This window comes from Brachyhypopomus gauderio, chromosome 3 (assembly GCF_052324685.1).
Source record: "Brachyhypopomus gauderio isolate BG-103 chromosome 3, BGAUD_0.2, whole genome shotgun sequence".
Lineage (NCBI taxonomy): Eukaryota > Metazoa > Chordata > Actinopteri > Gymnotiformes > Hypopomidae > Brachyhypopomus > Brachyhypopomus gauderio.
The window spans coordinates 26,915,872-26,979,785 of NC_135213.1; the positions used below are offsets into that span (position 1 = coordinate 26,915,872).

General features: G+C 44.7%; 1 protein-coding gene and 1 long non-coding RNA gene across 2 annotated transcripts; one reads left to right on the forward strand and one right to left on the reverse strand.

Annotated features, from left to right (window-relative positions):
• Positions 1-2,513: 2,513 nt before the first annotated feature.
• antxr2a (ANTXR cell adhesion molecule 2a) lies at positions 2,514-50,394 on the forward strand. Its single transcript, XM_077000818.1, has 17 exons — positions 2,514-2,980; positions 4,176-4,247; positions 6,261-6,332; positions 7,910-7,991; positions 8,533-8,637; positions 8,724-8,792; positions 9,536-9,616; positions 11,254-11,314; positions 11,495-11,590; positions 12,463-12,532; positions 17,447-17,525; positions 17,614-17,709; positions 22,992-23,036; positions 23,164-23,259; positions 24,391-24,558; positions 24,818-24,898; positions 47,676-50,394. The coding sequence occupies exons 1-17, from the start codon at positions 2,841-2,843 to the stop codon at positions 47,712-47,714; spliced, it is 1,452 nt and encodes a 483-aa protein (XP_076856933.1). The 5' UTR covers positions 2,514-2,840; the 3' UTR covers positions 47,715-50,394.
• Positions 35,031-36,377, reverse strand: LOC143510933 (uncharacterized). Its single transcript, XR_013130113.1, has 3 exons — positions 35,646-36,377; positions 35,321-35,445; positions 35,031-35,224 (listed from the first exon to the last, which is right to left on the reverse strand). It is a non-coding gene; the product is annotated as an uncharacterized LOC143510933 (long non-coding RNA).
• Positions 50,395-63,914: the final 13,520 nt, after the last annotated feature.

Consider the following 63,914-nt stretch of genomic DNA (forward strand, 5'->3'; position numbering starts at 1 on the left):
ATTCAGCGCGTCAGTGACGGATGTCCGTTGGCCGCCTGTCCGATGGCCGCCTGTCCGATGGCCGCCTGTCCGATGGCTGCCTGTCCGATGGCCGCCTGTCCGATGGCGTGCCCTGTCTGATGGCGTGCCCTGTCCGATGGCGTGCCCTGTCTGATGGCGTGCCCTGTCTGATGGCGTGCCCTGTCCGATGGCCGCCTGTCCGATGGCGTGCCCTGTCCGATGGCGTGCCCTGTCCGATGGCGTGCCCTGTGCCGTGTGTAACTGCTGTGTCAGCAGAATTTGGACAGGCCACTCAAACTAACACTGGTCTGATTTAACGCTGTTTGTAGTGTTACTCGCCACTTCTTCTTAATGGTTTTTTAGGTCGACATCGCTAACAAGACGGACTGTTTAATGACTCCTAGATAAAAAGAGCAGCAATAAATAAATAAACAAACAAATTGGTTTGAGCATGATAGAACACTGTTTCATGTTTACCTTTGTATGGTTCTAATTATGCTATATTTCCTGACATTGTGCTTTGCTAATGGCAGCTTCACAATTCTACATGACTTTTTTTTATTTTAAAGGTGTTTTAAAGACAGGTCCATGCCTTGGTTTGGACATTTGAGTTCAATTAAATATGAATGCAGCAATATTACAGGTATGAAACATGTTTCAGTGGAATCACAGAACTCACAAAAAACACACAAAAAAGAAAATGGAAACCACATAATTCACATGCAATGATTTGGAAGCCATGACACATGAGAAATAGAAACTATTTCTCAAATAATTGATCATAATCTCATCAGATCAGTGTGACCTATTAAGATCTATTAGTTGACTCAAAACCAAGCCTGCTGGGTTCAACAAGTCCTGTTTGGAGGTTTAAGTAAACTTGTCTCACACTTCTTGTGTCATTGTTTGCCATCTTAAAGGAGTGGATTTTTTTGCATGAAATTACTGCTACACCTTTGTATTTTGTCATGGAGTTTTACTTTTAATGAGTTTCAACACTTCAGTGAATCTCACAATTAGTTCAGTTGTTTTCCTTGTCACTTCTGATTATTCATACCACTGTAATGTCCATGACAAAATAACTGGAAAAGACTTTCTATATTTTGAAATTGATCAATATAATCAAGTGCACAAAACACATACATCGTTTACAATACCATACCAATTAGGATGCATCAGATGAATATATAATATCTGATAATAATGTTTTTAAACAATGTATGGTAATTATCAAGATTTAATTGGCTTTGATTTACATTCTTGCTAAAATGAATTATGATTTTCTGATGTTTTGTAAGCCTCATATGAGGCATCAAGGAGTGACTTATACGTTAGTTAATCTGATTAAATGACAAAGTTACACTTCCTTCAGAAGACCCAAATGATAATCAAGATTAATGAGCATTTGTGATTCATGATGCATTGATGATACAGCAGAGAAGCAGTTGGTTAGTGCCCTGACAAATAATGGTCAGGAAGTGTGTAGAGACACTGGTGGACTTCTAGTGGTACTAATATTACATGTTAGGAAATGTCCTGGGAAATGATAAAACAGGTGGACACAATGAGAACTGGCATATGTATTTAAGTGCTACATCTTAACAATACTAAAAACAGTTAGATATCAGTGTTTACATTTCCAAACACTGATTAGTGCAATATTAAAACATCATAATCTAAAAGGAAATCCACGATATTTATAAACAATTAAATTACTTTTCTAAAATTACATGACCTGAAGGCGTCCAATATTTAGAAATGCTTAGGAATGTAGCCTACGGATCTTGAACATGGCAGCAAGTAGTAACACACTCACTGCAAGAAAAACAATCAGTTGCATAAATGGCAATACGCAATCACGGAATTACACATTGAATATCCTGTCATGAGTAATGTTAACTGTAGAGGGTTCGTCATGACTAGTCTAGGATTGCTTTTTTTCTCTAAGAAAGTCAGCTTAGATTTACAGCACCGACACTCCCACATGGCAGCGGTAACTACGGATACGAGTTCTTTGTAAACCGTGCAGACGTCGGACATCCTTTCGTGTTATTGACGGTTTTGTTGTTGCTGATCCACAATTACAAAAGGCCTATCTTTAAAGACACCGACTTTGTTTTCTACCAACAAAGGAAGGCGAATATTATTCCAGTAATATTTTACACACTTTAGTGGGGCTTTTGCTCGTGTTTAATCTCACTAAATTCTGTGACTTTGAGAAGCCTCGAGGGACGTTTTACGCATCTGAGATTACACACATTCACATCACCATGATTCAAAGCTTGCACAATTTTATAGTCTAACGTTTAATTATATTTAATAATTTGGCACCAAAAGGGACTATAGTTAGGTTTTGACAAGGCAGGTTATATGATGTAAAATCTAAACCGTCATGGTTTCGCATGAATCTGGCCGTTTCTGCCAAACATCTGAGGCGTTTTTAAAGCGAGCAGCTGTTGGGTGTTGCACTCACAACCGGAGCTCGACCCCAAACTTCTGCGCATGCGCATTTCGAGGCGACCTTCCACGGCACAAAAAAAAAACACTTCGAGAATCTTTTCCTTACTTTTCTGTCGGCGGTCGGGAAATCATGAAAACAGATGTTGAAACAGGATAAAGCACGTTAACGTGACGCAAAACGGAAAGGTGAAGACATCGCTGTAGTGTCGTCGCTGTTTGTTTATGCAGGAAGAAGTTTAACTTTATTTCAAATACTCGGACATGTCGCGGCAGTGTTGTGCCGTCTTCTCCGTTAGCTGACTCTACCGCTTGAATTGGTTATTTTCCACACTTATTTATATGTGGTATTCCTACTGATACAACAACGCTCGTAACTCAGTATGTCAAAAAAAGGTTTCAACGTGAAGAATCATTTGACCGTGGCAGTTATGGCCATTTTAGTTCTCGGTGTCATCTCGTCTTTCAAGGCAGAAAATACGTCCTGCCGAGGAGCGTATGACCTCTACTTTGTGTTGGACAGGTTAGTAGTTCACCACATTCGCATACTGAACTACTTTTATTTGTTTATTTAACCTAGTAGTAACCAGTAAGCTATGCAAAACAGTATATCTAACTTGTAACATTAGAAGTAGTGTAGTAACAAAAGGTTACTCGTATGAATTCAGCTTAGAGCAGCTCTCCATCAGTAACTGGCCCCATCAAGTTCATTCATGCAGGCCTGTCAAACGACTTGTTTTTAATTTTGTAATCTTGAGCAAAAAATATGATTATATTCATTCCCACGAACGTTGTTCTGTAGGCCTCTGGATGAGGGGTAGCTTATTCTGATTACAGAAATATCAACCTGTCATGGTTTGGATTGATTACGGCAAACTGGGTTTGTAGTTGTGGTTTGTTTAGGTTCAAATTTATCTCTTCGTCTCTGAGAAGTGGCCACGCTCGAGATTGCTGGCCTAATTCATGACCACCACCCTGGCATTAGAAGATTACAAGATTAAAGCAGAGATTCTATCAGACAAACTTAAACTTCACTTTCCCTAGAGCATCACCCTGATTGTCTCTATGTTGCTGGTATTTCAAGTGCTCCGTGTACGTTCCTTATACAGAGTGTGCCTTCAAGTACTATTGCCCTCTGCTTTTGACTACACTCACTGACCTTGGACAGTACAAGAGAGGTAGAAGGAAATGCATAAAAGATGATTTTCTAACGATCTAACTCTTGTATTTTATGCTCTCAGCACATACAGTGGACTGTAATTATTAGTTCAATTACCTTGTAGCCATTAGATCAAGGGCACATTTTACACACTTTACTTAGGCCTACTTAAGATATTTTTGTGTCGAGGTTAATGTGTCAGGCCTGAGATGTCCACTGACAAGGTAATTTGATTTGAACCACCCATATAATGTATAGTGTAAATGTGTAGTGTTATTTATTTGTTTGTTTATGCTTAATAATGTACTTTTCAGAGACATGTACTGGTTTGTGGCATCCTCATATGATGAGATTCTGATATCGTCTTCCAATAGGAATTGCAGCAGTTGTCCGCATGAGAAACATGACTGAGTCAGCACACACATTGCACAATAGGCACATCACACACACTGATCTGTCATGTTCCTGAAGCAAACATGTAGTTTCACCAATCTGTATTATGGGCCTATTTTGCTTACAGGTTTTTTTTTTTGTTTTTGTAAAAAAAAATTTTTTACAGATCTGGAAGTGTATCGAAAGACTGGACTGAGATCTATGAGTTTGTGAAAAATCTTGTGGAACGATTTGTGAGGTAAAAAGACATTTTGCCTTTCCATAAGTTGCAAGTTTTCGCTTTAAATCATCGATGCCTATAGTTGGATAGGCATTACACAATGCACATAATTCAGCTCAGCTAACTTCACACATCCGGCTTGGAAAGTATTCGGGGGGGGGGGGGGTTGCAAGGAATAAACAAAAAAAAATGGCCTGATGAATGTTGAACTTATGTAACGTTGACTCAATGTATGTGCCAGTACAGACGGTAGCGACCCAGCCAGAAGAAAGCAGTCTGCTTGAGAAAATAGCAAAGGGAGCAGGTGGGAGTGGGTGGCAGGGAGGCTCAGTCTTCTGGGCTGTGAGAATGGCCATTTGCACTGAAACCTTCCAACGCCACACTTATCCCTCACACATAATGGGAGAAGAAGGAGCGAGTGTGCTTTAAGGCACGGCGCGCGGCAAGACCAGTGCTGTCTGCTGTTGACTTTGACGCTCTTCTGTTGCGCCATGTGGAATCTGCTGGCCCCTTTCCTGTGCATGCTCCCTCTTGCCATTTTGTGGGCCTTTGTTCAGTGGCGGATGGACCAGCTGTATCCAACGTTAATTAAATCATGGTTGGAGGAGACCCGGTGGAGATCTCCAGTCCGCCGTGGAGGGCTCAGCGACGCTGCATTGCAAACAGATGTGTTTTCCTAATTCTGAAACCAGTGACATTGCAGATCAATTTGATCTTTGCAGATCAAACATTTGGTTAATTTACAGTATGTTGGCCCGCTCTAAATTTTCATTCGTGCAAAGCATGATGGTACAGTGAAGCATTCGGTTTGAAGTATTGCTAAATCGATTTATTTGGAATTTTTTTTGTCACTACATTTTGGCTGGCTGAGCATATTTGGCTGCGTTTTGTCCTGACTGTCTCATGTGGGAGATGATTGCGGGTTGGACGTGTCGTAGAAGTGTGAAAAAGCAGCACCTCTCCTTATGCTCAGAGTCCTGACACCTGACGCGCTGGGAGGCCAGCAACCCAACCTGCTTCTCTGCCATGTCAGCTTTTGTGACAGAAGGTCGCACCAAAGACCAACTGCTTGATTGAGATATATTTCAGTCTAATTGATTATCTGTATGCAAGAAGCAAAAAAAAAAGATACAATACCAAAACACACAACTAATTTGCATTGGTGTTTTTGTGGATTATTTATATTAGCTTTGTCCCATCTAGGCCTTTAGACTTAAGATATCTAAAATACTGAACATAATAATGGAGCATTTGTTATATTGTTCTGGCATTTACCCGGGCGTGGATTGTAGCTGGCTACTTGTGTTTTGTTAATTTTATATTCATTGGGTGACGGGTGTCACCAGTGACAGGATGTAATGCTGTGTATAAGTTGAGTCATGTGCAGGTCGAACTCCTTCCTGTATGTATTTTAATTAATCATTTCCTCCTCACAACAGGGATTTCTTACAAACAAGTCACATGCTTTTATTAGGTTACCATACTGTGCTTCTTACTCATAGACTAACTCTGTTGTTTACAGGAGACACTCATAAAATCTCAAGCTGTCCTTAAGTGTCGCTTTATAGAACATCTGACAGCATGCCGTTTTTAGGCAGACTAATTAATAAATCCATTTATTAAATGCTACTTAATGTAAGGGAAGTATGTATATCTGTCTATATCAGTGTATATATCAGTTTTCAGATCTGAACCTTCTGATCTGAGGTTTTGTAATCAGTGGTCATACACATATGATGGGGTTGGCCAGTTTGTAATCATATCTGACTCAAAGATAATGGGTGTGTGGGGAATCCGTAGTGACCAGATTTAGAGGCGTGTGTTTCAATGATGTATATGTACTTGGCAGGCTTGACTCTTTAATTGAAGTGCAGTACATCAGTTTTCCCTAAGTGGAGGGAGTGGACCTGTGTGTGTGTGTGTGTGTGTGTGTGTGTGTGTGGGGGGGGGGGGGGTTCACCTTGGGGACCTGCTTTACACCATGTTTTGTCTCTGGTAATAAGTAATTGTTACATTTGTTTTCCATTTTAGCCCGAGCATGAAGGTCTCCTTCATTGTTTTTTCCACAAAAGCAGAGATCATTTTGCCATTAACTGGAGACAGGTACTGTTCCACTGGTCATGGTGTTTTAATGTATATGAAACAATATTTAATAATATTAAATAACTTGTATCTAAACTCTGTGTGTGTGTGTGTGTGTGTGTGTGTGTGTGTGTGTGTGTGTGTGTGTGTGTGTGTGTGTGTGTGTGTGTGTGTGTGAGAGAAATTGCCAGAATTGCAGTGAAATATACAAGGTTTCCAGAGAAACATAAAGGATAGAAGTCCTAATGTTCTCTGAATCATTTGGCTTGCACAGCTGATGAAGCACCTTTGTCTGAAATGTTCTGTTCTGGAATTATAAATATAAAAAAACACACACACTATACACTCACCGGCCACTTTATTAGGTACACCTTGCTAGTACCGGGTTGGACCCCATTTTGCTTTGAGAACTGCCTTAATCCTTTGTGGCATAGATTTAACAAGGTACTGGAAACATTTCTCAGAGAGTCTGGTCCATATTAACATGATCGCATCATGCAGTTGCTGCAGATATGTCAGCTACACATCCATGATGTGAATCTCCCATTCCACCACATCCCAAAGGTGCTCTATTGGATTGAGATCTGGTGACTGTGGAGGCCATTCTAACACAGTTAACTCATTGTCGTATTCAAGAAACCAGTCTGAGATGACATGGCACATTATCCTGCTGGAAGTAGCCATCAGAAGATGGGTACACTGTGGTCATAAAGGAATGGACATGGTCATCAACAATACTCAGGTCAGCTGTGGCATTGATACAATGCTCAATTGGCACTACTGGGCTCAAAGTGTGCCAAGAAAATATCTCCCACACCATTGCACCACCACCACCAGCCTGAACCATTGTTGCAGCAGAAATCAAGACTCATCAGACCAGGCAACGTTTTTCCAATCTTCTTTTGTCCAATTTTGGTGAGCCTGTGTGAATTGTAGCCTGAGTTTCCTGTTCTTAGCTGACAGGAGTGGCACCTGGTGTGGTCTTCTGCTGCTGTAGCCCATCTGCTACAATTCAGAGATGGGGTTCAGTGGGTTCAGAGATGCCCTTCTGCATGCCTCGGTTGTAACGACTGGATATTTGAGTTACTTTTGCCGTTCTATCGGCTCAAACCGGTCTGGCCATTCACCTCTGACCTCTGTCATCAACAAGGCATTTGCACCCACAGAACTGCCGCTCACTGGATATTTTCTCTTTTTCGGACCATTCTCTGTAAACCCTAGAGATGGTTGTGCGTGAAAATCCCAGTAGATCAGCAGTTTCTGAAATTCTCAGACCAGCCCGTCTGGCACCAACAACTATGCCACATTCAAAGTCACTTAAATCACCTTTCTTCCCCATTCTGATGCTCTATTTGAACAGCAGCAGATCGTCTTGGCTATGTCTACATGTCTAAATACATTGAGTTGCTGCCATGTGATTGGCTGATTCGACATTTGCACTAATGAACAGTTGGACGGGTGTATCTAATAAAGTGGCCTTTGAGTGTATATTGTATATCATATCACACACACAAACATATACATATTGCACATTTCTTTCCAGCTGTATTTAACAGTACTTTTCCTTTTCCTCAACAATCTTTGTGTATTACTTGCAGAGGCTTGATACAAGCTGGCCTGAAGTCATTGAGTGAAGTCAATCCTGCAGGTGAAACATATATGCATGACGGGATTGCTCTGGTAAATTATAATATTTTTCTTTCTATGATAATGCATGCATGCTTAGTATACTGTGCTTTTACCTGTACCGGATCTGTGTGGAATTGGAGTTGAAGCAGAATGGTGTAACTGATTGTTAAAAGGGGAAGAGGTTTAATCAGGAGGGTTAATTGAGTAATCAAGGAATCCACCTTGACTTTGACTGTAAAGGATGTGATTATAGTACCATCCCTTATTCATCATTCAGGAAAATGAACAACTCACCTGTGATTGATAGAACTTTTTGCTTAAGCCTGAGATTTACTTGATTCATTATCTTGCTGGACTTGAGTTTCAACTCTAACCTCTTAATGTTGAATCACATTTGTGTGGTTTCACTCCAAGTCCTGATGAGGGATAATCATCCCCACGTTTTTCACAAATGGTCTTTGCTGACCCACATTCAGCATCCTCATCCTCATCCTCACAGCGTCCTCATCCTCGGTATTTTGAGTGAAGGGCCTGTCTGCTGTGCCCACTGAATGTGTACACGTACTGTATCACTGTGCATCTCCATCTGCAGGCAAACCAGCAAATGAAGGCTCAACCCAAAAAGTCCTCCAGCATCATCGTTGCGTTGACTGATGGAAAGCTCGGGCCGTACGTGCTCGAGCTCACAACGAAAGAGGCAAGTGCTTGTTTTTCTTGCTGACACACGTGTGTCGATCTGAGTCTGGGTGATATCGGTTTAATTAGTGTTTTTTTTATTTGTAGGCGAACACATCGAGAGCATATGGGGCTCGAGTGTATTGTGTTGGCGTTAAGGACTTCGATAAGGATCAGGTGAGTGCACTAGTGCCTTTGGCATGGGTTATTATTCTGGAACAGAATGGACACTGTCATCACTTCTACATTTACATATACATGTACAAACTTGAGTCTTTCCTTAGAATATGATTACCATCAAAAATGTTGATAGTTTCTTAGAAAAGAATATAAAAATCTGCTGAAGTTATCGTATGTGGTAATAAGCCACATCTGGTAGAGAGAGAAGGGGTTGAGAAATGCTTGAATATCGGTAGAACTAGCAATGAAAATGTTCTATCATGAAAAAATAATAGATAGACATTAAAAACATATTTCCAAGTAAGTAAGCAGAAATGTTCCCACACTTGAGTCTTCCTGCTAAGATGGGTGACCCAACTCCAGAGCATCGTCAGTGATGTCACTTCCTTCTGCTTGTGCGGCCACTGTGCTTGCAGGAGCCCTTCTGAAAACCAGCAACAGTGACCACTAAATGGCATCTAATCATAACCGTATTGAGACTAAAGATTCACGAGCTACAGAAGCTCCCCGTGCGACTTTCAAACGATCGATTTGCTGTAATCCTTCAGTAAACTTTAACCAAAAATAAGTTAACCCTTTAATGAGCCGTGGGTTTTGAGGAATACTGGCTTCCTTAAGCAATTGCTGCTCTTCCTGTGTAAGTGATCAAAGATACAGGGGAGGAAATGGTGTGTGTGTGTGTGTGTGTGTGTGTGTGTGTGTGTGTGTGTGTGTGTGTGTGTGTGTGTGTGTGCCAACAGCTGGCTGAGGTAGCTGATAAAGAAGCACAAGTTTTCCCAGTCAAGGACGGTTTTCAGGCACTCAAAGGAATTGTTAATTCGGTAAGTCACTCTCTCATTTTATGTAGCTGTAATGGACATTTTGTAATTTTTGGTTAGCATTACGTAGGACAAGCAGAGTTGGACATGTCATTAGATTAATGGTGAAAAAAGGTGCAGATGTGTGCTCACTGTGGATGTGTGTTTCAACAAACAGGAGTCGGGCAGAAAATGCCACTTTTAGGCCAGCTGGCTTTGGTTTGGTCAGACCAGGAGTAGCAACATAACCCCAAGCAGAACACTTTGTGCCACATTAGCTACTGTGGATATCTTCCCTAGCGAAATGTAAACACAGGCATGAAGAGTGAGGCTAAATGCATGATGTTGGGCAAACTCTATAAGCACCTCATAATGAGCCGAGTCTCAGGGTGTTAGCACTGAGCTGTGCTCTTCACACCAACACCACACCACATTCTTCACAGAGGTCAATTTCACAATTATTTGTCCATCGGTACATATGAAGTGAACAAGGGAGAATTTTCTCATGACACAGTGAAATGTGTTTTGGACAAATGTGTTTTTGTCCAGAAAAGAGTGAAAATATAAATAAAAGCTTCTATCATCTCATTACTGACTAAGCCTGTTTGGCCAAATGGAGGTTCGGGCCTAACAAAACACAAGCATTCTCCAGGGATTAGTAATCCTGAAGGCTGGGATGGTTGGCCTCGTGTTGCTCCCTGCTCAGATTTTCAGGATTTGAGATCATCTGTGCAGCTTCGCAACAAGGGCCTATGATAGATTTGAAAGAGATTTTTGCAAGAACGGACTCACAAAAGAAAACCAATAGTTTCTTTGACTTTTCATAATATACCACTCAGCACTGAGAAGACCCTTTGTGTCCCAGTTCATTGAGCCCTTCATTGATTGGAGTCATCTGTCTCAATTAAAGCCCCCATCTTAATATTGAGTGAAGTCTCTTATAATGGACTTACATGCATTCAAACACAACATTGGCTGATAATCACTGTCAATACATATATAGGTGCTGTTGCATTTGAAACACTGAGTGAAAGCAGCTCAGTTCCTCTGTCCACGTCTGAACCCATACACCTGTCTGGCAGCGTCCCACACCATGATGAGAAGGTCCTAGATGATGCTGTCACATCACCAACTTCGGGAAACCCCACCCAGAACCTCACAATGTTTACCGCTCCCATCTAACGACGGCATTGTTTATCGTACGTCGTATTTAATCAATCGCTCTTCTTTGCCCACAGCACTTCAGCCCCAAGCCTCCATCTCCAGCCACGAACATTCCAAGCGCCATACATTTTCGTTAATATTGTCCTTTTTGCCGCTTGTGTATGGAGATTTGCATAGTTTGGCCTCCACTGATTTATATGGGTGATGGGAGAAGCGGCCGTAGACTCACGCGGGCCGTTTTATATGATAATGCCAGCCGGGAGTCTTTAATAGAGCGGAGGAGGACCAAGTGGCGGCGCATAATTTTCCCATAATGCCCGGCGCAGCCGTGTCGGCACGCCGCTGCCTCTGACAGCCATCTCACTGATTCAGATGCGATGCTAAATCCCTCTGGTGCGTGTTGTGGAGGAAGGAGCAGTGCTGGGGAGAATAACCGGGGCGCTTGTTCTCATTGACACTGATGGCGGGACGTCACTCTCGCTGTAATTCCTCCACAGATCCTCAAGCAGTCGTGCACGGAGATCCTCACGGTGCAGCCGTCCAGCGCCTGCGTGAACGGTGAGCACCACGAGGGGTCTTATTTCTGTGTGCTGCGCTTGCGTGCGTGTGTGTGTGTGTGTGCGAGCGTGCCCCTGTGTGTGTGTGTCTGTGTGTGTGAGCGTGCTTGAGGAGAGTGACCGTTGGGATGGTGCCCAGGCTTGCTTCTCATTATGTCCTTATCTGGTTCACAAACTGCAGAGACCTTCGACATTGTCCTGCAAGGCAACGGGTTCACACTGGGGACGGCCACAGAGAGTGTGCTCTGCAGCTTCATGGTGGACGGCAGAACCTACAGTGAGTACAGTGGGGCCCAGTCGACCCCCCCTGCTCCTAGCACACACGGTCACATAGCCACGGGGGCCTCTGAGGCAGGTCTTACTGAGCTGTGCAGTAAGCTAACTGCTAACCTAATTCTCTTCCCATCTTCAAAGTGACTCAGAGTTTTCTTTAAAGATTAAAGACTTTCAGAGTTATAGCCGCGTATTCTGCATACTTCCAAGACATGGCTACCTGCTTTTACACATAACCGCTACTGCAGAATGGTGACATTTTTATGACTGTATTCTGAGAAAGGAGAAGATCCTCACATGGAATGAATGTGTCACCATTGTATTTTTGTTTATAAATGTATCCAGACTTTTGATTGGATTTTGTAATTTTTTTTGTAATTCCCGCACCATGCTGGTAACACAGTTTAGTTTCAGACTTTCATCAGAGCACTGGGTCACATTCCTTAGTCTCACTTCCCCAACTGTGGTGCACATGTCGGCAGGCCTAAGAAGTCTCTGTGCTGAGTGGTGGAACTCTGTACATCTGCCACGGAGGTTTTCCTCCATCTAGTCCGGAGGTTTTCCTCCATCTAGTCCGGAGGTTTTCCTCCATCTAGTCCGGAGGTTTTCCTCCATCTAGTCCGGAGGTTTTCCTCCATCTAGTCCGGAGGTTTTTCTCCATCTAGTCCGGAGGTTTTCCTCCATCTAGTCCGGAGGTTTTCCTCCATCTAGTCCGGAGGTTTTCCTCCATCTAGTCCGGAGGTTTTCCTCCATCTAGTCCGGAGGTTTTCCTCCATCTAGTCCGGAGGTTTTCCTCCATCTAGTCCGGAGGTTTTCCTCCATCTAGTCCGGAGGCGAAGCACAGCGCTCACTGCCTCCTCTCTCTTTATTTTCCAGATGAGAAGCCAACCACAGTGAGAGACAACTACGTGCTGTGTCCCGCGCCGGTACTGCAATACGAAGGACAGTGAGTGTTCACAACAGGGCTGTTGAAGTGTGTGTGTGTGTGTGTGTGTGTGTGTGTGTGTGTGTGTGTGTGTGTGTGTGTGTGTGTGTGTGTGTGTGTGTGTGTGTGTGTGTGTGTGTGTGTGTGTGTGTGTGTGTGTGTGTTGGGGAGGATGTGAGCATTAGTTATTGAGTTGCTCTGTGTTTTGTTTGCTATGGGAGCTTCATTCCTCACAGCTGAGGTCAACCGCACCAGAACTCTGGAACAAACGATCCGTTTCCGCCCCTCACTCGGCCCTCACTAGCGCGGTGCTGTTTGAGGGACCCAGTTCATGTTCCAGTGATTATTCTTCGAAGCTGCTGAGAAATGTCCGACCTGTAAGAAGCAAACTTCTATTTCTGCTGTGCAGTTAAGCCCTTTGAGTAAACGATGAAGAGTGGAGAGTGAGTCGCCTCTCAGGACGTGCACGCTCTCAGGACGTGCACGCTCTCAGGACGTGCACGCTCTCAGGACGTGCACGCTCTCAGGACGTGCACACGGCAGTAGCCCAGGCTTGGCAAAGCTGCTCAGAGCCAGATGACTGGGAGCTGGTGTTGCTTTGCTTTACTTTAGTTAGTGTCTGTGATTTACCCCTTTAACCTCTGAGAGACAGAGAGGACAAAAATACCAATAATTGATCAAAAAGGACAAATTCCATATGCCCATCAACAAAATGACAAATAACTACCTGAGCGTTAGCCCTTAAGGTTTTCAACTTCCGCCTTGAAGGCACTACAGGAGTGTGCCACGTCAATGCAAACCTGCGGCTCCCGTGAACTTATGATGAGCCTGGTGCCTACAATGCAGCATGTTACAACCCCATAACCCCAGTATGCAAACGCTATTCAAAGGGTTTGTTTAATTAACCCTTGGCTAGCGATTGCGACCCATTAAATAGTTCAGCGAAGAGGGCGGCGGGTAAACACATCTGGCGCAGGGCTTTCGAAAGGATGTGAGACAGATGTAGCGATTCCTCTTCTTCCATGCCCATGTTTAGATAACTGGCCACGCGCACCACCTGCATGTGGTCTGAGCCCAGGAAGCGTGTTCCTCCCAGCCAATCGCGTCCCATCTGCTGCTCAGCGTGACCAGGCCCGCCGTGTTCGACGTGCGCCTCAGCCGTGGGAAGACAGCCCGACGGGGGGTGGCAGGATCGCGTGCCTGTTTTGCGTCTTCCTCTTTAAACGGTTCGAAACGAGAAGTCGGACTGACCCGGTTCTGGAGGGCGTCAGGCGTGTGTTCTTAGTGACAGCTGGTGCAGCGTTAGGGCAAAGAGCATTTGGCAGAGGTCCAGTTAGTACGGACCAGCTCTATCAGCGTCGTGTCGTCACCTGTGTGAGGTGGGTGGGACATTGGGGTTAGAGTCATCTATAATCACCTATGACATTGCCAACATACATATGTACCTCCCCCTTTACATTTGACTGATCGGCTGATCGGTTGGCTATTTTGGACCACATATTGAGTGGTTTGTGTTGAACTTTTGAATGTAATACATTATCAGGTAAAAAATCTCAGCAACAGTAATGAAAAGTTGTTTTTGATGTTCTTGAATGTGCTTCGTCATAATTCTTTTCAAGAAAATATCAGTTCATAGAGAATCTCAGCCCACTTAGACTATTGACATTATGTTCTACAGTGTTTTTGGCTGCTAGAAAGTTCTCTCAGGAACGTGACGTGTTCCCAGAGCTCAGTCAGTCTCGTACGTTGCTGTGTTGCAGATTGTCGGGTCCAATTGATGCACAAGTAGCTCATTAATAATTCAAGCCATTTATTTTGACATTGTTAAGTAAAGTTTGAAAGCCATTAGCAACAGCGGTGTCAGGCCGTCCAGCTGCATCCCATCACTACTACTGTACATCACAGCGTGTTTCTGACACCACACCCAACCTAAAGAATTCTCCCAGTCTCTAGCCATGCTTTGAGTGGCTATTTCATCATCAAGGTACTTTTATGTCTACATTCAGGGGGGCTTAAGGGACCTTTTATCTCTTCAGCATCTGCCTCCATCACTGTTTCTTTCAGTCTTCTGTGTCCCACAAAGGGGGGTGGGGGTCTAGTGGGGGGAGGGCGGGGGTTGTCTGGTGTGGGCAGGGGTGGGGCTGTGGTGGTGTGGGGAGGGGTGGGGCTATGGTGGTGAGAGGCAGGTTTGTGGTGGGGGGCGTGGTTGTGGTGGTGGGGGGCGGGGTTGTGGTGTGGAGGGGCGGGGTTTTGGTGTGGTGTGGAGGGGTGGGGTGTGATTTTGAAGGGTGGGGTTGTGGTGTGGAGGGGAGGGGCTGTGGTGGTGAGAGGCGGGGTTGTGGTGTGGAAGGGTGGGGTTGTGGTGTGGAGGGGTGGGGTTGTGGTGGTGAGAGGTGGGGTTGTGGTGGTGAGGGGCGGGGTTGTGGTGTGGAGGGGCGGGGTTGTGGTGTGGAGGGGTGGGGTTGTGGTGGTGAGAGGTGGGGTTGTGGTGTGGAGGGGAGGGGCTGTGGTGAGGGACAGGGTTGTGGTGTGGAGGGGTGGAGTTGTGGTGGTGAGGGGCGGGGTTGTGGTGTGAAGGGAAGGGCTTGTGGTGAGGGGCGGGGTTGTGGTGGTGAGGGGCGGGGTTGTGGTGGTGAGGGGCGGGGTTGTGGTGTGAAGGGCTTGTGGTCAGGGGTGGGGTTGTGGTGTGAAGGGAAGGGCTTGTGGTGGTGAGGGGTGTGTTGTGGTGGTGAGGGGCGGGGTTGTGGTGTGAAGGGAAGGGCTTGTGGTGTGAAGGGAAGGGCTTGTGGTGGTGAGGGGCGTGTTGTGGCGGTGAGGGGCGTGTTGTGGCGGTGAGGGGCGTGTTGTGGCGGTGAGGGGCGGGGTTATGGTAGTGAGGGGTGTGTTGTGGTGGTGAGGGGCGGGGTTGTGGTGTGAAGGGAAGGGCTTGTGGTGAGGGGCGGGGTTGTGGTGGTGAGGGGCGGGGTTGTGGTGGTGAGGGGCGGGGTTGTGGTGGTGAGGGGCGGGGTTGTGGTGGTGAGGGGCAGGGCTTGTGGTGGTGAGGGGTGTGTTGTGGCGGTGAGGGGCGGGGTTGTGGTGGTGAGGGGTGTGTTGTGGCGGTGAGGCGCGGGGTTGTGGTGGTGAGGGGTGTGTTGTGGCGGTGAGGGGCGTGTTGTGGCGGTGAGGGGCGGGGTTATGGTAGTGAGGGGCGTGTGGTGGTGAGGGGTGTGTTGTGGCGGTGAGGGGCGTGTTGTGGCGGTGAGGGGCGGGGTTATGGTAGTGAGGGGCGTGTTGTGGTGGTGAGGGGCAGGGTTGTGGTGGTGAGGGGAGCGTTGTGCGTGCTGAAAGCCTTTGAGACAGGAGCAGTCTGCGGAAAGTGAATGCGTGAGAGCTCCATCTTCCTGCAGACTCACTCGCCTGATTCTTATCAGAACGTTGCAACTGTCATGGCCTCCTTGTGGGAATGAGTGGTGCAGATTGCACTTTCGAGGCGTGAAATTTGGCACAGGCTAGAGTTCTCAGGAAAGCTTTGAAGTAACAAACAGTTTGAGTAAAAAAAAAAAACAACAACGGGTCTATGGCAGCCACAGCTGTGTTAGGCAGTGGTCCGTATGAAAATGCAGATTGGATGCGATCATTTGGAAGACTGAAGGGACGTCCCTGTAAGTGCGTATCATTCAGACTTAACGCTCCTCTTTGGAATTTAGGTTCTATGAACAGACAAAGGCTGATGATTTAAACCTAAAAAGAAACATGTGAAAGATGTGGCTGGAACGTTCTAGCAAAGGACCAATTTGGCACACCACCCACCCCCATTCAGCGTCCAGAAATCCAGTTTGATTAACAACCTGCCTAACATTTGCATGTATTGACTGTGTCAGCTAAATTAGCCTCTCCTCTCATCCATTCAGGAGACACTCCTAGTTAACATGCAGGAACATTTTAAAGCATTCTTGCAAAACTGGTGAACTGGAATATATCCGGAATAAAGCTAACCATTTCAACAATTTAATGTAAATGCCACACCTAGGATTATTTTATTTGAACAATTATTATATATGCAATTACAGAAAAGCTGAGAAATTAAGTAAGCAAACTCCTGGTGTATAATGTTCGGACATATAATTTTACTCTTTGTATTTGTAGACCCCATTCAGCAGCAGGACACACCGCTTACTCACACCCACTCACATGTCTAATGCACTTGTGTGCAGACACTGGGCGGAGCTTTTCACACACGCCCTCACTTTGGGATGGATCTCGGGCCTTCACCGAATCGATTTCGTGCTCGTGAATTCTCATTAGCCCCATGGTAATTGTCTCTCGCATAATAGACATATGGAGATTACAGTGCCGTTCATCATTAGTGACTTAATTGGGAGTACCTTCCGACTTTGTGCAAAGTGATAGGACTCCCTCCGTCCCTGGCGTTTGAAACATCGATGGCCAAGATTAGGCAGGACATGAAACTTTCATAACCCAAGGTATTCTGTTTTTAAAGGGGTCACACAGTGGTGCAGGGGATAGCACTTCTAATCCCAGCTACACTAACCATGGTTTGAGTCTTGGCCTGGCCAATACCTGTGTGGAATTTGCACATCCCTGTGTGGGTTGCCACCAGACTTCCAGTTTCTTCCCATATTCCAAAGGCATGTGTGTTGACTGTTGTATCTAAATTGGCCTGCTGTGAGTGGGCATGTTTGCATGTGCCCTACAATGGATTGGTGACAAGTCCAGGGTTGTTTCCCACCTCCTGCTGGGACAGGCTCCAGTGACCCTGAATGGGATTAAGCAGCGTAGAAGATGAATGAATTTTGAACACGTCTTGTATGCTTTTTATTACCGTTATTACATGATATGTCAGTGGCTTTCTTTAGGGGTGGGGGTGGGGATGTGTGTGAGTGGTTACACCTGTTCCACAGTAACGTACAATACGTCTGCTTTGCATTCACGCAGAAAAATTGAGGTCCTGATCAGCTTGAACGGTGGCACGTCCTTCATCACGAGCCCGTTCACCATCACCGCCTCCAGCTGCGTAAGTTAAAAAATGAGTCGTTTCCGAGTGTGCCGACAGAGGCCTTGTGCTGTGTGAGGGCGGGAGTGACCTGCTGTGTTTGGTGCAGGCGGACGGCAAAGCTGTGGCCATCGTCTTCCTCGTTCTACTGCTGCTCATCGCTCTGGCGCTCATGTGGTGGTTCTGGCCCCTCTGCTGCACTGTGGTGAGTGTACACGCTCCTCGTAGACGCTGCCTCACACACTCCACCGCATCTCCTGCTGAACACACACCCCACCGCATCTCCTGCTGAACACACACCCCACCGCATCTCCTGCTGAACACACACCCCAGCGCATCTCCTGCTGAACACACACCCCACCGCATCTCCTGCTGAACACACACCCCAGCGCATCTCCTGCTGAACACACACCCCAGCGCATCTCCTGCTGAACACACACCCCAGCGCATCTCCTGCTGAACACACACCCCAGCGCATCTCCTGCTGAACACACACCCCAGCGCATCTCCTGCTGAACACACACCCCAGCGCATCTCCTGCTGAACACACACCCCAGCGCATCTCCTGCTGAACACACACCCCACCGCATCTCCTGCTGAACACACACCCCACCGCATCTCCTGCTGAACACACACCCCACCGCATCTCCTGCTGAACACACACCCCACCGCATCTCCTGCTGAACACACACCCCACCGCATCTCCTGCTGAACACACACCCCACCGCATCTCCTGCTGAACACACACTCCACCGCATCTCCTGCTGAACACACACCCCACCGCATCTCCTGCTGAACACACACCCCACCGCATCTCCTGCTGAACACACACCCCACCGCATCTCCTGCTGAACACACACCCCACCGCATCTCCTGCTGATCACACACCCCACCGCATCTCCTGCTGAACACACACCCCACCGCATCTCCTGATGAACACACACCCCACCGCATCTCCTGCTGAACACACACCCCACCGCATCTCCTGCTGAACACACACTCCACCGCATCTCCTGCTGAACACACACTCCACCGCATCTCCTGCTGAACACACACCCCACCGCATCTCCTGCTGAACACCCCACCGCATCTCCTGCTGAACACACACCCCACCGCATCTCCTGCTGAACACACACTCCACCGCATCTCCTGCTGAACACACAAACACGAATCTCCTGCTGAACACACAAACACGAATCTCCTGCTGAACACACAAACACGAATCTCCTGCTGAACACACAAACACGAATCTCCTGCTGAACACACAAACACGAATCTCCTGCTGAACACACAAACACGAATCTCCTGCTGAACACACAAACACGAATCTCCTGCTGAACACACAAACACGAATCTCCTGCTGAACACACAAACACGAATCTCCTGCTGAACACACAAACACGAATCTCCTGCTGAACACACAAACACGAATCTCCTGCTGAACACACAAACACTCACGCATCTCCTGCTGAACACACAAACACTCACGCATCTCCTGCTGAACACACAAACACTCACGCATCTCCTGCTGAACACACAAACACTCACGCATCTCCTGCTGAACACACAAACACTCACGCATCTACTGCTGAACACACACTCACGCATCTACTGCTGAACACACACTCCACCGCATCTCCTGCTGAACACACACTCCACCGCATCTCCTGCTGAACACACACTCCACCGAATCTCCTGCTGAACACACACTCCACCGCATCTCCTGCTGAACACACAAACACGAATCTCCTGCTGAACACACAAACACGAATCTCCTGCTGAACACACAAACACGAATCTCCTGCTGAACACACAAACACGAATCTCCTGCTGAACACACAAACACGAATCTCCTGCTGAACACACAAACACTCATGAATCTCCTGCTGAACACACAAACACTCATGAATCTCCTGCTGAACACACAAACACTCATGAATCTCCTGCTGAACACACACTCATGAATCTCCTGCTGAACACACACTCACGCATCTCCTGCTGAACACACACTCACGCATCTCCTGCTGAACACACACTCACGCATCTACTGCTGAACACACACTCACGCATCTACTGCTGAACACACACTCACGCATCTACTGCTGAACACACACTCCACCGCATCTCCTGCTGAACACACAAACACTCATGAATCTCCTGCTGAACACACAAACACTCATGAATCTCCTGCTGAACACACACTCACGCATCTACTGCTGAACACACACTCACGCATCTCCTGCTGAACACACACCCCACCGCATCTCCTGCTGAACACACACCCCACCGCATCTCCTGCTGAACACACACCCCACCGCATCTCCTGCTGAACACACACCCCACCGCATCTCCTGCTGAACACACACCCCACCGCATCTCCTGCTGAACACACACACACTCGCGCATCTCCTGCTGAACACACACACACTCACGCATCTTCTGCTGAACACACAAACACACACGCATCTCCTGCTGAACACACAAACACTCGGGCATCTCCTGCTGAACACACAAACCTTTCTTTACCTGGTGAAGTTATTTTAATCTTCTCATTTAGCTAGGGCCATCCTATCATCTTTGTCATTGTAAGTTCTCCTGTCCCTCAGACGATGATGTTGTTTTAAAGTGAGAAACAGAAACGTGTTGTTTTTCTCTAGTGGTACTGCAGTCATCCAAATGAGAGGATGATGAACGAAGCCGATGGTGCCTGTGGTTTGTGTTCTGTGTGTTCACCACACGCCCGGGTGTGAGGCACCAGCTAGGCTCTTCACAGTCAAGTGGAGGAGGTGAAGCAATACAATAGAACAAAAGCTTCACCATATCCTTTGATGAGGTCACAGAGAGGGTGGGGTAACAGAAGTGCAACAGACCTGATGATGACACATTTTTGTACAATGAAGCTGTTTCTTCCACCCCCCCTCCCCACTCCCACTTCCCACAAAAAAAAACAAACAAAAAGCATTTTTAAATCATGCAGATATTTATTTAGCATGCAACCTGAGTTCTTTGTTAACGTAACTATATTCAAAAGGGCTGCTTTTGCGTATCCCATGCAATGCACTGAAATTGAGAAACTCTTCAAAAAGTGTATTCACACTTTTAAACAAACACAAACCAGCCACACTTCAGAGGCTTAGCCAGGGAGCTATAGGCCTATACAGATGGCGCTTAGACAAACCCCCCCCCCCACCCCCAAAAAAAAAAAAAACAGAAAAGGCTGCTGCTGGAAGCCGATGAACAGTACTATAGCAATAACCATGTGGCCCCCGCCCCAACCAATGGTGCGCCCCACCTCTCTCCCAGAACCTGGTGGGAGCGCGTCCAGGACGAGATGGAAGCATATTTTGGAAAACCAACAAAGGCATTAAAATGTAAACCCCCTGCAGCGAGTCTGGAAGAGGCCCTGCTCGTCTTGGTGGAGGAGCTGACGATCGCCGCCATCAGGGACCTCCGGCAGAAGAGGAGGGCCATGTGTGCTTTGTTAATATTTAAACTCCGCCATGCCAGCTTTTTTAGCGCACATATACTCAGTCGCTGCAAGCTCCCCCTCACCCCCCTCCCCCGGCCCCTCCCCCGGCCCCTCAGTAATGAATGTGGGTGTCATGAGTTAGACTTGATTTTGGGAGTCAGTAAGCCAATTCAGTAGGCCAAATAATATCCTAATATCCCAAATAATATTCTACTTTCACTCCAGCTCAGTGAACAAAGTGTGTGACATGTTGTTGGAGGTTTTTACAGTAGGAACTAAGGTTATGCAGCTCTTTTTATTTAGAAGTGTACCTACAACATGGCCTCTTTATGATGTTGATGTTTCCCCACAAGTAGAGTAATTTCATGTTAATGGAAGTGCACCGTTTTAATTTGCAAATATGCTACCTGCTATTTAGCTGCGATCATTTTAAGCCAAGAAACAGCTTGACGCAACATGGTGTGCCGAGGGGAGAAACGACAGATTATAAACTCCAATTGGACAGTTATCCCAAAGCCATATGGAGATGTTGCCCAGGCAGCGTCTGATTGGTCGATTTTTCCAGTGGTGACCCTTAGCTGCTCAGGTGACTGTCAGATGGCTAAATATTGAGTGGCTTTGTATTTAATTATGGCGCTACTTTATTATGTTGGACTGCGACTGAAGGTTTGTATCTGTGCCACATCTGTCCATCAGGTAGTTTGAAGACCTAACAGCCCAGCATGTCATTTGTATAATGTCTTATTTATCCACAATATGTTAGGAAAATATACATCTGCTGCTTAATCACTCAGTAAAGTAGCTAATCCTTTATCTGAAGGTTCTCCCTAAAATATGTTAATGATTGCTATGCAGGCCCCCACTGACAGGTGTTCCTGGATTTGCCAACAGTCATTTATGACTCAAAGAGCAATTAATTAACTCTAATTGATCATTTTCCATTATTGTAATGGCAACACTGTAATGGTATCAGTGTGCTTTAATATGAATGAAACAGCTGTTCAAACTATGATATGTGATAATTATGATGCATTTTGCTGAAAATCAATTTTCCTGAATGCATAACATGTGAATAGTGGCTTATCCACCTTTCCTGAGTAATTGGGGAACACGTAAGCCTGCTGTGTGCAGTGAAAAGTGTTGAGTCGGTCAGTGTAAACGCTGATGGTTCCAGTCTGCCTCTGTCCAACTGCAGCTGTTCAGCCATAAAACAACCTCTTCACCCGCCACCTTTTTGCACGTCAGCATAGCTGTCCTCCATTATAGCTCAGAAACAGTGTTGGATAGTGGGGTGAGTCATTTCTGGTGAGACCGTCCTTGCTGAGCGCCGTGGGCCGTAAGCCCTCGAGCGGGCTCGTACCAGAACAGTCAGGCAGTCTTTGGTTCCGCTATGAAACCATTCTCTTTTCCTTTTTTTCTAAACCAGGTTTCACCATGCAAAAACCACAGCAAAACACTGCTGCAAAGCCCCCTCCTCCCCCACCCCTTCATCCTGACAGGATGTGCGCACACGCGCGTCTTCTCTTGTCTTTCCACCGGGGGGCGAGGCGCTCCCCTTCCAGACGGGGTCTGGAGCGAAGCCCAAGCCTCCCTTCCGCATATCAGCGGAGCTAATTAACTCCTTAGGACTTTATGATTGGGGGGACTGCTCGGGGAGCGCTGAACCTCGTCCAATTAATTAAGAGATAAACGGGCAGCCACGCTCACCCCCAAAGACTCCCCTGTCAACAAGTCGATTTTGAGCTTTTCTTTATTTTGCACCAGGGGCCTGCCGTGTTGGTTTACAAGCAGAGCCCTATAATCAACTGTACGATGAGGTGCCATGCTCCAGTTGTTGAGCAGTGAATCTGCTCTTTAGAGACCTCACCAAGGAAACCAAGAGCAGCATTTGCCAGTTCACGCTGAACATGTTCATTAAACGCGATGGTTGATTTCTTCATTTCTGGCCATGTCCAACATGTGAATATAATTAAATAACTATAATAATGTTTTGCTATTCTTTTTCCCTTCTACGTCAGGTTATTAAAGACCCGCCACCTCAGAGACCCCCTCCTCCACCTTCTGTGAGTGGAAGTACCATTTCTTCTGTTTATAAATGTGTGTAATGTGTATAGTGTGATGTAAATGTGTATAATGGAGGTGATGTGTGGTTGGTCAATTGTGTATTGACAGTAGGTCCTCCATTTGCAGCCCCCCCCAGAGGACCCTCTGCCCAAGAAGAAATGGCCAACAGTAGATGCATCTTATTATGGAGGAAGAGGAGCCGGCGGGATCAAACGCATGGAGGTTGAACTCAAACTGTTCTCTCAAAGACTCGCTCAGATCTCAGTAGTCAATTCTAGTGTCTTGGTGGAATGAGTTTTGGCTAAGCTGAAAGCCCCAAATGTTTTAATGCCTATTTTTGGTTAGATGTTGGAATTATCCTTCACAGAGTTAAGTTCACCTTTAGAAAGTCGTTAAAAAGTGCGATGTTTTGTCGAGAAATCGGCCGTCATTAGTCTGCCATGCCCCCTTAATGTCTCATCGCCCTGTCCCCCGCCATGTGATGCACCGGGCTCCTTCCAGCACCAGGCTCTCCACCATTTGTTCACAGCTAACGTTCACAGGGCAGCTCCGCCCCAAACCTCAGGGAAACCACACCTCTGACGTGCAGGAGATAGCTGAGTGAATATGAGCAACCACACCCCAACTCCTCACCCAAGCAACCACACCCCAACTCCTCATGCTAGCAACCACACCCCAGCTCCTCACCCAAGCAACCACACCCCAACTTCTCACCCCCTCACTCAAGCAACCACACCCCAACTCCTCACCCAAGCCCACACCCCCCATCCCTTTATTTTAATGCATTTATAGACCTAGACAGCCCAATCTCCATTTCTGAGGCTTCCTCTGTGGATGTGCGGAGAGCTGCACCTAAGATCACCCTGGCGTCTCTTTCCAAATAAAGCTCATGCTGACAAGTGGCTGGGGAGACCTGCGGCAAGAGGGATGTTTTATTCATTGGCAGTTTTCACCTCCACCTCTTTCTTCTCCTTCTCCTTCTCCTTCTCTTCATAGACCTCTACAAATGTCCCGTAGCCATAGCTGATGCAAAGAATCTGCTCTGCATCATAGCGGTTTAACCTACAGCTTGAAGCGTGGCGCCCAAATTAAACTTATAGCCCTGTTTACATGCAGGTGGATTTGCTGAGGTGAAGCATGTGGTGAATTTGCATCGGGGTGGTGAGGACCAAGCGTCCATATGCTGCCGCACAGAGGGGGAGGGGCGCCTAGTCACCACAGCCATTTATGTCGCCACTTGTCAGATGTCGTTTTGAGGCGCGAGACACTGCAGTAGAATAAACTGCTTGTCGGACTGAGCGGTGAACCCGTTCCGTCCAGCACACGAGATGACCCGCTGATCCGAATGTCCAGGTGCGTTGGGGAGAGAAAGGCTCCACGGAGGAGGGTGCCAGACTGGAGAAAGCTAAGAACGCCATGGTGTCTATGCCTGAGGAGGCGGAGGAGTTCATGAGCAAAAGTCCCACGGCACCCACGCCCGTCTACCGCCACCACGAGACCAAATGGTACACTCCGATCAAGGTGAGACGCTGGCCTACGCCACGCTGGCCTACGCCACGCTGCACTATGCCACGCTGCACTATGCCACGCTGCACTACGCCACGCTGCTCTACGCCACACTGCACTACGCCACGCTGCACTACGCCACGCTGCACTACGCCACGCTGCTCTACGCCACACTGCACTACGCCACGGTGTCCTCCACAGGCCTCGAGCCCACATGCTCCATAGAAATGTCCTCGGTAAACAGGGCAGCTTGTTTCCTGTGTGTGCTTCGCAGGGTCGCCTCGATGCTCTGTGGGCACTCCTGCGGAGACAGTACGATCGCGTCTCCCTTATGCGGCCAACAACGGCGGATAAGGTAGGCCACACAAACCCAGCTGAGGTCTACCTACATGTATGAGCAGAGGACACAGTGTTGCTATGAAAACCTTTATCATGCAGTTTTGGGACATGCAGCAGAGAGTTGGGGTTTTTTATGCAGAACCACAGGAAACTGTGTGTGTGTGTGTGTGTGTGTGTGTGTGTGTGTGTGTGTGTGTGTGTGTGTGTGTGTGTGTGTGTGTGTGTGTGTGTGTGTGTGTGTGTGTGTGTGTGCGCGTGCGTGTGCTGCAGCACACCAGACAGCTGCAGACAGTCAGAGCAGGATGTGACAGTCACAGCCATATAAGGTCGAGGCAGGGTTTAGTACTGCAGTCAGCCAAACGGCATAAACAAACCCAGGCTTCACAGCCACAGTTGAACTCGGGGCATGGCGTCCCAACAGAGCGCCTTGGCCTGTCCTTTTCCAAATCACTTGGTTGATGCCATTTATTGGTGAGCTGTGCCTTTGACAGCTGGGCTGTGTGAGAATTTATCAGATAGCTTTTTGGCCAACTGTCCTAATACCGGAAGGTCAGCCTGCTAGAGGAGGGAGTGTGCAGAAATTTGTCCTTGACGTTCATCCAATGTGCATAAGTTTCATCAATCAATCAATCAATCAAAGTTTATTTGTATAGCGCTTTTCACAACACATGTTGTCACAAAGCGCCTTACAGGATTTAAAAGGTTAACAATACTACGGGTCCAGAACCCTAATGAGCAAGCCAAGGGCGACAGTGGCGAGGAAAAACTCCCTAAGATAGTGGGGAATAGGAAGAAACCTCGGGAGAACCAAGACTCAAAAGGGAACCCATCCTCCATTGGGCGGCCCGTTAACACACAGATTACACAAAATACAGACAAATACACAAGTCACACACAAATCACACAATCAGACTAAGTAAAGGTAAAAATGAAAGTTCTGGGTTATGATATTGTCACTGTAAATGTCTGTTGATGAACGCCAGGCTTTCATTCCGTGTCGGAGCAGCGATGCTGGTATTGTAGGCTCCGACTGCAATGTTACTCTCCAGGTGAACCTCGGAGAAAAGATACGAGATGTAGTAAATATGTAACAGATTAATCAAAGGCCAAACTAAACAGATGAGTCTTTAATCGAGTTTTAAACATTGAGACTGTGTCTGAGTCCCGAATAGAGGCAGGAAGATTATTCCACAATTGTGGAGCTTTAAAAGAAAAGGCTCTTCCACCTGCTGTGATCTTTTTGATCCTAGGAACAGTTAATAACCCTGCGTCCTGCGAGCGAAGTGAACGCGCTGGGTTATATTGTTCAATAAGTTCACTAAGATAGTCTGGAGCTAAGCCATGCAGCGTTTTATATGTTAATAAAAGTATTTTATAGTCAATACGGAATCTAATTGGCAGCCAGTGTAATGACGATAGTACGGGACTAATGTGATCAAACTTTTTAGTTTTTGTTAAAACTCGTGCTGCTGCGTTCTGAACCAGCTGGAGTTTGTTTATCGATTTACCAGAACATCCAGCTAGGAGACTGTTGCAATAATCTAAACGAGAGGATATGAATGCATGGATTAGTTTTTCTGCATCACTAATATTTAATATGTTTCTAATTTTGGCAATGTTGCGCAAGTGAAAGAACGCTACTCTAGTTATATTATTAATATGTGTATCGAACGAGAGATCTGGGTCTATTGTGACGCCCAAGTTCTTTACCTCTGCGCTGGGGGTTATAGTAAAAGAATGTAGATTCAATGCTGCATTATGTATCTTGTCTCTCGCAGCCCTAGACCCAACTATTATCAATTCTGTTTTATCGGCATTTAGTGCTAGAAAGTTACATGCCATCCAATGTTTTATCTCTTCTACACATTTCTCAATCTTACTGTTTGCGCCTAAATCATCGGGTTTTGCCGATAAATATAGCTGAGTGTCGTCTGCGTAGGAATGGAAACTGATGTCATGCTTATGCATAATTTCGCCTAAGGGTAACATGTACAGTGTGAATAGAAGTGGTCCTAGGACTGTCCCTTGTGGGACACCATATTTAACCTGCACAGATTTAGAGGTTTTATTATTAACACTTACACATTGGAAGCGGTCAGTTAAATATGATCTAAACCAGGAGAGTGCGACTCCTTTAATACCTACTGTGTTTTCTAGTCTATCCAGCAAAATGTTGTGGTCTACAGTATCAAAAGCTGCACTAAGATCCAACAGTATAAGGAACGAGACGAGCCCATTATCGGCCGATATTAGTAGATCATTCACTACCCTGAGTAAAGCTGTTTCAGTGCTGTGGTTTGGTCTAAATCCTGATTGGAACTTTTCATGGATACTATTTGATTGGAGATAGTGGTTTAACTGATTGGAAACTGCTTTTTCTAAAATTTTAGAGATAAATGGGAGATTAGAAATGGGTCTATAGTTGGCTAAAATCTGCGGATCGAGATTCTGTTTTTTAATCAAGGGTCTAATTACGGCGCATTTTAATTGTTTGGGCATGTAACCTAGGTTAAGGGAGGAGTTAATCATATTAAGTAAGGGCCCTGCAGTGGCTGGGAGTAGGTCTTTAAATAGACGGGTTGGAACTGGGTCAAATATACATGATGTAGGCTTAGACGAATTAATCAATGTTGTGAGCTCTTTTTGCGATATAGGATTGAAGATATTTAGCTCAGTAATATTTTTGGATGCATAGTTACTAATAGCTGAACTACTGGGGTTGGATTGGAGGTTAGGCTGCGATGTATTATGACTCTGTAGTCGGATATTATCTATTTTATTATTGAAAAAGTTTAAAAATTCATCGCTAGTGTGTGTAAGTGCTGTGTTAGAACTAGTGTCGTTGATATTTCTTGTTAGTTTAGATACCGTCGCGAAGAGAAATCTAGGGTTATTCTTGTTGTTTTCTATTAGTGTCGAATAGTATGCGGCTCTAGCTTTTATTAGGGCATGTTTATATTTGACTATGGCGTCTTTCCATGTGATTCTAAACACTTCTAGTGAGGTGGATTTCCATTTTCGCTCCGCTGCTCGAGCTGCCTGTTTCATCTTAAGGAGAACAGTATTGTTAACAGTATTGTTTACTTTTGCTGTAACAGTAAATGTAAACAAACTTCTAGTGCAGGCCCACTTCATTGGGCTTGTTGCATTACAGAATAGCAATACATGGAAAGGTATGGTATGTTAAAAATATACAACAGTTGAAATGTAAGTAAACAAACTAGCTATGTGCTGGCCTAGCTTAGCAGGTGACCTTATCAACTGGACAAGAAAAAGGACTTGTTTCTGTTATTCTAAACATAATTAATTATATAGTAATTATATAAGTAGTAATAGAGTTGTCACAAGACAAAATGTAGTTGTCATCACATCTTGCAGACTGGCTATCCTCAATTTCTTAGTGAATTTGTGGTGAATCTGAGTGTTATTGTGAAAACACTGATAGCTGCGACTTGTGAACAACATAATTCTGCTTCCTCCTGTTGGTTTCTCTCCCGTCCCGTGGGATAGGACATGGTCTCTGTTGTTCCCTCGAACGTCGGTCCTTTGCGTCCTGCGAGTCCCAGAGGATTCCTGTCCAAATATCACCCTCTACTATCCCCGTTAATTGTTCTTTTAATCGCCGGCAATATTCCAGTCATGCCCGAGCCACATGTTCTGCCGAGATGATTTTTCTCAAAAAAGTAATGAAAATTCACGAACTCTGAGGAGCTGTGTGCGGGCCGGTGGGTGGTATGGGACCACAGCCGTTGACTGAGCAGGTCCCTGGCGCACTTTAGTCAGGCCACAGCTCAAGTGTGCCGACTTCCAAGCTCTCGATCAGGTGCGCGGCCGCCCAGGCACAAGCTATCAAAGCCCGCGGAGCCCCTCACCAGAGCCAGGGCGGCCCATGTGCGCTCCGCTGGAGAGAGCTCGGGGCTTTGATGGCCGACAGGAACCCTCCAGGGTCATGAATTTTTCAGCAACGGATTGCGGGGTTACAAGGACACGTGCAGGTGTAAGGAAGCAGGTTGTCGCAGACATCTGTTCAGCTCCCGGACCCTGGGGTTCTCCCCCCCCCCCCTCCCGCTCCGCCTCTGCACCCTCCCCCCCCACCCCCAAACTCCGCCTGCAGCCAGACTGCTGGATTGTCAGCAGATGTAGGTTTTTTCGAGGCAGCCCAAACCCTTTCTGGTCTCACATTTAGCGCCTGAGGGGCTCCAACACCAAAGGTAAGAGTGAGGGGTTGGACACAGCTGCACTGCTGCGCTCGCCTCCGGCACAAATAAAGAGATCTGATGCGGTTTGACTGTGTTGTCGGGGGAGACTGGGGAGCTGGAGAGGCACTTCAGAGCCAACTTAGCGCCACAACATCTGCCGTCAAGTTTTCCCAGAAAAAGCGGCGGGGGACAGCAGGTAGGGGGGAGGGGCGGGGGACAGCAGGTAGGGGGCGGGGCGGGAGGGCGGGGCCCCAGCGTAGGCGGGGTGCACTTTTTGACTGTGTGCGCCACGGTCCCCACTGGCCTCCAGCCGCCCTCATCGCTGGGGCCCCACTGTCGATTTACAAAGCAGCAGCCCATGAAAAAAACACACTAACAAGCCCCTTTATAAATGATACATTAACATAAATTAACCCCGCCGATCTGCTGCAACACAGCAAAGTCAAGACAGACAAAGTCAAGAGGGCGGCTAATTTGAGGCTGTGCGTGCGTGTGTGTGTGTGTGTGTGTGTGTGTGTGTGCGTGCGTGCGTGCGTGCGTGCGTGCGTGCGTGCGTGCGTGCGTGCGTGCGTGCGTGCGTGCGTGCGTGCGTGCGCGCGCGCGCGCGTGCGTGTGTCTGCGTGCCTGCATGTGTGCTGATGCCGGTTCTTTTCAGCTCCTTGTTGGGTACAGGAGCTGGAACTGTGTGAGGTACCGAGTGAGGGATAAGTGAGAGAGATTATGACGAAAACTGCTCTATTGTTTATTTTTCAAAGAAGTAGCTCAGCAGGGTATCGCTACTGAGGAAACCTCTTTTCTTGCGCTAACAAATGTTTAGCGGTTAGTTTTATTGCGTGCCCGTTCTCTGGTAGCAGCGGAAGACTCTTTATCTGCAGATTCAGACAGGAGGTAAATGAATGGGCAACACCACCACCTCCACCCCCCACAGCGTTCCTGCCCCTGTTCAAGACATTTAATGTCACTTTAGCATCGCCTCTGCATATATTAAACCCTATTAAAGTCAGCCTCTGCAGAACGCATACCATATTAGCCCACGATGGCCGCCGGACTCCTACAGCAGTGCTGTAACAAGGCCGACTGCATTTTTAAACAGCAGGAAGTCCAGCCGTGGACAAAAGGAATCACATTGGCTCTGGGGCCTGGTTTTCACATACATGGTGGTGGTGGTGGTGGTGGTTGGGGGCACAGAGATGGCGTCTTAATTTAACAGCCGCCGGTCGCTTAACCAGTGCGGACAGAACGTTTTAATTAAGCAGCAGACAGTAGGACAGGATCCCACTCTTGAGGAATGCTGTTGAAGGAATGGGTGGATGGGGAAAGATGGAGGGGGTGGGTGTGGGTGTGGGTGGGGGGCAGAGACAGTGAGGGAGGCAGCGCTGGCACAGGCAAAGAGCAGTTGGGCGGAGGAGGGTAGCGGAGAGAAAGAGAGATTAAGTCGCCGGGCTGGCAGGCTGAGTCCCTCAGGTCGTTGACACACATGGCCAGATTTAGCGATGGCAGCCTCCACGAGTCTGGATCCGGGGTGCGAGGCGTTCGGCGCGGCCGTGCGGTGACGACACCGGCCCCCGGGCCAAAGGAGGACTCGGGGCCCTAATGAACTAGCCGGGGCGGTATGAACTGGTGCTGGCGGAGGAAGCGAGGAGCAGCCTAATGTGCTCAGCATGCTGGCAGCACACACACACTCACACACACACACTCACACACACACACACACATACACACACACGCTTGGTGGCCATCGTGCTCTCCGCACCTCATCACAACTGTACGGCGGACAGCGCTTACATGATACGCATTGATTAGTGCTCCTCTGGTCTGTCCCCATTGATTGAGGAGATTAATAACACTTCTCCGTTTCCCTTTTTAACGTCTCATTATAATCTTTGTCGTGCAGATGAATTACGGTGTACGGATCAGTGTACTGATTAAACTGGACAATATATTAGACATTTATAATAAAAATAAGCAGTGATGAAAACAAGCTCTAATTGTTGGAATTGTTGGAAAGTGCATAGCTGAGTATGTTAATGGGGAATCATTTGAGGCCACAGTGCTTGGTGTCTAGTTGCATTAAATGCTCAGTGATGAACTGAAAGCCTTCATCTACATGTTCATCAAAAAAATAAATAAATAAAAATCAACAAAGATTTTTTTTTTTTTATCTGGCCAATGGTGTTAAGTTGAACGGCACCCTAGATCAGAGAGCATGGCGTCTCTAATTAACAGGGTAATTGGAATTAAACCGGAGCGTCACAAGTAATGAAGCATTCAGAACAGAAGAAAGCCACCCTATCCAGTGCACGAGGAGAGCTAGAGCCGGCCAGCAGAGAGCAAACGCGATTACGGCCGTTTGACTCCATCCCACCCCCACCACCCCCACCCGTGCCACCTTCACTGTCCCTCTTTGGCTCTTGGCCCTGTTTGAGTGGCTGGTGTGGAGATGCCAGTATGGGTGAACTGTCAAGGGTGCTCATGGGGTTTGGGTGCACGAGGAGCGAGCTTAGCCCAGACAATAGGTGCGCACCTCCTCTCGCTCCCTAACTCCTCATTAGCACTGCAGCTCCACCTAACAAACGCCGCGTCGGGGGCTGACAGCTCCATTCAGACGCCCCGGCCCCCGAGGAGAAGTGACAGCTTTAACAGCAGCGGGGCCTTGGTGATTTCATGAAATGGCCTCTTGCTCTTTTAACCAGATTAGATCTAAACCCCCATCATCGCCCCCTTTTCCTTTCCTCCAAATATTTTGGTATGTGAACTGCGGGGAAAGTAGGGCAGATGTCCACGCGCTTCGTCGCAAATTCGATAATGTCTGCCGCGTTAAGCTGGGAGGCTCTCTGAGCAGCCCGGCCTGCTGGTAACAGGATTATGCGGGGGGACCCGAGTGAGCGCGCTCCCCTTCCGGAGGGGGGGCACCGGGAGGAACGGATCACCGAAAGAGCCAAAGCGAGGAGGAGGAGGCAGTGTGTGTCCGCCTGCGCTCGTCTGACTTCCCGTCCAGTAACGCGGCGGCGTGGACGCTTTGACACGTTGGACAGTCACCTTCGTCCTGGACGCGTTGGGCTTCTGCGTCATCTGGCAATCATCTGCCACAGACGTGGTTGCTGTTGCCGTGCACTTTAGAAGTTCCTGTCAGTGCGGCACTTTGAAAATAGTTTAGGTGTTTCTGTTGCTTCATGAAGACATCTCTATATGGTTTCATTATGCTTTTAAGCTTTTTCTGAACATTTTAATTTTAAGATTTTTGTTTCCTGAAAATGTTGGCCTGTTTGTTTCTGATTGTCTCCCTGGTCAAGTGTTGCAGCTGTGTTAGGGCTGTTAGGTGTTTTATCGGTTTAGCTGTGTTAGGTTGATAGTTGTGTTGGCCGTATTAGGGTTGTTAATTGTGTTAGTGGTTTAGCTGTGTTAGTGCTCCCTTGTTACACTCTCAGTCGGGAGGGCTGGTACCTGCACACTGGTGTGTGTGTGTTGTCCTGCCGGCCTCCACCATAGCTACAACACCCACTGCCCTATTTCCTCCACACCTATTAAAATCAAAAAAGCCTCTCACAAAGAGAGCAGTGGGACCTCGGCTGTAATTAACTTGCATTATTGTTAATGTCAGCGTTTTCCAAGAGTAGCTTTGTCGTGCACATTTCCATCTCCCTGTGTGACAGACCCAGGCAGAAATCACACAGGGAATTAGTAATGTATTCTAATGCACCTCTTCATTCGTCTGATTTATTTGAATGTTTAAATCGATAATGTTATCTGTAAGGGTTTCTTTAAGAAATATATAAATATATATTTGTGCCGGTTATAATGTAGAATATTGATATACTATTTGGATTTCCATATACATTTGATTTGTTTTTATACTTAATATTTAACATTTTTAAAATAATGATTATCCTGGAGAGAAATACAGTTAGCATTTGTAATTGGTTACATAATAGTAGTCGAAAAATATCACCATACTGGCAGTAAACTCACACTACATTTAGTTTTGTTAAATCAGTATATTTCACCATGTGCTGTTACTGATGATAAAGGTTACATAGATACATTTATGTAAATTTACTTTGTATGTTAATGTTCTAACTGTGAGTCGAAACTTTGTCAATTACAGTAGATGCATTTGACAGAGTATTACTGTGTAGCTGTTAAATTTAACAGTAAGATTAAGATGGTAAAAAAATCATTGTCAAATTTTCAGTCATCTTCAGTTAGAGCTGAATAGGAGCAGTAACATGCTCATTTCAGTTTAAACCAATATATTTTCAGCACTACAAATCAGAGCTAAATCAGCATGATTATGCTAATTAGCTTCATTATGCAAATTGTGGAAGCCTCTATATTTTAAACTGACAGATCAACTGAAATGAAATGTTTTCTTATATTCAGATTCCTTTTTAAGACTAAATGTGTTTATAAAAGTTAAACTATTTTAGGTGTGGTGTGAATATGCTTTGGGTTCTTGTATTTATCAACACAACGCTGCCCCTCCGCAACTGGATCAGCAAAGCTGATCTTCAGAGGTCCTTCAGGGCCTGTGTGGACAGTTTGCTGGTTACAACTCCAACTTTGTTGTACGCACATTAGTCAGTTCTTCATAGAGCTGGGCGATATGGCCCTCCAAAAAAATCTTCGATTAATTTTTTTTTAATCCGATTTTCGATTTTAATAGATTTATTTTCCTCTACTAAAAAACTACAGATGATAAAGGAATGGTAAAAAAAAGTTTTAATTTATTTTTCACTTAAATTTCCCCTTTGGGGTTAAAGTGCAAGCAGAAACAAATTGTAAACAAGTGAGAACATTCAGTAACTTTTAGAAGGTTTTCTCCAACATACTTTAAGCATTGACACAATGCAACCTCAAACTTAAAATAAATAAATAAAACACACCCTCAAAAAATAAATAGATATAAATAATTTGGTGCCCTTTAATAAAATGGAAAACAAATACAATTGAACAATTCTTGCATGTTGTACTGACAGTCACGCTGTCTACATTCTGATTAAGAACAGGGCTCCCCTCACTTTAGCCTAAATTCCAGCACTTTTCAAACCTGAAACACAATGTAACATTAAAATTCGTCAGGTAAATGTTCCTTCCACTGTTTCTTTATACTACCACAGTTTATACTTTATACTACAATAGTTGCCAGGTTCGCGTTTTCACGCCAAATTGGGCTTGTTTGGAAAATCCAGCCGCGGGTAAAAATTATGGGGTCGCGGGGTGCGGTTTTTTGGTCTACTTTTGAGTTGGGCTACCGCAGGAGTTACAAGTCAACACTAATAATGGATCGCGATATAATACTTAATTTGTCTCCATTTTACACACTCGCGAGGTGCCCGGAGCCGCGCGCTACGGTCACTCGCGAAAGTATAATCCATTGAAGCGGGTTCGGTGACCGAGGCAGAAACTGCTTAATCCAAAATATCCCGCGGAGGGAAACTTTATTGACAGCGCAACTGAATAGCACTCTTCGCTCTCTCCCTCTATCGGTTTCAAACACCTTACAGCGAGGACTTGTTTGGTCTACATCTGACGCCGCAAAACCGAACCAACTCCAGATCACGGAGCTAGTTGCTCTTTTCTTGGACACAAGTTCCGCCGTCATGTTTGTGTGTGTGTGTTTTGAGGGTGGATGGGTGGGAGGTGCTAAACTCACTGAACTACGGGAGCCCACAGTGCAGCGTCGGTGGTGAAAATTAAATCTCAGAAAATCGATTTTCTTAAAAACACATCGTCCTTAACTGTAAATTCGAATTAATAGATAATATCGATTAATCGCCCAGCTCTAGTTCTTCATATGTGCATGTGCTTTGTTTTGAGCACATTAAGCTCAGCAATTGTACAGTAAGTGGGAATTATTCTTTAAAAATCCTATACTTGCCTAGTCAGTTTCTGATGACAGGGCATTTATATATCTGAGAATCTTTTAATATTCCATCATTCATCATTGCTGTTTCCATAAATAACTCATGGTTCATTATTGATTGAGAGAACTAAAATAAATGCAACAATTATTGTACACCTGTTAGATACTGGGTTTATTCACTTCTTTGATATTGGCTGCTCAGTCTTTTCTATGGAACAGAAAGGTGCCCAGCACAAAAGGTGAAGCCAGTCTTCTGTCCTGCTCGTCCCCACGTCCCGGCCTGGAGTGCCAGGAAAGAACACACCAATATGCCGTTTATCATCATAATTGATGGCTATGATGCTAATGGAAACAGTTTATAATTTACCATAATAACCTTAATGATGATGTCAGCCTTAATGAGCCACAGGTCATCCTCCCCCATATATCATTAACGAACGCTTCAGCTTGATATAAAAGATCAACTCCGTCTCCAGGGGGAATGAAAGAGACGCATACATTCTGGAAAAAGGGAGAAAAAAAGATGACTGGGAAAAACGGTGTTGTTTGCTTTATTTTGTTTTTATCACAGTCGTCTGGCTTTGTATCTGCGGGTCTCAAAACAAATGCGTGTAAGTAGTTCTGAATCCCGTTCTTTGTGTGCACAGATGCAGCCGTGCTCTTGTGGTCTTATTAGTTTTAACCCATCAGATGGCCCAAACCTTTTCAGAGTGACTGTCACACAGTTCTGCCAAACAGTTTTCTCAAATCAGGAGCTGTTGGGTCTTCTATCCCTCCGGCATCCAACCAAAGAGCAGACTAGTGCATGTGCTCACACACCCACACCCCCACAAGAAACACACACACACACACACACAAATCTGCGATCACACAATACAGTAGATGTCAGACTATGCAATAGAACCGTTTGATGTAGTAATTAGAGTTGAGGAACTTAGTGTTATCTTTTTTGCTACCCACACGCATGCAGAAATGCACAGTGGCGACCCTGTAAGAACTAGAATCTCATTTTCCACCTCTGTCTTCTCAAATTAAGACGAGGAGAGCGGCCCACGAGTGACAGTAGCACTAATTAAGATGTAGAACTGTGGCCAGCAGGTTTCTGAAGGTTACTCTGCCTATACTGAAGGGAGCGATAAAGAATGAAGCCACTGATGTTATGTGACGCTTTCACCAGACCTGATGCAAACGACCACTAATGAAGGCAGGGAGTCGGGAGACAGTGGGACCTCAGACTGGGGCGCACATGTGTGTGAGAATGCACATGTGTGTGCTAGATGTGTGTACACGTGGTGTGTTGGGGCCCCACCAGTCTTAATCGGTCTGGTACTGGAATGGGTGGCCCGTCAGTACGGCAGGCAGAGAGGACGCCATTTCAGCCCAGCACGGGATTCTTAATGCAGATGATATCAGTTGATGGGCATGAAGATGACATTTGCCAAGGTGTTTAAAGAATCTGTAGGTTAAAAGTGAAGATTTATTACTGCCCATGAATCACAGCAAAATTAGTACTCAAAAACACTGGAGATTACACCTTCTGATATATAAACAAAAAGAACTCGGGGGGGGGGGGTGAAGGGGGGAGCAGTTGAGGCCAATAAGTGAAACTATAACAGACTGGACACTCATGCCAAAATGAGCATATTCATTATTCATTAGAAAAGATGAAGATGAAATGAAGCAACCCACAACTAGCCAAATGTTATGATGGTGTCAGATTTTCTATTGCATTTACAGTAGCTGCTTCATTGGCAGGAGATCAAAGAGACGTGTCTACAGTTAGCGCGTGAAACCTAAAGCCATACACCGTAATGTACAGAGACTCAAACTAGCCTGGGAATTAAGTGGCTACGCCTCTCACCAGTTCGAAAACAGAGGAAATTACATGAATCACTCATAAGACATGCCACCAGGCGTCTTGCTTCAAATAAAGTGCGTCTGACATGTGCTAAGATACGTTTATTTAAAGAAGGACAGCAGAGTGGTCAGCAGTTGCCTCCGCTAGAGCCCACAGTGTCCTTTGATTACAATCTAGTTTTGGTCAGGACCAGAAACCATTGCCACTTCTTTCCTTTCAGACATTTTTTTTCCATGGAATATGTGAATTGTCCTTCCTAATAAGGGCACAGATTGTAATAATCTTTTAAATGGAACAAAATGGAAGCTACATTCATATTTATTGCTACATACATTTACACTAATGTTATGTCAGCTGACCAAGACCTTGCTGTGGCACTGTGGGTCTGGAATGAGAACATAAGTTATCCAGTATAGTCTAAATACAGTTTGATTTTGACTCTTTGTGGACTCTAATATTCTAATATTAGTCATTTTTAATCTCTTATCATGTAACCATTTTATCTTTATACCTATACATTAAGGTTGGAATCTTCTTATTTTAGGACACAGCTCACAGTTTGAGGGTGAGAGGCAAATAATTGTGACTTATTTAAGAAAAGGTTAAAATACCTGTGCATCATAGTAATTATGAAAATTAGTAATTATGAAAATCTGTCTTTTGCATTTTTGTTTGTTCATATGTTCTTGAACCATAACACAATGCCTTTTGAGGACTGAAATAGCTACGACATTTCCCATATTTATGTAATCTTCTGGCTTTTAGCGCAATCTTTTTATTGCTGCTGTTATTGTTTGTTGGTACATGTGTGTTACATCAGGCAAAAAAAAAAAACACAGAGAAAACCCCCCGTACATTTTTTCTGGTCAGAACTGACCATGATGTACACATTAGTCAGTCAACACCATACACCCTAGCTGGAGCTGAACAGCGCCGGTGGTCGCCATGGCGGCAGTGGTGCGGGTCGGCCCACCTGTGAGGGAGACAGCTGCCTCACCAGCATCCGGCACACGTGCGTGCATCCGGCACACGTGCGTGCATCTGGCACACGTGCATGTGCTCATGCGTGGCCCCTAACGACTTGCGGACGCCCCCCGGCCCAGCCACTCTGCCTCAGTCTGCAGTGCAGGACATTAGAATAATTACTCCCTGTCATACTCCATTTAATAGGCACCCCTCCCTGCATTTCTCTCTCTCTCTCTCTCTCTCTCTCTCTCTCTCGCCCTCACACAGTCACACTCACTTCGTTTGCAATCGCACACACATAGACACACACAGATACAGTCTCTAAATGGGGGCATCAAAGCTCTGAAAGAGCACCCACTGACCACACACCCCCTCCTTTGCTATTTGTCCTTAGCGGATTGCAAATTACGTTTAAAGAGGATGACTGGGAGATGAAGCAACTGCCTGTGTTTGGTTTAAGAAAGCGAAACGCGCATACACACACACACACAAACACACACAAATAGAGACATTTGCTTTCATGAGGGCCCGTTTGAGGAGGCATCTCATTATCATGACATCTGCATAGCTGAATACAGAAGCTCTGCCTTCTGAGCCTGTGGGGCCTTTGACATGCTAGCTCTGCCTTCTGAGCCTGTGGGGCCTTTTGACATGCTAGCTCTGCCTTCTGAGCCTGTGGGGCCTTTGACATGCTAGCTCTGCCTTCTGAGCCTGTGGGGCCTTTGACATGCTAGCTCTGCCTTCTGAGCCTGTGGGGCCTTTGACATGCTAGCTCTGCCTGCTGAGCCTGTGGGGCCTTTGACATGCTAGCTCTGGCCCACAGGGAGCTGTGAAGGAGGTGGAAATTGCCCCAGCGAAACCACAGCAAGCTTTCCCTTGTTGAATCACACTTCCTTTTCTCAATAATGTTATTATATAGAATATATACCCATAATTTGGAGAACAGATACCCATAACGTGTATTATCCACCGTGTCCACAAGAGAAGCAGTTTTATTTTTGCATCCCATTTACCATAACGGTCAGCAGTGGCCATGTTCTCCCAGTTCTTTGCTGTATTTTGTGGAGTCTTAGCTCAGGCTGTGCTGGAGTTTCAAATAAGCACTTTGGATGTAGTGAGCTAGCCTAAGCACTTAACACCCATCTGCGAGTAAATATTTATCCCAAAATCTTGAGGCGAAATTAACAGACGCTAGCACAACCTACCTCAATTTGGGTATTAAAGTGGGTATGAGTGTGCCAAGTAGTTCAAGTTTCCCTCTGGTAACTGTCTTCTTTACACTTGTCTCTCCTTTCTCATCTCACCAGTGTCCAGGTGAGGGTCTCTTATTAACTTTTTTTCAACTGCTGCCGACTTTGTCCGTATCAAAGTGTCAAATTGGCATGGAGGAATGGTGTACCCCACTATCTGTTAAGAAACTCTAATTCCAACAGTTTGTGTTTGTGTTACACTTTCGTACAACGATGTGTAAGGATCCTAAAATACCTCTACCCTTTAAAATCATCTTCACAGTTAAAGAGCGTATGCACGTGGTGCTCTCTCAACCTGTCTACTGTAGGAAGGGCATGTTTTAAAGGCCCCGAGCGAAGGGAAGCAGGTGTAGGACTGGAGGAACCCTGCAGGCGTGTAGGGAAAGGGAGGTCATGACCAGCCTTGTCCTGCATCCTGTCTGTCCCGCACACTCCTTTCCCAGGGGGGGTATGATTGAGCAGTCACAGGGTTAATGGTCACAACACATGCCCGTGTCCAGGGATGACCAAGTAAGGCAGAAGTGGGAAGCTCCGTGTTCAGTGGAAGTGAACCCTGTGTTTAGCGCTGAACAGTCCTGCCTCATGTGTTCTCTATGCAACACGTGCCTGGCTGCGCTTTGACTTTTGATATAGTCACACTGCGTGCGTGCGAGCGAGCGTGCACTCTTTACCCCGCTATGTTGTCTGACTTGCTCAGGTCACATGACCCCCCCTCCTCACAGCTGTGGTTCACACGAAGCCCCAGAGGTGCATCGTTGCCATCTCGTCAGTGGCGGCGTGGCAGTCGTCTTGTTTATTGCCTACATTACCATGTGGCTTGATAAGCATATTTTCCTCAGTAGACATAACAAGATGTTTTATCGCCAGGGCTTTTCCACTCAGCAGCCCCCCAGCCTGGCTGTATTTACACTCCTGTGCTGAACACCACTACATAAATAAAAAAAAAACTTTTCTGTCTTGTAATTTAGAGCTAAAACTTTGGCAGTGAATAATGTTGCAAACCTGATTCTAAAGACATCTCAGGGTCGTAAATTGAGGAGGGGTTTGCATGCTTAAATTTTTGGAGTAAATAAACAGGTATGGTACATGCGTGTTCCAGCACTTTATTTAGCATTCTCCACCTAGCACGAGAGCTAACCGTTCTCCTCCACAGTCAAAAACACCTAGTAGAGCTGTTAGTAAAACTGCAGTAAGTCACATCTAAAACACTGTGCCACAATATCCTTAGTGCAGTATCCTTAGTGCAGTTTAGAGGTTTATCCACACTGATAATTAATGTGAGTATGAATGTGAGTAATTTTTAAAATTATTATAATCAAAGGAGTTGTGTGTACATAAGAATCCTAAGAGATCTTCACAGTTACATTATAGGAAAGCAGAATAGATACTAAATCTTCCAAAGTCGTACATCTACCATAAACAAACCGGAACACAGTAGCTTATGTTAAGTCTGTGTGACTTTATGAAACCGGCCCCCTTGTAATGTGTAATGTCCTCTTGGTCAGTTGGCATGTGACCCACAACAGGCGTTATGAATGTCTGTACAGCAGGCGTTACGAATGTCTGTGTTGGGTAGACCGTGTTGGGTACACACATTCGCTCTCTCTCTCTCTCTCTCTCTCTCTCTCTCTCTCTCTCTCTCTCTCTCTCTCTCTCTCTCTCTCTCTCTCTCTCTCTGTCTCTCTCTCATACAAACATTTTTCCATTCTACTCACAAGCTGTCTGCCAAATCAACATTCCAACTTTTAGTGTGTCGTTTTGTTCCTTCTGAACAACCATAGTCAGTGTATCGAACACATGTGCATTGTCAGTGTATCGAACACATGTGCACTGTGAGTGTATCGAATACGTGTGCATTGTCAGTGTACATGTTTTCTATATGTATACGTGCACTTGGCCGTTTTACAAGCGACACATTATGCATGTTTTTTTTTTTTGCACAGGCATGCTCCCTGTAATTAATATCATTAGCACATTCAGCATACACAGTTGTAGTTTACCTGTCTCTGTCCTCTACACAGTTTGCGAATTTCATCAGTGTATGGACTAGCGTCTTGTCTGGATCATTATTTATTAAGCTGTGATGTTGCATCATCCTCCTGACAGCAGGTGGGGGCACTCAGGTTCCTGGCGATCATGTTTCCAGGGGGCCTGATCGCAGACCCAAATAATAAATGAAAAGCAGAGATGAAGGCGAGCTTTCTCCAAGGACATCAGGAGAAGGAGGCAGACGCCGTGGAAGTGCTTGAGCAGATGTGTTTACTTACACTATTGCAGATGCATGAGATGAGTTGGCACATGCATCTAGAACAGACCAGTTCGTTTCCTGTTATGACGGTGCCAAAACGAGGAAGAATTACAGATACTTTTTTTGTGTGTTTGCACCTTTCTCAATCTTTTGGTAGTCAGTACTTCTCTTTTCCTCACATGCACCAAGTCAATTTTTTGGTTCAGCGTTTGATTATCAGATATAGGATTGGTGCCCACCTCCAGTGCAGTCCTGCTGGAGTCCAGCACATTGTGCTTATCTCCCAGCTCCAACACACCAGATTCAACTCCTCAGAAATTAATTAGCAGATTTAGGTAGCATGATATAACTGGGAAGTCACCAACCTGTTCTGACTGTCTAGGAAGTCAGACACAACACCTTGGGACACAAAGTTAGAAACGACGCTTCGTATCCTCCTCTAAGCGTCCCTGCCGCCCCCGGGCACACGCCAACCCAACAGCGCTCTTGGCCCATCTTGTCTGCCCACACTGGAGAGCGTGCTTTACCAGACCAGAGCCTCCGCCTCATCTCAGCTCTCTGCCATCAGCCAAACAGCTTCTTTATGACCCTTTGTCAGGATTTGATCAGTGTGAAGCGATGGCACTCGGAGCACCGCAGTCGTAGCCGGTGCTGGAGGCCCGTCGCCGAGGCCCGTCGCCGAGGCCTGGCTCCTTCGGCAGCTATTTGGACCGGTGCTGCTCCGCGGTGCGGGCCCGCTCCCTCAGTTGGATTCCACTTGTCCATTAGTGCCATCTGTGCCCGCCTTTGCCGTCTGTGAGCGCCCACGCGCCGCCAAAACGACTGGCATTTTCTCTCAAACAACCAAGGGACGGTGCCCAGAGCTTTTAGCTGGCAATGATGTGCACTTACTCTGACCCGAAAAAAGAAAAAAGATATTCTGGGGGAAGAGGCTGAGCTGCAAGCAGGAAACATCTGCAAGTTTATGGGCTTTTCATAGGGCTCCTGTGCTGACCGGGTTATGGAGAAATGTGGTGAACCACAATAGTGCAGCTGAGATATTTGCTGTTTTGCTTATACATGTAAAGTGTGAGATTTATCATATTAAAAGACAATAATGCAAGAATTATTTCTTACTGTTTGAGAGAGCTCCATTATTTGAAATTAGTGTATTTTGTGAGAAGCGCATCGCTACAATTTCTTTGTCATAAATGGTTTCAGGTTTTGTTTTGACCTGTAGTAATATGCAGTAATATTCTGTAGTCTACAGTGGTTGCCAGGGTCCATCAGTCCTGCCCTCAACTCACAACCCATCAGGGCTTTATTCCTCTACAACCAAATAATGTGGTTCCTGGTGTGGGTTCCTGGTGTGGGTTCCTGGTGTGGGTTCCTGGTGTTGAGGCATGGTGTGGGTTCCTGGTGTGGAGGCCCGATGGTCATGCCCCACTTACACTGTGAACACCTAGACTGGATCTTTAGAAAAATCCAGAGCTTTGTGGAACATCACATCACCAATAATGTTCTGTGCTGCTCTTTTTATTGATGTTTTGATGTTTTAAATTTGACCTGAGCTAGAAGGGTTTTATTTTTAACACCTGCTGCCTTGCTTGGCAATTTATTTTCTTCAGTGTTCGGGTCTATTTGTGATGGACAAAACATATTTATTTGGTGGAAAAACCTCTAGCCAGTGTTATGAATATATTCTTCTGTCTTTTGTGTCTAACAGTAAACAAATAATACCATTAAGTCTATGCTTTCTAAATACAGTGCTAAGTGCTTTGTACTGACTCAATATTACCTCCACAGTCCAGCTGCAAATTTCAATTGCTGGTCTTAAATATGTAGTTTTTTACTTCCAGATATCTGTTTAAAAGGAAGCTGGATATTTAAAGTATTATTGGTTAATAGATCATTCTACAAGAGAGATGGCATGGTTCTGTATTAATGGAAGCACCTGAGCAATGATTCACTGGTAGATAAGCACAGGTGAGTCTCTTAACGACCCTTAACGAGTCTTTCTATGTTTTCCCTCGACACCGCCGCCATCACCCCAGTGAAAATATGGCACTGATGATGAATGATGATGGCGCCTATGCCAACAGTGTGATGCCAGACGCCAGCTTAGTGGTTTTTTATGGCCATCTTGAGATTAAAAAGCATCACTTTCCCTCTTGAGATTAAAAAGCATCACTTTTCCCTCTTGTTTCCTGGGTCAGTCCAGGTCTCCGTAGGCCTTGATTGGTGATCATATGCCACTTCATTTACTCAGGAGATTCGATTTGAGCCTCCGCTTCTTGCTGAAAGGATTCTGCTGTAAATATCACGTCAGCACGAGAGAATGTTTTATGCTCTTGTAAATTATGATGCCCGAAAACTCTCCTGTAAGGCGTGGCGTGGTGGAGGGGAAGTTGAGTTACAGGGAGTGCCAGCGTGCCCCCATTAGCCGTGAGAGGGGGGAGATGCCACCTCCTACAAGACTTCAAAATTGAGCAACGTGTGTTTCATTCAGTGTAGCCAACACAGACAACATCCTTTAGGGAGTATCCTCCTTGTTCTCAGATAACATTTCAGTCTCTTCATTCTGTGGTCATTTTAATGCACACTGTGGTCCAGGTTTTTTTTTTTTTTTTTTAACGACTGGAGGAATAGTCCAAGTTGTCAGCAGGTGTGATGTTTTTGGCCGCCTTGGCTCGGTTCAGATTCTCCACCACGCCAGATGGCTGTGCTGTGTGGGCTGTATGCGGACCATGGGCGTAGTGCAGCGAGGGCCCGCCATCGGGCCGCCGGATTGCTCACATACTGGCGACGGGAACCGGCCTGTTTGCAGCTGAACCTCTTGTCCCGTGTTGAACTTTTAACGCGTTCAATATGTGGTGGGGAGAGCTGACACCTCGTGCTGCCTTGCGTCAAGACAGATTTTTGCTGTTCAGAAGTTCCAGTGTGTTGCCATTTTAATTTATCTCCATCGGTGCAGCCTCGTGAGCCTTTTATTCGAAATGTATTGTAGAGCATCTTCTGTGTAGCACAACACGACGCGGTCATCGGGTCAGCGTACGAAGAGCATAAATCGTGCTGCCGCCAAGCTGCCAAGCTGGCACACGCGAATGCCCGTAATTATTGTTGACCGTTCTGTGCTTGGAATTGATGGAATTGAGGTTTTAAGACGGGAGCGCTGCTCGAGTGTCTCATGATGAGGCGGGTCTACAAAAGGACACGGGCCAGAGTCCAAGCCCACAGTCCCACCCTCCGCTTCCTACGTCTCGCTCCCGCTGTGAAGGGGGAGTGCAAGACGGCTCCCTGGGGCAGCCCGGAGCGGGGCGGCCCGGAGCGGGGGCTAGCCGAGGGCTGAGGGGCACGTACCGCACGCTCCCGTCTCCACTGTGTTGGAGCCTGAACAACCGGTGGAATCAGAATCCCTGCAGCATGTGGCCAAAACCACATGCGCCAGATCAGAGATGGTGAAGCACAAACGCTCCTGCAGGGCGGCGATGCTGTGTGAGTGGTGTGGAAAGGTGTGGCATATGCTGGGAGATGGAGAGGGGCCTCTGATGAGCTGAGCCTTGTGTCCCTTTAAGACGGCTGGGCCCATAGATCAGGGAAATTAAGTGCAGGTTTTTTTGCCGCGATTGCAACAACCCCTGCGTTATCTCGGGCTGCTAAGCTCTTCTGCGTTTGAGCCGTTTTCTACTGAAAGGTCTGCTGGTCTATTGGGTGAGGAGGTAAAGTTCTCTTTAATAGAGCATCCAGAGCCGTCTTGCAGTACCAAGCATCGTTTGCTGCTTTTTGCTGTGAGTGGATGTTCATTGTATTCATCAGCCCTTGAATGCAGAACAGTGATTGTCAGTGGGCAGTATTACACCACCACACTAGTGCATCGTACACCAGTGTGTGTAGAAGCCTTAAAGACTGCCGTGTGCACAGCGCTTCCCTTCCGAGCCCGTCCGCCACATGCCACGTCTCCCGCCGAGCTCTGCGCCGACACGCGGCCCCTCTGTCCTTCCAAGCCGTCGGCCGACGCCAAGTCCGAAGGGCCGGCTCGGCACGGGCCAGACCGTATTGCACCGCACCTGGCCGGATCCGTTCGCGGAGCCTCCTCCGCCCTCTCCAACCCCCCCCGTACCCCCCCAACCCCCCCGCCAGGCCGCGCAGAGGGGGACGGCTTTTCCGAGCGCCTACCCCAAAGCCCCCTGAAATCCAGTGAACTTAGCCGCGCCGTCGGCCGCAGCCAAAACAGCATCTGACGTGCCTTATTTGTTGACAGAGCGGGCTGTAGCGCAGAGGGTCTGCCTCGCACGGCTTACGGCGCCGGGACGCCACAAAGCCCTCGCCACGAGTCCACGCTGCCGTCGGTCTTGGGCCAGCGTTCATTAGCACTTGCGAAAGTAGGGCAGATGACGCTGTAGAAAGGGGATCTTTTCCTATTTATGGTTGTGGTAAGCGAGTATTTTTAATCCAAGGGACAGTTTGTTGACGCGCGGGTTCCTGTCATGTGGCAGAGCAGATGTAGAGCTGCAATGTTAACTTGAGTAAAACAACTTAACAACCGTGCACCCTCAAAGGTGTTGCAGGATTAAACTAAACTCAGCACTGTTGCCAATATACATATGAAGAGAGGCAGCTTTCTTGGGTTCAAATGACCATAAGTTTGCATCTGAGTGCGTGCGTGTGTGTGTCTATCTGACTGACTGATTGTGAAGTCATGATATTTGACTGGTGGCTAAAATTTTTTTTCTTTTTGATTTAATAAACAAACAAATACATAGAAAAATTTGTTTCTGAGGTTAAAGGTAAGATTAGGAGGAGGGGTAGGTATAATTTAGGTCCTCTTAATACACAAGTCAGTACAATTGACAAGACTGTGTGGATGTGTAGACAATTGTGTGCATGCTTATATATGTGTGTGTGTGTGTGTGTGTGTGTGTGTGTGTGTGTGTGTGTGTGTGTGTGTGTGTGTGTGTGTGTGTGCTGTAGTGGTTTACTGCACTGCCTCTCCTGTCGGTTCAGACCCCATCCAGGCAGGTGCTCTATGCTATAGCAATAGACCAGGGGCAAGACCTCTAACATTGCAGTCACCTACCTCTGTAACATGAATAAAATGTAAACGTGTGTGTGTTTGTGAATGTTTGTGTGTTTGTGCATGCATGTGCGTTTAATTAATTAATTAATGTGCATGTTTGTGCGTGGGTGCTTGTGAGTGTTTGTGCGTGCTTGTGAGTTTGTGCGTGTGTGTGTGCGTCCGTGCATGCATGGTTGTGTGTGTGTGTGTGTGTTTGTGCATATTTGTGTGCATGCATGTATATGCATGTGTATATGTGTGGGCTTGTGTGTGCGTGCATCTGAGTTTGTGTGTTTTTGCATGCATGCATGTGTAGCAGTAGGAATAAGCTGTGTGAGAGCTTCCTCTTAGAGCGTGTGTGTGTGTGTGTGTGTGTGTGTGCACGCATATGTAGCAGTAGGAATAAGGGTGAGAGCTCCCTCTTGGTGCGTGTGTTTGTGCGTGTGTGTGAGAGTTTGTATGTTTGTGGTTGCGTGTGTGTGTGTGGCAGTAGCAGTAAGCAATGTGAGAGCTACCTCTTGGGGTGTGTGTGTGTGTGTATGTAGTAGTAGGAATAAGCTGTGTGAGAGCTTCCTCTTAGAGCACGCGTGTGTGTATGTGCACGCATATGTAGCAGTAGGAATAAGGGTGAGCGCTCCCTCTTGGTGCATGTGTTTGTGCGTGTGTGTGTGTGTAGCAGTAGCAGTAAGCTGTGTGAGAGCTCCCTCTTGGTGCGTGTGTGTGTGTGTACATGCGTGTGTGTGTGTACATGCGTGTGTGTGTGTACATGCGTGTGTGTGTGTATGTGCGTGTGTGTACGCGTGCTCTGTGTGGTCTGGCCAGTGAGCTGTTAACAGTGAGGAGCAGACACATTGGTCCACGCTGTTTACAGCTCCACTAATATCCTGTCATAGCTGAAGAGAAAAGCCAACAGTGCACATCCACATGTATTTCCCACATTTTACCGCTACTCTCTGCTTCTGTATTAACATAAAAACATCTCCATCATTTATATTATTCCTTTTGAAGAAAATAATGATTGTTTTATATTTACTTTATATTTACTTCTTTTTGTTTTGAAGATTTAATAAATAGTGGCTAAAGAAAACTGGAACTTGAGCATTGTAGCATTAATAAGTTTCTAGCATTTCTAGGATTTCAAAGATTTTGTAGATTTTTTTACATTTTATGTGATTCAACCAGCACTCTGTGAACACATTTACAGTGCAGACATTTTCTATAAGAATATTTGACTTCACTGATCTAACAATTAGAGATGCATGAATTGTTTTTACAAAGCTGAGTTATTCAAGAAACTGAGGATGTTTGCTGGAAGTAAAATCTATGATAAATAACATGTTAAATCTCTAATAAATCTGTCTTTTGTTTTTGCAGGGGCGGTGTATGAATTTCAGTCGAGTACAACATCGCTAGAAAAGCCTAAATAACAAATCTGTGGATAACCAAGATTTCAGCGGAATCAACAAACTTTTTTTTTCTATTTTTTAATGATTTATGTTATTGTTTGGTCAGTGTACTGCAGCATATATCTGTATAGGGCTATTTTAATTACAACTTTGACCTTCCATGAGCATCGCACCTGCTTTATGATATAGACGGTTTATGATATAGATGGTCTCCCACGAGTTGGATAAAGGGCCTTCATCATGATGATCTTCCTCACCTCAACACCATCTCGGAGAAAAAGTGCATAAAAAAGGTGTGGAATGCTGTATTTGGTTATGTTTATGGACATGTTCTGACGTTATTGCACCTTCTGTGAAATGGAGGAAAAAAAGAAACAATCTAAACGACTACAGGCGGAGGCTTGAAGGAAAGATGACAGGGCCACGGGAAGCCATTGGAGTGGAAGTTGGAGATGATTCCCAGCAGGCTGAGGGATTGTGGAGGTCCTGCGCTGGTTGGCGGCGTGTCGGTACGTGGCCGCCCCGCGTCCGCTGTGGCCCGCTGCCCGGCGGGCGTGTGCGGTGGAGGTCTCCTGCAGCTCCTGTCAGCACTGAAGAGCACACGCCTGACGAATTACGCACACAACGCCCCAAGGTGGCGGACGCGGTGCGACTTTACCCTTTAGTTTCGCGGGGAGACACCTTCCTATCATCGCACGAACGGGACGGAAAGATTAATATAGTGTTATTGCACCCCGAGACAGCCCGCCGCCCAAGCACCACGGCAACTTTTCCAAGAGGGATGCATCGAGACCTTCACCTGGTGGGCTGCGTGGGAGACACGGGCGATCACTATCCATAAATGTGCTTAGTTCTGGGGCATAGATAACGTCTGCCTCACCACTCTCTCTCTCGTGAGCAGAACTCCGGGAGGATCTGCCCATCTCCACCCAGCCGCACACCCGCCCGAGTATCGGAGTTTCATTAAAAGAATTAAAGGCAACGGCAAGCAGCAGCCTGTGAAGCTAATGCCCATCTTTCTTTATGCCTTTTGACATTGACCGACCCGTTACTGTATCGGCATTGTTCCTGGCCCATCTGTCACAGCCAAACGAAAGGCCTCCACGTCCAAAACCCAAAACGCTGAACCCGAAAGGGCGATGGATGGATGAGTATTGTTCATTTCCAGAAATTACCCTCACTGCCTTCTCCCCAACCCTCAGCCCGCCCCCTCGTCCCTCTGCGGCGACACAAAACAAGCGGGCGGCGTGTTTGTCGCACGCCGGGGCCTGGCCATGCTGCCATGGCGACGTTCGGGGTGCGACGCCGGCGTGGGCCGGAAGCGCCACAGGGTAGGACCAGGGCGGTGGTTGAAGGAAAAAGGCTCGAACGATCCAGTCACTTTCGATACGCTACTTCAGACGCGCAGCGGAGATTCGAGTGGAAATCTGACAAAGAGCGGCAGCTTTGACGGGAAGCGGTATGGACAATGACCGGTGGCTGGGTCAGCGGGACGCCTCGGCGCAAGCAGGGAAGCTTATCAGATGACACTAAAAATAAGTTCAACAACCATCAAGTTTGAAAGGGTGGGGGTCAGTGGCTCACGTGAGGGCGTACGAGGCGGCCACGCCATCGCCCAAACGTCCTGTGCTCTAATTATTCCTTTATGGGCTTCTTCTGAAATTATGGGGACATAAATTATTCCTCTGGGCTAAACCCAAATAAATAAAAAAGAGACATAATGGAATTGAAAGCTAAAAAAACTTTCCATTTGAATATTTGGCAATAACTGCACTTTTTTTTTTAAGATCAATGACGATATATATATGTATCTTCGGAAACTTGTTATTAACCCTCACCTAAAACGTATTTATATACTGGTCACAAGCATTTCATTTTACTAACTCATTACACAAGATTTAGCAGCCGGTTTTTATACTGTTTTATATTTCTGCTTTTATCATAGTTTTTTTTTCTTTCTATTATGTGTGCACGTTATTTTACATGGAGAGGAGGTAGGAGAAAATTCATATGCCTGAGGGATCAATTTTGCTTTTCTGTTAGAAATGTGAATTGTTCTTTTTTTTTCCCTAAACCCCTTGTAATGAACACTGTCAACTTGAAAAAAAAAAATTGTTATGCACATTTTATACCAATTTCAGCTGGACAGTTGAGCAAAACAGTAAAAGCAAATTTTTTGTTAGAATTATTAATTAGTTATTTTATTAATGCGTTCCTTTATGGATAAATTATGCACCAGTTTATTGTTCTCAGGATATTTTTAGAATTTAACCCTAAAGGAACATAATACATGTATGATTTGAAGGATTTTGAATATTTGAATAATATTTCTTATTAAAATGGGTCATTATTGAAATATATAATTAAAAGCCTTTTGAATGTTGACACAAACGTGCTATTTTAGTCATGACAATTGTAAATCAAGATTGAAATATTTGTCCATGTATTATCTATGATGCTGTGATTTTAAACATATCACTGAACCTTGGCCATTGAATGTATAATACCCACCACAATTAGGTTCCTTTCGGTTCTATTGTCCTTTATTATCTATTCTGTTGTATTTTGTTATTGGTGTCTCCTCACTGTCACCATATCATCAAAAAGCATAATATTTTAAGTTGGGTCTGTAGACATTACTTCAGTGGATGTTTTAAACTTGCATTAAATTGTGACTTTGATACAGATCACGTTTATTTTTTATTACAGAAAGGTACAGAAAATGTTTGATGCTGCTTAAGAAGTACACATTATATACAGTATATTTAATATATATATATATATATATATATATATATATAGAGTGCAGAGGATAATAGCTGTAATCAGACACACTGGCCACTGCTCCAACCTTAAACACATCTGTGCACTCACACTTCAATGTTCATATTCTTGTCTACATTAAATGTTGGTCTGAAGTTGTAGTGCTGGGCAGCAAATCGGTTTGCAATATGGCGCCTCACAGAAACCGTGTGATAATTAATTCTGTGTGGAAACAAGTTATGCAGGGTTCTTTGTTGTTTCCCCTATCCCTGCAGTTCCTTTACAGATACAGTAGACACTTAATATGTGCTAAAACGGCATCGCTGTGCAAAAGCATTGTTCTGCTTACCCAGATTAACTATTTGTATGAAGCTTTATTAGTGATGCTTTTGATCAAATGGATCTTTCATTATTGTTCTGTCCATTTGTATAAAATAAATGCCCATTTTCTGCCATCACGGTCCGAGCACCCAGATGGTATCGCTGAACGTTAACTGATTCATCGGCCTCATAAGCAGATTACTATGCTGAGCTTACCATTTTGTGCAGCCAAAAAAAAAACCACATAGCAGTAATGTGAAGATATTAAGACATGGTTTCATCTGCTTTTCATTCGGCACATTTACGAACTTTATTCTAAATCTCTGCTTATAAGTAACTCTTGCCCACTCGCTTTCAGAGCTATTTTGTAGGTGTACAAAATATCTTTCTCATGTGAAGTGTGTGTGTGTGTGTGTGTGTGTAAATGCTTATTTTTATTATTAATGATCACATTTACATTTACGGCATTTAGCAGACGCTCTTATCCAGAGCGACTTACAAATTGCTTTGTAAGTTATTATTTTATTACATATATACACACATAGAGAGAGAGAGAGAAAATGGAAATTCATTAATTTTTAAATCTTATTTTCTGCAGTCATGTTAATGTGTGTTTCTTAGTTTTTTCCCCACTCTTATTTCCCCCCTCTCATGATGCCTATAATTGAATATGTGTTATCAACACTATTAGTAACAAGCTGTAGCAGTAAAGTCTCTGCGGTGGAGTGTCCACTCCTGCCAGTCCTTGGTCATGTCTCAACCCTCTTTCACCTGATCTGCACTCATCCCAGTCACCCAGTGTGCAGGTACCCACAGTGAGCTTTGATCAGCTGAAACTACACCTGCCACTGATGGAGCATGCCCACCTCCACCCACCATCACCCATTCACCCCATCAGGGTCCTTGTTAACTGCACCCGCAGCTCGGCTTCAAACCCCCGAGTCTTGGCCAAAACCACCCCGCAGTCCCTAGATACCCTCTGAGCCAACTGCCTTTGGAAATGAGGGATAATTGAAGTGTCATGCACCTGGCTTTAGCAGTAAAACAACTTCGCTTAAAGTTATCACCTCTGCCTTTAATGCAACATTAGGTCAAATGAGGAAATTTTCTGCTCAAGGTGGGAAAGTATTGTGAATTAACAGAACTGCATGGCTCATCATTAGGGTGTTTACACTGTCCAGCGGGCTTCTTATGAGGCGTAAATGTTGAATCACATTATTTTAAATGAATCTTCCATTTTGAAGTAGTTTGATGAAGCATAAACCAAATTTGATGTTCCTGCATTGGAGACTAAAACATTTACAAAGTTGAAATGATGAATGATTTATTCAAAAGTGTAAAAGTCTTAAAAGTGTAAAAATGCAGCAATCTGGTATGTCCTTGCATGTAAAGTATATGTAGTGTTAAAAATAAAACCATAAAACTATCTGATATGTATCTGTTGAAAAGATGCAACAAAGATGCTTATTTTAAGAAAGTCATAAGTTAAAATTGCATTTCCTGTGTTAGGTTTAGGGTTAAGGCTGGTTTTAAGGAGAGAACTGTTTTAGGTAGCTGCTATTTAAGACTTTAGGTACAAAGGTCATCTCAGCTTTCACAGTTGTTGCAGAAATGTGGGTCTCTGAAATCAGATACTTATCAATGATAATGGTTCATCTGTAGATGCTATAAATGGCAGTTAAACTTAAGACCAATTTGTTAGATTTCACACTTGATTTTATGCATTGTATTTCAAAGCAAATAAAATCTAATCCCTCTCATATTGTAAAGTACTCTGTTATTTCTAACATTTGGAAAGTACAGGTGGGAGATTATTTTTTAATCTTTTTTGTGCAGTGTTTTCTTTGGCACTAAGGATATAATCATGTGTTTTGTAGATAGACTTAACTGCTCACCACTACAGATAGTGATGTAATATAGTATTATCTGTTGCTATATCAACACACTGTATAATATAGCCTGAGCAACGATGATATCACCTGAATTGTAGCTACAAAGTACACGTTGTGCTTCATTTTTACAGATGGATTTTAAATACTACCATCCATAAAACAAACATTTTTATAGCTGATTTAGATCTCGCCGTTTATAAAGCACACTTCCTTTTGATGAACCGATAAGCAGAAAAACCTACTAGTCTCAGAGAAGACTCCACACTCAACAAAACCTCAACACAATATGGGCAGTGAGCTACCATGAGGCATGTGTTGACTCAGACGCCAACACGCTCACCTCAGTGCTGGAGGGCATCAGCTCCGTCTGTTAATGATAAAACCCAACATACGAGTGTCAGTTCACTGAAGGCCCTCGTATGAGAGCAAAAATATTGTCCAGACAGCCTTTGGTTCCACTCAGCCTGGGACTAAAACTGACTGAGGGGCCTCTCGGCCAATCCAAATCCAGAAACACTCAGACGGTGGGCGGAGTCTCTAGCAGGGCAAAGTCACCTTGCCACTGGTCAGGAGAGTTCATTTAATGAACATGGAGAGAGAACAATGACTGCAGGTTACTGTGCTCTCATCACATTTAGAAACCCCATGTCACATAAAGCCTTAAACAGCTTTTGGAATTCGAGAGCAGATGTTATGGAAATTTAAGCTAACGTTGGAGACGTTGTTCTGCTTGTGACCTGAGTGCAGTGATATGCTGACCAGTCTGAGATCATTGCCTAGAAGCACTTTATTTCTATAAAGACTTTTATATAATACTGAGACACACGATTTTACAATACTTAACAACTCAAAGAGCTGTACGACTTCACAACGTTTACAAGTGAATTCAATCAAATTAATCCTTTCTACTGTACCACTGTACTAGTGCACCACAACAACTTTCATCCCTCGCCTATGTAAACTGGCATGAAGAGTGTCTCCGTCCTCCCCAGACTGGTCGAGCTTTGGTGTTTTTTTTTTTCTTTTTTCCGGAGGCGTCGCGGACCATAATCCAGCCCGCCCACTAGAGAGCAGGACTGGGGGAGCGAGCCTTGCTACCTCAGCTGCTCCGAGTTCCTGCGCAAACAGGGCCCTCCCACACGTCCTGCAGCACCTCTCCCCGTCGCTGGCATCGTTTAACATTACGATATTTCCTTCGTGTTTGCCGACGGATGATGGGCCCTCATTGCTATGCAAGTGCCAGATGAATCATAAACCTATACCATATGCCGTCACAATTTGCTGATGGGCCCAAGCTGTTTTGGTGGATATAAAATCCAGGGATTATAAACGCTTGATCCTCAGTGAATGAGAAAAGGCGCAAGGTGGGGTGGACGCAACCTCCCTTAACTCGTGACTCGAGTCGGATCGCTGTGAACGACTCAGCAGCCAACAGGCCAACTCCGTCCGGATTAACGCCCAGAGCAAGAACACGCCGGGCATGTTGTGGTAGAACGACTCAAAAGGGGGGGAAATACCTTCATTAAAAATGACATGTTTTTGTCACACCTGTGCAGTGTTACAGCCCTTTGAAAAACAAACACAAAGGTAAACTTTTGGAATATGATGTTTTCACCTCATTAGGTTTAGAACATTAGGAGGAAACACCATTTTTCTTTTGTGAATAGAGGATTGTTTTTGAAGTCATAATTACATGGGTCCTTTCTAATGTATGATTAAAGGTAGCAACATTTTAACCACAAGTATTATAATCTCATAAAATTAAAAACATTGCATGATATTATAAGTGGAATAGCCCAAATCATACATCAGTAGAGTATGTTGTACATGCAGTCAGATCTGGCAAGTAAGTGCTATGTGTTTGCTTCTTGTATTATTTCAGGAATTTTACAGTTTTAAAGATAATTACGTTAATAATTTTAGGATTTTTTATGCAATTGTGTCTATGATGTCTATGGTCTCTGCCACAGAATAGAGTTGGGATGTCTATGGTCTCTACCACAGAATAGAGTTGGGATGTGTGTGGTCTCTGCCACAGAATAGAGTTGGGATGTCTATGGTCTCTACCACAGAATAGAGTTGGGATGTGTGTGGTCTCTGCCACAGAATAGAGTTGGGATGTGTGTGGTCTCTGCCTATCTGCAGCAGAGCTGCAATATGCCAGCTTCCCTGACAAATTCAGTTTTGGACATGTGATAGCAAACCACACAGGACAAATGAAGTCACACCAGGAGTGTCACTGTCTTATTTTTTGTTTTAGATTTATAAGGTAAACTGTCAGGAAGCACAGGCAGTTCTATCCAGCTTCATCATCCATAAAGAGCAAGAAAAAAGAATGTTACACTCATGCCAAAGTTGCATACATTACCACTAAGGTTGTCCCAGTGGTGATAGGGGTACCTGGGGCTGTATACCCTAAACTGGAGCAATGACTCCAACATGTATCGGCGTATCGAAGAGCACAAGTGCTGTGCTGTACCTTCAAACACCTCCCAGCCTTCTGGGGTGAAAAAAAGACCAACCAGTGTACATGTGAAACAGGGATCTTTTTAATAGGCACTAAGACTTGGAGTGAATTTTGCTTACACAACTTAAGACCTCTGGAAAGCTTGTGTATGACGCTGCACTAAGACTGGTGTCAATGCTGGGATCTCTATGGATTGCTACATCTGTCAACACTGCCGTTTGCACATCTTATCATCTAACACACATTTGTGTACAAAAAAACAGCATGTCGAACATATGCTAATTTATGAAAACTTAAAACAGGTCATGATGGAAGCATTTCATCTTGGCCAGGATTTTCAGAAAGGTTAACTATTGCAGCTTTTGCTACTGGAGCATGCATAAATAGTACTACTATGTTAATAAGCATGTAACATCAGGATGATTTGTGCATTTCTCTTGCTGGCAATATTCAAGTACATTACCTACATAATGCAATTTAAATATTACCTTATTTGCACCTAAAATTCACAGCACAGCAAATATCAGATAATTACTAAGCTGGCAATCAAATATTACCTTTCCTGAAAAGCCACTAATACTCCCCAAAATGACAATATTATAGCTAGTTGGAAGAGAGCATCATGTTTAAATTGCTTTGCATAATTATACTGCTTATTTGCAGTATTCACCCTCCTCTAAACTTGTTCACATTTTTTGTGCAACAATCTGGAATTGAAATAACTTAACTGGAATTATATGTCATGATTCTGATTGACACACGATTCACACATATGAAATCTTGATTGCATAAGTATCAATCAGCATCGCTGTGAAAATTCCTAAATTAATTATGGTGCAGCCAATTGCCATTAGAAGTCCCCTAATAATCTGACCAGAGTCCGGCTGTGCACAGTCACACTTAAGGTGTTTGGCTGACGTCCTTATCCAGAGTCTCTTACATATTCACCTGTGGGATGTCTGTTCCCTGGGAACTGAACCCATGACCTTAGTGTTACCAGCAGCATGCTCTGCCAGCACTATTAACATGTCTTATGATGTCAATATGAAAACATCTGGCTGGTAAAAGTGTGAAAGTTCGAGATCATATCTGCACCAACATCATAAAGGTCAGGTAGCAATTGAAGCATTCAAGATAAAATAGCGGAGCACTGATCTGTGTGCTGTCCCACAATGTGAACATTCCACAGAACCATTAAATGGTTAACAATCTATTTAAATTAAATTTTATTCCAAGTTGTAATACAGCAAAATGTGAAAAAACAAATAAATATATAAATAAGGGTGTGAGTATGAAATGCACAGTAGCTGATTATGTATAGCTTTGGTTGAGTATCACAGCATCTGTGACAGTAGACTGTCAATCAAGTATGTTTATCAGAATATTAAGACTATGCCCAGACTGCTCCCATATAGGACTGATAAAAATATATTAGTTCAATTGGTTTTTGAGCAGTATTTTATCATATTTCTTTTGTTTTTTTGTTGCTGGGAATTCACCATTCTGACATTCTGATTCTGAATGTTTAATGCAAGTGACAGTCTGAGTCTTTAAAGTTCTTATGAAAATGTATTAGAGGCAGGGGTGTTGTAGTGGGCTGAGATACCAGGACCTCAGTGGGCCAGAGGGCTTTGAGCAGTCTGGAATTTTATTTTCCTTAAAAAATTAATATCATTTAAACAGCATAATACATGTTGCTAACTGTAAATTTTATGTTATGGATCTAAAAAAAAAAATCTAAATCTGAAGACATGAAAATATATAGCTACAATGTATCTTATATAAATGAGTGTTTATATAACAAATGTACTGTTTAAGGTTTGTTCACTTCATATTTCTGCTCAAGGCAAATTGATTATTTTTCAGTATTACCTGAAAGACCAGTTACATTTGACATTGTAGTGACGATGACTTACAAAATAACGTTAGCCAAAAGCATAGCACTTTTCCTTAAGATGTTTACTGCATTCTTAAGGCTTGATGGGTTAGTGTTCAGAACACGTATTTTGTTTCTCAAGCCAAAAATAATCACTACAACTGATCATGTTGACAAATGTGGCATCGGAATTGTAAAGACTGCACAGCCACTCAAACCATAAAGCTAAGACTGTATTTACTTTAATGCTTTACTGTATTTCTTTCAGGTTTAGATGACCATAGTAGACAAAGTAGGATTAAATACCAGTGAACAACTGTTTAAACTGCAAGGATAAAGTATTAGTGATCCATTTATTTTTATTATGTTTTTAAAGCTTTAAAATGGCCTGAATGTACAGAGCAGCATATAACCCAGGTATATCCTGTGATTACTGTTCTTGTGATTGAGAAAGGGGGAAAATTACTTTTAAATGAATTGAGGTTTCATATCCAGATAACGCAGATTTGACAAGATTAGACAAAATATATAATACAGATATTGTGAGTTTATATTTTCTGGAGGAAAGAAATCCTATCACTGAGCTCTGTGAATCCTATCAAGAACAAACAAAGTACAAAACTGGAGTCATGAGCAGCCAGTACATTTCACTGAAAATAAATGGACATTTAACCTCCTTGTGCTCTGTGGTTTTGGTCATGACTACATTGTTGCAAAATATTTCAGGAACTTATCTTTCATATACAAAACATGGCAACAGCTTTAGTCAAAAAAGAAAAAGTGTTGTGAGTCTATGAATGTACTCATTGTAATGAGCCTTTTGTGAAAATCTCCCCCAGACACCCCCTACTCACTCACTCACTCACACTCACTCACTCACACACACTCACACACACACACACACACACACACACACACACACACACACACACACACACACACACATGCATTTACTTTTCATTTTAATCATTTTGTTTACTCTCACGTGGTTTTATAACTACTAAAATTATAGCATGAGCGTCACCTTTCCCATGATCCCTAACGTGACCAGCTGCAGCGTGTTATATGATTATTCTGCTTGCTCTCCCAATGGCTGCATTACAGGTGGCTGTTTCCTGGTGTCTCTGGATTACACAAAGCTCAGGTGCTTCTCCCAAACCCCCGAACCTGAACGTGCTATTTGTACAGTGCTGTTCAATATATTTGTACAGTGCTGTCTATATAGGGACATAATGTAAATAAGAACCAGAATATGATGTACTTATATTATACTTGTCACATTATGTCTGTCTATTCCATTCTCTCTCACTCAGAACTCAGACTTAAATATAATACAGTTAGGGATGTTAAGGGAGGTTACTCGTTTGTCTAGTGCCTAAAAAGGTTAGAAATGGACCCATCAGAGTTCACTGACAGTGTCCATCTTCATATTTTTACATTCAGAATATTAAATGATCTCCTCTGCTCTTCAGCACTTAAGACTCATGTTAGGATTCATAACTCATCTGTTTAGAATGGCTGAAGGGCAACCACCCTCCCCATTTCAACCGAGCAGGTCTGAAACTCTTTACTTCTTGCCATTTATGACCCGAAGGTCTCTTAATGGTCAGGGACCTGTAATTCGATCATTTTCATTGAGGAGAATGCTAGCGATCATTCTGATGGATTCTTTCATCCATCAGTATTATGTAGTTCTATACACTCTATAGCATTGATAGAGTGGTCAAGCCATGAATTTTCTTTTTATGAAGTACATTTCACCTAAAAGTTTATTAGTAAGGGAATATATGGTGTGAAATATAGATACTCAAGACGCTTGTTAAAAAGACCATGTCCTAGCACTTTTGGCAGTGGAAGCATTTGCTTAAAAGTGGTCAAGATTCCTAACTCTCAATGTCTGTTGTCATTTTTATATCACAAGTTTTCAGGTAAGACTTTTTTTCTCTCACAGTCTTTTGTTCTGGACCATAAGTCATTAATAAATTTGTGGTGGCAGCACACAGTCAGTGGTTTTTAAAAACTCATAACTGTCGGTTTTTTAGCACCCAGTTAAAAATCACAACCTCGGACCAGACTACAAACACTTTGTGCTACACAGTGTACAGAAACCAAACTGAGTTTTTCACCATTCTGGCCAACTGGAAAAACAGCCCGGTCTCAAACACTGAGGGAATAAAATCCAAGATTGAAGTTAGGTTGATGCACCACAGAATGTATATCACTCCCACACAAAAGGCATGCAGGCACATTTAATCCAGCCTTCACCACGCTGCTGTCTGTCCCCGGTGTCCCAGGCTTCTGTTCTCCCTTTCTGGTGTTGTTTTCCAGAGGAAATAGAGAAGGAAGATGTGTGTGGGTAAGACCTGCAGTAGTTCTCCCCCTAACCCTGCGGCCCAGCAGGTAAGGGAGGGCGAGGGAGTGAGAGGGAGAGAGTGAGAAAAGAGACGCTCACAGCAGCAGAGAACTCCTCAGTCAGACCACGGGCCCTGCAGGCAGGTCTCATTACGTGAAGGTCATCCTTTTCAGAAGAGCAGAACACCGTGACATGTTAAAGGCTGTCCTGGCTTATATGCTGGACACCATTTGATGGTCAGATGGGGCATGCAAGAGTCTGGGTGTGGTAGGGGGAGGGAAGAATTAGACAGTGTGTGAAGAAATGTTAATGATACAGTACTGTTACAGTTAGTGTATGAAGAAATGTAAATGTTACAGTATATTCACAGTGTTAGGCTTTTTGCTCGATAGTGCGTGAGTTCTGTAGCATATTGATGGTGTTTGTGGACATATATGTATATTTTTTCAAATCTTTTCTTATAATAATCTGTTGGCTTATGTACATTTGTTTTCTTTGTATGAGTGATTAGGACTGCCATTCGAAAAATGTGCTCTTATTGGATATTTAATGATGTTATTATAAATAAGTGATAAATAGCTTTTGTGCTCAACATTCATTGTGGTGGTCAGAATGATCAAAGTGAAAATCTCCTGTGCAAGACACGGAAACAGACATTCAAAAATGAACAAAACATTTATAGTTCACAGAGAGAGGTGAGGTGAATGGGTAAAAGACAAGTATGATGATGTCTGTACCCTTCAGTGGTGCTCCTCACGATTCAGGCATGTAACCCAATTAGCTTGGAATTGATGCACTTTGAAATTCATTAACTCCCAAACCAAAGGCTGGCTTATAATTAACTGTCTGCCTTGCACTTCACATTCAGAATGAAGGTGCTGTTATTAATTCTGACTGATGCACTATGGTGAACCCAGTCGTATGCTGCTTACCGCCTCTCCTCTTTAAAACTGACTATCAGGTGTCTACTAAATATACCGCCGTAATGTCGCTTTAAGTTTGAATAAAACTTTCTTTGAAAAAACCCAAGCAGGTGCTATTCAGAATGATCAATGTGTAACTTGTGAGCCAATGATAAATGTATATAAATAAAAAATACAAGCAGATTGAAGGGGGAAAGATGAATGACAGGAAGTGATGATTTACTGATGTGTCATGCAAGTGCAATTTATAAATATGCAATGAAATACATTTCATAACAGCATGTGAGTAGGCCAATACACTTAAACTGAACCAAAACTGAGCTTAGCTTAGCTTAACACTTTTCTTTTGAGAGCCTGCTCGGAGACTTTGTCACTGTGCGGAGATGATCCATGCTGCCTTCAGGTCCTTCCTTTAGGAAAGCAGACCACATGTTGTGGCAGTTAAAATGCAGATTTTACAGGGACATGGATCATGCACACAGTGTGTCTGATGACCTTGTGGGACTGATGCCATAAGGTACTATTCATAGACTATGATACCTTTTCTGGCACCTGCAGAAGAATTCATAAGTCAAAATTTTAATAGCATTTTTCTTTTTCTGGTGCTAAAATGGATCTTATCATCACTGGCCACAGTCTGACTCTTCCAGATCAGCAGATGAATCACAACTTCCTAGAAGTCTACCAACAAATTAACAGAATCTGCAATGTAATAAATTAAGGCTTTGCATATCTTGCACAAAGGAGCACTTCAGGTAAACGTGAGTAGAATCACTTTTTGTTTTATGGAGTAGCATTTAAATGATTCATATATGCCATTTAAATGATTCAGCTGCAGTTCAATTATTTTGAGCGGTTGAAGCAAATTAGCATAAATTTAGATGTCCCTTATTGATTCATATCGATGTGATCGAATCTGTCTTTATGAGAGAACATTGTCAATAAATGTGCTCCATAGTCCTGCAATCTTGAGCAAAAACCAAACGTAGGCTATGTGGCAGGGGTGTTAGTTAAGAAGTCCATCGTGCCAACTCTAGCAGCAGCTGAAATAGCCTCTTCATCTGCCCACATTACTGAACACTTAATGAAGCATTGTCCTTCACATCTCTCCTCATCTCCCTCTGAGATAAATCGATCCTCCGACATTCAAGTTCAAGATAATGTACTAATCCCAAGATAATTATTCAATATCTGTTTGTCACTGTTGATGCTCTTCAGAAAGGGGAGTGGGCGAGGATGAATAATCGGTCAGTTGACACCGCGGGACAGGATGCTGGCAGTCGCAACGTTGTTTTTTCCTCCGTACTTAAGAATGGCCATATGGGGGATGTAGCAGCAAGAGATTCCGACATGAGACAAATTGTTCCCCGAGACGCAGCGTCCGTCTGGCTTCCTCGGGCATAAAATGAGAGGAGGAGAGAAGAAGCGGGGGACTAATTTATGCACGGCGAAAAATGCCAGGCCCCGCTCGAGCGCCGGACTTTGTCATGTGTGGAAAAAAATCGCGCTGTGCGAGGGCATGTTTTAGCTGTGAGCGACTGCCTTGGGGTGGGGGACGTTTATTGTTAGATCAGAGTGTGTCCACTGAATGCGTCTCCATTTGCATATTGCAAAATAGAGAGTACTGAATGATTGAAATTGTAGAGAATTATGGATTACGTTGCCTCACATTCTGTTTCACAATGGAGGAATTCTGAGCAGTACATTTGGAGTTTAACACCAACAGGTGTGCAGTGACTGGCCACTCAGGATTTGCCCCTCCTTATATTGCTTATGTAAACTCACCGGCCACTTTATTAGGTACACCTTGCTAGTACCAGGAAGGCCTTTTTGCCTTCAGAACTGCCTTAATCCATTGTAGCATAGATTCAACAAGGTATTGGAAACATTCCTCAGAGAGTCTGGTCCATATTGACATAATAGCATCATGCAGTTGCTGCAGATTTGTTGGCTGTACATCCATGATGCGAATCTCCCGTTCCACTACATAATGGTGCTCTACTGAATTGAGATCTGGTGACTGTGGAGGCCATTTGAGTACAGTGAACTCATTGTCGTGTTCAAGGAACCAGTCTGAGATGATTCGCGCTTTATGACATGGCACGTTTTCCTGCTGGAAGTAGCCATCAGAAGATGGGTACAAGGTCGTCATAAAGGGATGGATATGGTCAGCAACAATACTCATTGACATGATGCTCAATTGGTACTAATGGGCTCGAAGTGTGCCAGGAAAAAATCCCCCACACCATTGCATCACCAACACCAGCCTGAACCGTTGAGTGACACAAGGCAGGATGGATCCATGCTTTCATGATGTTGATGCCAAATCCTGACCCTACCATCCGAATGTCGCAACAGAAATCGAGACTCATCAGTCCAGGCAACGATTTTCCAATCTTCTATTGTCCAATTTTAATGATCCTGTGCAAATTGCAGCCTCAGTTTCCTGTTCTTAGCTGACAGGAGTGGCAGCCGGTGTGGTCGAACGTAAACTGTCGATGTGGGGGGGGGGGTGTATGGGTGGCGAACGCATTTGGGCGTCTGCTACCTGTTTCTTGTTGCCATAAAGGCAATCCCCGGCATCGTCTTGAGATCGCGGTGCTCGATTTCAAAATAAGAGCGGTTAGCGCGATTGAAATAAAAAGATTCCACATTTCAAAACAGCTCACGGGCCAGAAATAGATAGCCCGCGGGCCGCATTTTGAGTATGGGGGTTCTAGACCATTAGAGCTGGAGAGGCCAGACTGGAACCAGGTCTGTTAGAGGGTCAAAATGTTGTAGCCTAATTATTATTTAGCCTAAATATAGCGACTGCTGCCGCTTTATCGCCATTCATAAGATTATGTGTTTCCCACTGAACCTCCTTCAACCCCTCAGTATCTCCCTCTCCCTCAGTATCTCCCTCAACTCTTCCTCAACTCTCCCTCAACTCTCCCTCAACTCTCCCTCAGTATCTCCTTCAACTCTCCCTCAGTATCTCCTTCAACTTTCCCTCAGTATCTCCCTCAACTCTTCCTCAGTATCTCCTTCAACTCTCCCTCAGTATCTCCTTCAACTCTCCCTCAGTATCTCCTTCAACTCTCCCTCAGTATCTCCTTCAACTCTCCCTCAGTATCTCCTTCAACTTTCCCTCAGTATCTCCTTCAACTTTCCCTCAGTATCTCCCTCAACTCTTCCTCAGTATCTCCTTCAACTCTCCCTCAACTCTCCCTCAGTATCTCCCTCAACTCTCCCTCAGTATTTCCCTCAACTCTCCCTCAGTATCTTGATGACCTCAGCTGTATTCCAACCTATAAAACTCAACTCCCTCCTCTTTATTCTTTCTGCTGCATCTGGTTTATTGCCTCTTATGCCACTTTCTGTATGTGGTGGTATTTATCATTTTCTTAAATCTTTCTGTTTGTGTCCTGATGCATTGAAAAAAGTGCTATATAAATTAAGATTATCTTCATTTATTATTAAAAATATATTTTTGCATTTATTTTAGTAGCCTACATAGAAACTGTACCTCAAGGCTTTGTCTTTATTTGTCTTTCACTAAATCACTAAATAATTGAAGTAAGTAAATCATTTATATATATATATATATATATATATATATATATATATATA

Excerpts from the sequence above, each read along its gene's own strand:
- antxr2a (XM_077000818.1), top strand. The coding sequence starts at position 2,841 with ATGTCAAAAAAAGGTTTCAACGTGAAGAATCATTTGACCGTGGCAGTT. Across the intron at positions 2,981-4,175 it reads CTCTACTTTGTGTTGGACAG|ATCTGGAAGTGTATCGAAAG; the intron begins GTTAGTAGTTCA and ends AATTTTTTACAG. Across the intron at positions 23,037-23,163 it reads GACCCCCTCCTCCACCTTCT|CCCCCCCCAGAGGACCCTCT; the intron begins GTGAGTGGAAGT and ends CTCCATTTGCAG.